The sequence below is a fragment of the Periplaneta americana genome, chromosome 3 (genome assembly GCF_040183065.1).
Source record: "Periplaneta americana isolate PAMFEO1 chromosome 3, P.americana_PAMFEO1_priV1, whole genome shotgun sequence".
Lineage (NCBI taxonomy): Eukaryota > Metazoa > Arthropoda > Insecta > Blattodea > Blattidae > Periplaneta > Periplaneta americana.
The window spans coordinates 162,035,686-162,107,774 of NC_091119.1; positions in this window are offsets into that span (position 1 = coordinate 162,035,686).

The window sequence follows — 72,089 nt, forward strand, 5'->3', positions numbered from 1 at the left end:
TTTATTGTTAAAATATTCAGGATTTAATATAATACTTTTATTACAACCTCATAAATAACGGGTCAGTCACGAATAACATTTTAATTGTATAAATCTGTGAATTAATACAAATGTTATAATAATTCAGTACAAAAACAAAAAGTTTCCAGAATTATGGCCACCAGTGTACACATGATAGGGTTAGTATGATTATTCTCTTCACTTCAATCAGTTGTTCTCTTTCGAGAAGATATGGCACCTGAACTTAAAGATTAAGTTGAAAACTGTAAATTACAGCACTGTATTTTTCTTTTTCGGTCCACTATATTTCAAAATTGCAAATAATTTACTGTACTACAGTAGACTATATTTAGAATTAAACTACAGTAATACATTTCACTTAAAGCGTGAAGGGATACATAATGCATATTATAAATTTACTGTTAGATTGAGGAGCTCCCTCCCAATAAAGGACACCTCCCATATGCGGACAGATTGTTATGTCCCTTCGATGTCCGTAAATGAGAGGTTTCACTGTAGGCTATATCCTTACTAGAGAAAATATTAAAATGTGCTTCGTCTTTAATGTTAGCATGCATACAGTATCCTAATAGCTAAGCACTGGCTGGATGTGGTAATGAACGTTCGGTGATCGCCTGCAGGAGGCGGGTACTGCGGGAGGCTGTACGTGATCCCCTGATTACGCTGTTAACAGCTGCTGTAGAGGGGGCTGTGGAATGAATTAAATTGAAGGAACGACGAGCCAGCGATCTGTTGCAGTAAAACTGATTACAGCCATGTAACGTTTAGATTATTGGGGCTTCATCACCTTCATATAATTACGGCTGTCTGCTGCACCTTCTCAATCTCGGCTCTTTTTCTCTGCCACTTAGCCTATATCGAAACTGACTTTGCATCATGCAATTATTATTACTGACGACGGCTAGCATTAAATGGTTCGAGTCTATTTGTCGTAGACCTTTCTCGCAATAAGCGAACAGGGGAGATTTGTACTCGTTTAAGACATTCTGTTTTTATCCAGCTTTTAGATTCTTTGTGTCAAATGACTACCGTACTTTACCATCAGAAGATAGGCCATTGAAGTCACATGTTTAATAGTACTACACTGTGTTCGTTAAGTCAGGATTTAAATTGGAGTATTAACTAGTGCAACGAAATACGATACAGAACTGAAATAAATAAATAAATAAATAAATAAATAAATAAATAAATAAATAAATAAATAAATAAATAAATAAATAAATAAATAAGCAAGCAAGCTAATAAGCTAATAAGCTAATAAGCGAGTAAGCAAGTAAATAAATAAATAAGTAAATAAATAAATAAATAGGTAAATAAGTAAATAAATAAATAAGTAAATAAATAAATAAGTAAATAAATAAATAAATAAATAAATAAGTAAATAAGCAAGCTAATAAGCTAATAAGCTAATAAGCTAATAAGCGAGTAAGCAAGTAAATAAATAAATAAGTAAATAAATAAATAAATAGGTAAATAAGTAAATAAATAAATAAGTAAATAAATAAATAAGTAAATAAGTAAATAAGTAAATAAATAAATAAATAAATAAATAAATAAATAAGCTTATAAATAAGTAAATAAATAAATAAATAAGTAAATAAGTATATAAATAAGTAAATAAATAGGTAAATAAGTAAATAAATAAATAAGTAAATAAATAAATAAGTAAATAAATAAATAAATGAGTAAATAAATAAATAAATAAATAAGTAAATAAATAAGTAAATAAGTATATAAATAAGTAAATAAATAAAAGAGTAAATAAGTAAATAAATAAGTAAGTAAATAAGTAAATAAATAAATAAGTAAGTAAATAAATAAGTAAATAAATAAAAGAGTAAATAAGTAAATAAATAAGTAAATAAGTAAATAAAAGAGTAAATAAGTAAATAAATAAGTAAGTAAATAAGTAAATAAATAAATAAGTAAGTAAATAAATAAGTAAATAAATAAAAGAGTAAATAAGTAAATAAATAAGTAAATAAGTAAGTAAATAAGTAAGTAAATAAATAAATAAGTAAATAAGTAAATAAATAAATAAATAAATAAATAAATAAGTAAATAAATAAAATAAATAAGTAAACAAATAAATAAATAAGTAAATAACTAAATAAGTAAATAAATAAATAATTAAATAATTAAATAAGTAAATAAGTAAATAATTAAATAAATAAGTAAGTAAATAAATAAATAAAGTGTGCACACTTAAATGCCATCGATCTGACTCGGGATCGAACCCGCAACCTCGGGCATAGAAGACCAGCGCTATACCAACTGCGCCAACCAGGCCGATCAAACAGACGAATAAGGAGAATAATAGTCCATGATAAAGTTCTAGGAAGCTTGTATTAGGGATTGTAGTGTCAAAATCAGTTAAGGGGAGACACATCTAGGTGCAGTTCGAGAAGTGAGCAAAATAAATCATATTTACTTCTAGATTCTTTATTCATTTAAAAATGTTTCTCGTTCATTAAGTTACACCTTGTGTTTCATAGTAAGCCTAGAAATACCTCTTACCAGTTTCCTCTTGAGGTAGATAGGCTATTCCTCCAAGCCCGTCTTTGTCAGACAGTCGCTGCCCTTGCTTTCTTGTTCCCTATAGATTCTTCACTGTTTACCAAGCAGCTTAATCCATTAATCAATTTCTGATTTTTTATTTAGAAAGTGATACTGCGATATGTAGAGTAAAGTATTATCTGCCTAATTTTTCAGCGTCTTCATTTCGTATTCTTTTAGTGTCCCAAAGGGTTCGTACAGAGAAGGCTCGGACAGAAGCGGAGGTGTTCCCTTCATCTTAAACAGCCATGAATATTGCAATGCCCGCCTCACTACCGACCCTAATTGCTTCCATACAACGTTCATCATCTCTTAGAACTGAAGACAAAGTAATCGTTACGTGCAATAATACCTGGCTAGCGAATGTAAGCCACGACATAAATGCGTTATAGACTACATTTAACGTTGCAATAAGACCGCAGAATAACAAAAAAAATCAATAGGAGCATAGCTGTACGTGGAACTACGTATGGGTGCGATCAGCTGTCGACAAGGATAGCAAGGGAAATACGAGGAGAACAAGGTGAACACAGGAAGAAAAAGGGGAAGACAAGGATAACAAGGGAGGACAAGGATAACAGACAAGGGCAAGGAGAACATAGAAGAAGACTCCGCCTTGTTAAATTTAAATGCGGGCGGAATGAAAAAGAAATGAAAAGAAATATCAACATTTTATTTCAAATCACAAAGATCCTTACAATCTCTGCCTGCTTACAATAAAAATTACGATTAGTATAGCCTAAACGTTTCATTGTACTAATGGCAAAAACATTCTTTTTAAGTAGGGACACGTGCATTTGTTGACATCAGGATTACAAAAAGAGGAACATTCTGGAACTCAGTAGAAGTGTGTAGATGGCGTGATGACATGAAATTTCTATTTCATGTAACTCGAGTTTTCCGTTTTGAACAAAATGAAAGATTTACGCAAGTGAAGTTTAAAAAAATATCTAATTTAAGTAATGCAAGATGGAATTCCCGAGCAATACTAGCTCTTTTGGCATTTATTCTTATACCAGAGAGGAGACTCACTACTCGAAATTTATAGATTCATCTCTTACAGATGGGCGGACCATTGGTTTGCTGACCAAATGTACAATACAGCTCATTATTATCAGAAGCTATGTAGCAGCTTGCAGGTTCATGAAAAGGCATTGAAGTCTGTGAAAAATTTATGGAATCAAGAACCACCGAGACTGAAAATTCCCAGAACAAATCAGTGTGCAGAACGGGCAATCAAGTGCCTTCAAGATCTTTATGACGTCTGTAAAAAGAAGAAGAAACTTCAGCTTAGATTTAGCCTATTTTGTCTAACAAAACATAATAGTTGTGCAGTATATTAGGCCTATGGTGTAATTATGCTGAATACTCCACAATGTTTTTTGTTAATTAGCTATTCGTACTTGTAGAATTCCTATTCGAGTTTGTAATTTTGTATGTTTTGTTTTTACATTTCTCATGCTATGCTATAGCAATAAATTGTAGTCTACTATCAATAAATAGTGCTTCAAAACTGAACACATACTATACAATTACATAATTAAAATCGAAAAATAACGATGTTTAGTACATTATGCAACGAGCCTATAATGGTAGTAATTAAGACGCGAGTATGTTTATGAAACGAGCGCAAGTGAGTTTCATAATTTTCATACGAGCGTCTTAATTACCATTATAGTCAAGTTTCAGACTTTTTATGCTCGACCATATTGATTTTTTTCCGGCAATTGGTGAAATGAATTTGCGGGAATGTGCTTTGTGAAGGGCTGGAAGATGACGGTGAATTGATGTTAATTTGTGTGTTGTTTTATTCGACTGAGTTTAATATTGTCTAATCTCGCGCTAGTTGTCTTTCGATTGCATATCCGAGAATAATCGATACTTGCGCTTTCATATTGCTACAATGGTATTTTCTGATTGGTGGAACTCCTGAACTTTAATGAATAGGTGTACTTTAATGAGGTCCATTAAAGGGCTGCTACCAGGTGTATAATTACTATATTTCGGCATGGTCAAGCATAACAAATATTTTGATTTTCTTATCCTATAAGCGTATACGGCAGTGGTGACCAAACTGGGTATCGTGATTACATCGTGTAATCATAGACATTCATACTGGTAAGGGGAGTTTCCTGTACATTGCTCTCTGTCTCGCTCACGTACTGAAGGTAAGCAGTGTCGGTACCATGTCGCTCAACAAACCCTCTGTCTCTAGCAGGAACAGAAGGTTTCGCATAGAATGGATAGAGGAATTTATTCGCTTTTCTTTCGGAGAAAATGTAATATGTTGCTTTGCTCAAAGGTTCAAATTAGTAGTAGTATATAGAAGCGACATTACAGGACATTACAATGAATATACAGGCATAGCAGGTATTATTATTATTATTATTATTATTATTATTATTATTATTATTATTATTATTATTTATCAGCAAGTGTTCTTATATACGTGCCTAAATATATAGGCCTACATCTTCCCTTGAAGGATAAAATAATTACTAGACTACGCTATATCTCCATTTTATTTTTTTTTATCTTCTGATGACTATTATCAGTTATTTACTAGTTATTGATTTAATAATTATAATAATAATAATAATAATAATAATAATAATAATAATAATAATAATATAGAGAAACTGACTGAATATTACATGCTAGTGTAGTAATGAAAAGAGCTATGATACTCCAAGAACTGAAATCAGCCATAAATCATCGTCAGAAGAGGAAGATGACATAAATAAAATGTAAGGAAGCCAGCTATCCAGTGGCGAACGAAATAGCTCGTTCTCTTAAGCCTTCCAACGGAGGAGAGTTTTTAAAAAGCGTAAGCCTAATGATCAGGTGGCTGAAATAATTTGTCCAATGAAAGTTGTTAATTAATTTTGAAAAACTGCGCTTTCTCGACTAAATATCCAGAAGAGAATTCAGGAGATTTCTGATTGTGTTCATGAGGAATATTTAAAAAAAAAAATGCAAGAAAAAAATATATATTATTGGCTCTTGATGACAGTAGTGACATTACTGATAGAGCAAATCTTGCGATTTTTATTAGTGGGTTGATGAAGAACTCAATGTTAGTGCACGAACCACCACTGGTTGTAGTTTTCATGCCTAGTACCTCTCCCCCGTCTCTTTACTTCATAAACTGTCTCTCGTGTGTAATCACTGCCGTTCGAGTTTTGGGTATCGCTGGTATAGGCCTACGGTAGTATTGAATTTTCGGTTTGGGGGTGACCATTTTCATAAACCCAACCAAATTAAAACCTTTTCCATTACTTATGAGCAAAAGTTAATCGATTTATGATACAGGAACATGGGGTTACAAAACGTCATAACCCATAGGCTATATATATCAGTGGCGGCTCCTGCATGTTTTTTAAGAGGAGGAAAGAAATTAACAGCACTAAATGACACCTTCTTGAATGAAACATGCTACAAATTAGCCTACATGCATACATGTAAGACTAGATAGTGTTGGGGTTGGCCTTCCCTTCTGTATAGCAATAATGTATTCTTGTAAACTGAGTTTCTTAAATTGTCCAAAATATATTATGATTTCACTTCCATTAGTTGTTGAATAATTGCACAAATTAACAATTACAAGGAAATCCACAACCTCGTAGCATTTTTCGAGCACACCACAGCATCACACGTGTTGGAAGAGACTAGCTACTAACTCGTAACCGGAACCGTTTTACGGAAATGGAAATGGGAATGGGAAATAATCTGAGGAAAGCGAGAACACTGCACCCACCCACGTGGTCTGTGTTGCCACATGTACATTTTACAAGTTCAGTACCACATACTTTTGAAGAATGTCAGTTCTTGTAAAGTCATACTATCATTATTGTTCAAAGCTGCCGGTGGCCAATTAATTTTTTATGTTAAAAATGATGTAGTTTGGAGTAGGCCTACCTACTTTCAGTTTCAAATATATTTGTACAAAACTCACAACTTGGCTGTTGCCCTGTTTAGTAAACAATGAATAGAAGTGAATTTCAGGGGCCAACTACGTAAAACTACTTCCTCTTTGTTTTACATAAACCCGGCTTTAACTTTCAAATATCCACGAAAGTTTCAAACCATGAATAGTAGCCTATATAAAGTGCAATGAATAATATTTTTGATTTATAATTAAAAAAAAAGTTTACATGGTGTCTTTCATAGCGTTGCGTTAAAACTGTTTTTGTTGTGTCTCCTCCTAGATGTGTTATAGTCCGGTTGAATGCAACATCTTTAGGTGGCAGCGGTAGCGAGATTGCTGCACGACCAGTCGGTTTCTATTTCCCGCCCATGACTGATTCAGAGGAGGATCTCCTCCCTCTCCGTTCATTTACTTGCTTTAAAACTCTGCTTCTTTCTCTGGCCGCTAGTGCGCTGTTGTCTATGTGTGTTAACTGCAGTAGAGGAGGAATGGAGTGCCTTTCCTCTACACAGACAATCTCGCATCTTTCGCATAGTTTTCTAGCAGCACATGAGCGCGCGTCGTTTAAAACTTGATCAACCGAGTTTTTCTTATAGCTGTGAACTTAAAAATTATCGAATCTTCCTCGAATTTCAAGGCACATATTTTATTTGGTATTTACTTTCAAAAAAAGAAAATGTGAGGAGGACGTTCCTCCCTTCCCTCCCCCGAGGAACCGCCACTGATATATAAATGAAAGTTTTGCATCAATTAGAAACAAATGACAAAACATACCATCTTCTCCCCTTAGAACACGAAACCGACCGCCGTAATTCCAGGCAGTACGATCAACAAGCTGTCAAGATTGCGCTTTGTGTTGGAGTATCTGGCAATTTGACAAAGCAAGGTCACGAAAACATTTAGACGCGATAACAAGGATCTCTGCTGGTGCCATGTGGATGCAAATACTCATCTTCTCAATAAACAGATTCAATCGCGTAATTGTTCCCCCTCCCCTCCCTCCGCGACAAGCAAAGTGGATCAGCGACGCCGATCAACACGTGACCCAAACATTAATCAATGAGGAGGTAAGGGGCCCGACACGTGTGGGGTGCCGGCACACGTGTAGGAGCCGCTGATGCTTGTAATTCCATTTTTATAATGCAGTTGTGTTGCGGTCTTCTCCCTCGGGGCTGCGGTGCCTGGGAACGGCCATCTCCTATCAGCTTCCGATCTTCGCCAAATTGACTGCCTGTGATACACAAGAGCCATCACAAAGGACTACTCACGTAGGAATGGAACCTCTTCCTTAAGTAGTTCTCGGTCATTAGTTGAAAATTCTCCTGTTTACCTTGGGCGAATGTGCACAGAAACAATAATTTTTACAAATTGCCCTTTAGTGATCTAATTTCGTTATACTACTAGTTATTTGGCAAGAAATGAAGAAATATAACTTAAAACCTCGTTGTGAACAGCTGATACTATCTTTTAAGCATGTAAATCATTTATAAGTAGCTACTACTGATTTCTCTAAAAAATAATATTAGCATCACTAGGGCTGCGATTATCCCTTTTATTCAAATTTGTTCAAAATTAATATGCTAAGGGAAGAAAGTAATTGAGGGGTTTGCCGGAAAAAGGGCGTATACGTCAATATGGTGAATTGAGATACAAGCAATCTAAGATTTTAAAACGCACCTGAATAAAATATTATACAGATAGTGAACAAAATTATACATTAAATTAAAAATCTTAGCGAGTATAAATGTTTTGTAGCATTTAGACAGTTCATATTATTAAATTTCCTTATAATTGTACCATATAAAACTTCGGTCTATACGCCCTTTATCCATATAATGATTTGCTTAGGGGATTTAATGTAGATTTCAGATTTAAATTTCACACGGAATTGAAACAAAGATACATTTTATGACATTTATTATCTACTTCTAAAGTAATTTACATTATTTCAGATATACTGAGTAGACATTAAGTACGCAAAGCAAAATCTCTGAATGTAACAGAAAAAGAAAATCTCCATTTTGTGTGAACATAAATAAATAAAATCTACTCTTTGTATAATCCTGATAACAATAAACCCAAAAATCTGAATATTGTAACAAATCTCTTTATAGAACATAAAATATTTCTGTCTGAATCTACGAGTTTCATAAGTTTGTTGAACTATATATATTTGCTTAGTCTCTACCAAGAGAAAGCACACACAGTACAGTATGCGGTAACGCGCAGCACTAGCTCTACTTGTAGACTGACTGACTAAATCGAGCACGCACGCACGCACACACGGAGCCCTGTCCTGCAGGTATGTACAGTACAATCAAAACAAAATTTCGCTATTATGATTAGCGAATTATTCACTACATTTTAAACCGTTTTACCGAAGAAGGGCGTAGAGGTCTATCCGTCTTTCTTCCGGCAAACCCCTCAATTAAGGGACACTAGGATTGAGTTTTTTTTACAAAAAAAAAAAAAAAAAAGAGAGAAAAAGAAAGAGAAAATGGTCAAAAAATCAATTTTCATTTTTTTTTTTGTACAAAAATGTTCCTTGGGCACTTAGGTAGTTGAAAGTATGAGATTTTTTTTTGTTTCTTCGTCTTCTTTGTTTTTTTATATAGGCCTGCTCCATACCAATAACCAAAAATGTATTTAAAAATAGGCTTAAGGACTTTACTAATAGACGGTAGTATATTAAATATACATAGGCCTACTATTTAAAGAGTGTAATTGATATTTCGTTATTTGAAGTGTTGTATCAGTGAAGAAGCGTGTTTTGTCAGTGAAGTGTGTTGTGTAAGTGAAATTGTGTGTTTCTGTCAGTGAAGCTTTATAGTTTATAGTGGCAGTGCGAAATATTTGAACAGTGGAATGTTTTTTAAGTGTTAGTGAACTCAGGATAGTATCAGTGAAATGTGTCGTAGTTCCAGTGCAGTGAGTGAGTTGTCGGCGAAATGAGTAGTGCTGAAAGGTACTTGTGCAGGTATGAACATATCATACTCGTGGGTTTTAGTTCGAACTTAGGGTTAAGATACAAATTAGATTTACTTTAAATGTTATTTTAAGTGGTCGTGCTTCATTTAATGTAGGATGCTCCCTGTTATTATTATTATTATTATTATTATTATTATTATTATTATTAATTATTATTAGTATTAGTATTATTAATTTATTATTAATTGTATTTTTTTGTTAATTATGTTTATTATTAATTGTCATTATTGAGTGTAATTAGTTACCACTGCCACCGGGTATATATCCATTTGCAGCGTGAATAAATACATATATACACATACATACATTAGTATTGTATCCCCATTCACAAATTTACCTTTTTCTCGAAACTACTGTACGTCTTTAAGGGTCGTATTCATCAGTGGCGTAGCGTCAATGTAAGCTAAAAAGCTCAGCTTCCACAGTTAATAATAATTTCGTAATAAACCTGCAGTTTATGAACAAAATTATTTATTAATTTTAATAGAGTTTATATTTATGCGTTAAATATTGTGATGCGGCAGCTCAAAATGATTCGGATGCAGCAGTAAAGAAGAAGCCTGCACACACCAGCTTCCAAGCAGACTGGTTTCTTACACTCATTCTTCTGTGTAACCCACCCCGCAGATTTTCCATCCCTTTCTAACTGAACTACCCTGGTCGCAAGGCTCGCAAGAACCTAGCTTTTACATTAAAAATAATTTAGTTTCCGAGTTTTCCCTTTAGTGAGTTGTGTTCAGTTGATGTGTTGGTGTGCATTGTGGCTGATATAATAAATAATGAGTGAAATAACAGTTCCTGACAATTCTATTATCAAGACTGACTTACGAACAAAAAGTGTGATTTAGAAAACAAATGACCGACTCCCTTGCTGTCAATGAAGGACACAACCAAAACACAGACGCATACTTACGTAATGATACTAATACTGTATCTAATGATCGTTAATATTGTGATTTCTCTAAATATGACAGGGAGTGAGCTAATGTTATACGTAAGTATACGTGTCTATTTGTTAGAGATATGTGTAAACCGTGAAATCATATTTTACTACGTACCATTTGAGGTGATGCCTTATTGATTTTACTTACGAGGTTCCAACCAATCTTCGGACTGCTGACTTGACATTGACTACTATTTATTTTAAGACTATATTTTTGTAATACGTTTTTTCATATGTACATGAAAAACAACTTGAGCCAGCTTCCCCTGCCCAAAATTTCATGTTACGCCACTGGTATTCATAGACATTCTTAGCGCGGGCTTCCGGTGGATGATCATCGAACTAACGTCTTTCGTATTCATAAACCAGTGTTAGCGATATGATGAGATATGAATCCTGTACAAGTAATCAGTCGATAGCCGGGACTAGTTTAGCACGCTCGTAGCGCGGGCTAGCGAAATGTCTATGAATAGCACCCTAGATGTTCGAAATGCTCCAGGCGCATGCGATTTTTACCAAAGTGAATGAAAACATCTCTACGTGCCCATGCATATATTATCTGAGATCTAATGTTGAGAAATGTTAAATATTTTTAAAATTACGAGCTAAAAAATATGTAAATAAAACATATGTATAAGTCTACGTAAATATTAATTTTTGGTCATACAGAATATATCTGTTGTGGTAACAATGATTGTTAGAGGAGAAAAATTCGTTCCGGCGTAACTCAGTGGTTGGTACGTAGAAACAAGAACACGGGTTCGATTCCCGGCGCCGGAGCGAATTTTCTCCTCTAATAATTAATCATTGTTAAAATATCCGAGGTCTAGTCATCACGAAATCTGGTGCCTGAACTATTCGACAAAAAGATACACTTGATTGTACTTGTCACCATCTCTGTCACTAGAGAGTTATTGAAATTTATATTTTCCCCGCCATTCATAAAATATTTTGACATGATACCTCTTGCACAAAAGGTGGATCTATAACTGAAACTTGATTAATATATTTCAGTATTATTTGTATTTATCCTGGTAATAATGAAAGTTTGACTCGTAGACATTTTGTTTTTCAGCATTAACTTCCCATGATTATATGAGAATATTCGAACAGAACGGCAGTTACGTAGACTTTCGGCTCCCCCTACTACCAATAATGCATAACACAATGTCAATACGGCGGTTGCTGTCGTCTGCGATACAACGAACTTTTCTGTTGATTTTCGAGTTCGTCATTTTTTTTTCTGGTTATTATATGCTTATTTAAGTTGTGTTAACTCTCGCTAAGTGGTTTTATATTTTATTTTATCCGTCTTAGTATTTATTTTATTATTGTAAATATTTTTGTTTTATTACTATTATTATTATTATTATTATTATTATTATTATTATTATTATTATTATTATTATTATTATTATTATTAATGAATTAATTTGTATTGCCATCTTTGTATCATCTCCGTCACGGATATTCTATTATTATTACTACTATTATTTCTAACATCAACATTATTATTGATCTCTGTAAAATTTATGTAGACTACTGGACTGTATCCGAGCATGAGAATATGCTCATTTCAGGTATATATTCATATGTATCATTTCAAATGTAAATTCTCTTTGCCTGCTATATCGAATTATACATGATTCCACACCCAACTACCTTGCCTCTCGGTTTACTCTCCTAGCTTCACATCATAATCGTAATACACGTTCACAGCACAATCTGTTGCTATCAATACCACGTCATCAGACATCTCTGTACTCAAGTTCTTTCTCAATAGCCATGGCCCGCTCTTGGAATTCGCTGCCGCTCGAAATCAGGGGTAGTCTTAGTCCTCAGTTGTTTTAAATTAGGTTGTTTAGATATATTTTAAATGCAAAGAATTAGTTTTTTAGGTATAATTTTTATTTATTATTATTATTATTATTATTACTATTATTATTATTACTATTATTATTATTTATTATTTATTATTATTATTATTATTATTATTATTATTATTATTATTATTATTATTATTATTATTTTACACAGTCATTACTTTATTTTTCCATTAACACTAATATCTAGGTAATTGTCATTGTCTCAATGTAACACGTGCTGTGCTGATCATACTAATTCTACTATTCCTTTAGTTGTGAGATTATATTCATATGTATTAATTCTTTTTTTAAGTTAATACTATATACTAGATGTATTTTCCTGTTTGAGATTATGTATTCAGTCTCTTTTTTTATTATATATATTTTTTTATTGTTGTTATTTTAAAGTTAATACTGATTGTGTATATGTATTCAATCTCTCTTTTTTTTTTACTTAATTATGTTTATTATTATTTTTAAGTTAATATTTGTATACCGGTATGTATTTTTTTTGTATGTGATTTGATCCTGGTTGAGTGGAAGAGAAGGCCTGATGGCCTAAACTCTGCCACGGAAAGTAAAACTATTATTATTATTATTATTATTATTATTATTATTATTATTATTATCATTATTATTATTATTATTATTATTATTATTATTATTATTAAATTTGAATTTGAATTTGAAAAAAAAATTGAATTTGAAAGTAATGAGACACCTTTCTCTGTGAAGTGACACTGCTGAAACAGCACTGAGCCTAACGTGGGAATCAATTTGCAGAAGTTGATTATCAGATGGGATATGGTGCAGTTGCCTCCATCTGAACATAACCATCCAGCCAGCCAGCCAGCCCTCTGGTAATCTATACAGATATTTCACCGGCGTCTCCTGGGAGGCACCCACCCCAGTTGTTAAGTGTCGCACTGGCGGCTCCTCCAGGCCGGGCGGGACCGCCTCTCCGGGTCCTTTCCCATCGTAAAAACAAACAACGGCGTGTCGTCCCTAGGGACCGTCCGGACGGTCCGTGCGTGGTGCCGCGCGAGGTCAGCTCGCTGCAGCCCGGACAGCCAAGAATCTCTTCACTTGCAAGTGGATGTCACCTGTTCGGTTTATTCCGTTACAGTGGCCACTAGCCAGCAGGCCTACTGGAGTCACTAGCCTATAATTTCGTATAACATGTCAGATTTGAACTCTGAGGCTGGAACTAAAATAGGAATATGCGTTACAAGAGCGGTATGTTGACGTTTTCATGTTCGAGGAAAAGATTGAAAAAGCGAAACGTAGTTGAGCTTTTTTAATTTCCGAGAACATGAAAACAAACATACCGCTCGTGTATCGTACATTATTTTGTGCGAAGATCGTTTATTACATACCTGAAAGAGGAATTTCTAATTAGTTGCAATGAAATTTCCATCTTGGTTTCTGTTTAATGACGGCAACTTTGGAATACCAAAATATCTTTCTTCAACATTGTTGCTATAAAATGTTTTCTGTGTTTACTATACTCCAGCAGGCCGTGATATACGTCTGTCTTTTTTTTCCCCCAGTCTATAAATGCGAACTTAAACAAACGGCAAGGTTATGTAATGATTTATTTTTCATTTTAATATTTTAACAATATTATTTATATAACATATTGCAGTAATAACATCGGCATCTGGAATCTTATTGATTTTTTCATGGCTTCCTTAATGTTACTTGCATCAGGAATACAATAACTTTTGTGGAGTAGTAGAGTTTACTTAATTTTTGCAAATATTTAAAAACAATAATTAACAGTGCAATTTAGGTGAAATTGCAGTGGTAAGTTTCCAATTTATAATTATTACTATGTTAAACGTCTCTAAAAATAATATGTTAGAAGCCTAAAGCAGTAAAATGAATATGGCGCTTAAGCGGTAAGAAGAGGGAAATTGTTATGTGTGTTACGTAGGGAATACTGAATGTGGTATTTCACACTTACCGCGTATTGGTTTTGTGCGGAAAGCAAGCAAATACGCACGATCTCGCACAAAAGAAATTAGTGTCAGGATGTTGCCACATCATCATCGTCATAATAATCATCACTCTCGGGCCTCTTTCATCTTCAATATGTCACTTCATACCTGTTCTCTCCATTTTTTTTTTAGTGGTCTTCCAAAAGATCTTCTCCCTTGTGGTTTATAGTTGTACAATTTTAATACTAGTATTCTAAAATAATGATACATTTATTCAATTTTTTAAGTAGGTTATTTTACGACGCTTTATCAACATCTTCGGTTATTTAGCGTCTGAATGAGATGAAGGTGATAATGCCGGTGAAATGAATCCGGGGTCCAGCACCGAAAGTTACCCAGCATTTGCTCATATTGGTTGAGGGAAAACCCCGGAAAAAACCTCAGCCAGGTAACTTGTCCCGACCGGGAATCGAACCCGGGCCACCTGGTTTCGCGGCCAGACGCGCTGACCGTTACTCCAGAGGTGTGGACCATTGCAGCACACAATAGTAATATACGTTACAAGAGCGGTATGTTGACGTTTTCATGGTCGAGGAAATGATTGAAAAAGCGAAACGTAGTTGAGCTTTTTTAATTTCCGAGAACATGAAAACAAACATACCGCTCGTGTATCGTACATTATTTTGTGCGAAGATCGTTTATTACATACCTGAAAGACGAATTTCTAATTAGTTGTAATGAAATCTCCATGTTGGTTTCTGTTTAATGGTGGCAACTTCGAAACACTTAATATCTTTCTTCAACATTGTTGCTATAAAATGTTTTCTGTGTTTACTATACTCCAGCAGGCCGTGATATACGTCTGTCTTTTTTTCCCCCCAGTCTATAAATGCGAACTTAAAACAAAGGTAAGGTTATGTATTGATTTATTTTTCATTTTAATATTTTAACAATATTATTTATATAACATATTGCAGTAATAACATCGGCATCTGGAATTTTGTTGATTTTTTCACGGCTTCCTTAATGTTACTTGTATCAGGAATGCAATAAGTTTCGTGGAGTAGTCTAGTAGACTTTACTTAATTTTTGCAAATATTAAAAAAAATAATTAACAGTGCAATTTAGGTGAAGTTGCAGTGGTAAGTTTCCAATTTATAATTATTACTATGTTAAACGTCTCTAAAAATAATATGTTAAAAGCCTAAAGCAGTAAAATGAATGTCGCGCTTAAGCGGTAAGAAGAGGGAAATTGTTATGTGTGTTACGTTGGGAATACTGAATGTGGTATTTCACACTTACCGCGTATTGGTTCTGTGCGGAAAACAAGCAAATACGCACGATCTCGCACAAAATGCTTTTTCCTGTTGTGTCGCCATTTTACTACAGACAACCAACAGCGCCAATTCGGACGCGCATGACAAACAACAGCGCCAATGCGGCCATGATTGGAACTTCTGCCCGGACTGTTCAAAATTTAAACTTTCGTCTGTCCAGGAACGTTGGAATTGTGTTTTTATCTTTTGTAGTTTGGAAGAAATAAATATTTGAAATCTGCTCCTTCTAATAGCCCTCTATAAAAACAGAATGAATACAATACAAATGAAATAATAATACTGGAATTAAATATAACAACGACCAATACCAGTAATGTTATATAGAGTACGGCAGTGAAATATGACGGTTTTTATAGCCCTGTTGTGGGACTCTCAGGACGAATTAAAATAGGACACATATACTGGAAGTAATCTAGTACAATGCAATTTATTAATGTCTGATTACTTTTTAAAAACTGTATTTTGTAAGTATCCTCCACGGCAACGAATACATTCCTGCAATCTGCTATGAAAGTTATGCGTATCTCAAAAGTAGGGTGTATCGCAACAAGCCTCGCACCATCATCAGCTGAAACAAAACATAAGGAACGAAATTAGTGTCATCGAACCTGTTTTGTTGGGGCGAGTTATGCAGAACTTCCATAGCAGATTGCGGGAATGTATTCGTTGCTGTGGAGGCTTACTTACTTACTGGCTTTTAAGGCACCCGGAGGTTCATTGCCGCCCTCACATAAGCCCGTCATTGGTCCCTATCCTGAGCAAGATTAATCCATTCTCTATCATCATATCCCACCCTGTAATGAGCGTACAAATCAGTAGCGGCCGGTGATCGAAATCCTCGGTGAGGCCAGATGCAACTAGTTTAAGTGCCTCCGATAGGAAATGTTTGTTTATGATATTAATTATTATTATTGTTATTATATTATTAATATCATTATTACTGTATTATTATTACTATTATTAGTCTATTCTTATTAATATCAATGAAAAATAATAATTTCACTCACCAAATAAGCTGTTATGCTCTGAGTTTCAGTGATTGTTTCAGTGTGATGAAGCATCCCATATTATATGTTGAAATTCCCCTTTCTTTCTTTTCTTTTTTATTTTTTTCCTTTGACAGCAACAAACAAGGCCAAGAGAAGTTTATTTTGCATCACATTACCACATAACCATTTATGTTGCCCATACCAGGATGCAATAGAAACTCGCGTTTTAAGATTATGTGTCAGAAAAATTATCAGCGATGTCGTAGGTATCTCGGTAGTCTCTGTCTTTATTTAAAACTTCCTTTCTTTCAGTATTATTTCTTCTCAAAAAAGGACACTCTAACAATGAATTAACTGCACCAGCATTATTTCTCTCATTTGTTTCTGATTATATTTTCCCAAAATACATAACATTGGCCCAGATTCTCTACTGTACTACGAAGTACAATAGTACAACACCCTCGCTTATGCCATAAACTGAGACATAAGGGGAGAGAATCGAGTGGGACTCTGCCTGCCAAAGAGCTGGAATTTTGTTATTTATGGCCTAGTTAGGAAGACAAGTCAACACTGCTATTCCCACCTCACTCTATCCTTGAGGTCGGCCCATGGATGGGAGGAATGAAACCTGACCAGGCCAGCCGAATTGTGCCTCAGCTACAACGTTTTAAGCGTAAGCTCAAAGCCCGCGAAAGGACATGAAATGCATTAAGCCAGACCCGGCACGAACGATTCTGGCCTCAGGAACAAATTTTACTGCAAAACAGGTCTATATACATTACAAAGTTTTCAAATGCTTCTACAGCGATATATGCTTCATTCAAATAACTAATACATTATATAAAAACACAAAATTTGATTTCAGTTAAGCCAAGTGACTGAGGCCCGGCCTCACTTACCTCAGTCAATCAGCCGCCACTGGTACAAATACGTTAGTAAAATCCGCGGCAGATTCAGATCTACCACATTCATACACTTTATACCAAGTCTCCTTCTTCAAGAAGAAAATGAAGAAACTCATCACACAAGAATGGAAAAATCACTGGATGAATTGCATAGAAGGTTCTTTGACGAAAAAACTTGTTCTTTCTTTTTGTCTTCACAAGAAAAAAATTATATAACATAATTGCTGACTTTGTGCTTGTACAGTTCCTTAAAAGGACATGGAAAATTTGAGGAGTATCTCCACAGATTCCATATTAAAGGCAATTCCAACGTTCATGAGGAAATTATAATCAAACCGTGCAACATATTCTGTTTGGCTGTCCATTATTTTGACGTGAAAGATATTAAATATTCTTACTACTTAATACTACCGAATGGGAATTTAAAAATTCATTAAATGAACTGTTTATAAATGATATGAACAATTTGAGTTATGTCCCTTTAACGAACAAAATTTATTCAAACTGCAGAGCATGTATTGAATTGACTGTAAAACACTTTCATTACATTCAATATTCGATGATTATGTAGCCTACGCATATACGGTATGTTTAATTTATGTTCTAATTTAAATTCAATTTTGTATGATTGTAAATATTTAACTCTGATACATTCCGGTGAAATAAGGTCTCACTTATCGGATAATAAATAATTATCAGTAATACAAATAATTTTGTTTCATTTATGGTTCAACAGCCCATAAAGAGTGAAGATAGTCTAGTCGGCTGCTGGTCTCACGTACACATGCCTCAACAGTGATAAATGATCATCAACCAGTATGGGGGAAGCTTGTGGTCAGCTCGATAATCCATCCGTCCACTTTTATAGCTAGCATACGAAATCGGATTTTGCTACTCACCGTAGCTCCCCAAATTCTTCACGTTGCTGGGTGGGCAGCGGTCTCACATACTGGCCGAAATTGTATAAGAAAATTCCTTCCCAAGTGACGAATCGTACCAGCGCTTTGTCTGTATCGTTAGTTCAAAGCATTACTCCGTAAATCACGCGGTTACGGTGCAGGACAAAAATTTGAAGCATTGCTACGAAAAGTGTTTCAAATTTTGAATTCCAAAGATAAGTTAATAACAGCAAGAACGAGAGATGGTGTAGAAAGGAATAAAAGAAAGCCATATAAATGGTAGACTGTAATTTTGACATCTAGGTACTTGAAAATAAAGAACATATGACTTTCCATAAAAAAAATGAGAAATATACGAGTTGTCCACGGTGGTAGATTGAGTATCATACTTGCCTCCTGACCCAAAGTACGCATGATCGATCTAGGTCGAAGATGACGGATCTTTAAGCAGAAAAGTTCCCAAATGTTGTTTTCAACGGATAACAAAAGGAAAATTGTTGGCTCTAGATCATAATGTCCAATTTTAACTCGTACGAAGTACCCCTTACGTAAGCAGCCCGCAGTGCATATTCTTTAAGGTTGTTTTTCCTCTTTTATATGGGAAGTTATTGACCTTAGCAGAGCATGCTTGACGTACAGTATCTCCTGAGTCTGTAGGCGTTTGGACACCCGTGCTCTAGATAAACTTAGTTAATATCTGTACTTAAGTCTATTGCTGTAGTATCTTTAGTGCATTATAAATATTTTAAATTTAATTTGTATTATAGACTATATTTTACTGTTGTAATGTTTAAGTCTGTGACTGGAAGAGAAGGCCTTATGGCCTAAACTCTGCCAGCGAAAATATAACATTCTACATTCTATGTAGTCGATTCTTATTTAGATCGATTATTCAACGACGGTGGCCGCGTAGCTCAATTGTTAGTGCAATTGGCTACGGACTGAAAGGACAGAGAGTCAATCCCGGGTAGTGATGAGGTTTTCCCCGATGTCAAAACTTCCAGAACGGCCCCGAAGTTTACTCAGCCGAGTCTTGCCCGAGGGTAAAAGACGGTCGAAGCGGGTGTCGACCACACCACTTCATTCTAATGTCGAGTCAAGAAAATATAGATCTCTTCCTCCACGATTCTCAAGCACCTTCTTGGCGTATACAGGATGAAAGGGGTATAACGACATTCATTTTAGGAATTGAATTTTAGGTTATAAATACCGTAACCAAAAAGTGAAATATCATTTTGATATTGAATAACGGTTTAGCCGAAAAAAATAATAGGCTAATTTGTGTCTGAAGTTTAAGTCCCATTTACGAGTAGCTAAATTTATTTTATTAGGTTATTTTACGACGCTTTATCAACATCTTTGGTTATTTAGCGTCTGAATGAGATGAAGGTGATAATGCCGGTGAAATGAGTCCGGGGTCCAGCACCGAAAGTTACCCAGCATTTGCTCATATTGGGTTGAGGGAAAACCCCGGAAAAAACCTCACTCAGGTAACTTGCCCCGACCGGGATTCAAACCCGGGCCACCTGGTTTCGCGGCCAGACGCGCTGACCGTTACTCCACAGATGTGGACTGAGTAGCTAAAACTGCTGGGTATTGAAACGTATGAGTGGTACGATATCAATGCGAAGAACAAGCCGGAAAAAATATTCCTTTGTTCGAACTCACTCTCTAACGCAGCTTTGGGCCACAGTTTAAACTCTCTGCTAACGCCAGAGCTACTCTGATCACTTGCACGGCTATAGGCCTATATATATTATGGCGACCATTCACGTATGATTAATATTATACACGTATGATTATGGCTATACATATTTCATGGCGACCATGCACGTATGATTAATATTATACACGTATGATTATTGTTATGCATTTTTATGGCGACAATGCACGTATGATTAATATTATACACTTATGATTATGACTGTGCATATTTGATGGCAATCATGCACGTATGATTAATATTATACACGTATGATTACGGTTATGCATTTTTATGGCGACCATGCACGTATGATTATGGCTATACATATTTGATGGCGATCATGCACGTATGATTAATATTATACACGTATGATTATGGCTATGCATTTTTGATGGTGCACATGCACGTATGATTAATATTATACACGTATGATTATGGTTATGCATTTTTATGGCGACCATGCACGTATAATTAATATTATACACATATGATTATGGCTATACATATTTGATGGCGACCATGCACGTATGATTATGGCTATACATATTTGATGGCGACTATGCACGTATGATTAATATTATACACGTATTATTATGGCTATACATATTTGATGGCGACCATGCACGTATGATTAATATTATACACGTATAATTATGGTTATGCATCTTTTTGGCGACCATGCACGTATGATTAATATTATACACCTATGATTATGGCTGTACATATTTGATGGCGACCAAGCACGTATGATTAATATTATACACGTACGATTATGGTTATGCATTTTTATGGCGACCATGCACGTATAATTAATATTATGCACGTATGATTATGGCTATGCATTTTTGATGGTGCCCATGCACGTATGATTAATATTATACACGTATGATTATGTTTATGCATTTTTATGGCGACCTGCACGTATGATTAATATTATACACGTATGATTATGACTATGCATATTTGATGGCGACCATGCACGTATGATTAATATTATACAGTATGATTATGGCTATAGTCTACATATTGATGGCGACCATGCACGTATGATTAATATTATACACGTATGATTATGGTTATGCATTTTTATGGCGACCATGCACGTATGATTATGGCTATACATATTTGATGGCGACCATGCACGTATGATTAATATTATACACGTATGATTATGGCTATGCATATTTGGTGATGATCATTCATTTGTGATGATAAATATGGACGTATGATAATGATTGTGCACATTTGATGACTATGCACGTATAGTGATGATCATGCACATATGATGACAACTATGACGTAGTACTGTATGATGATAAATACAAACTTATGTTGACTACATATGCACGTAACATAATGACTATACTTATGCACGTATGATGATTGTGGACGTAATGTATGATGAGAATTATTAACGTATAATGACGACTTACCTTTGAATGAGGTTCTGGCTGATATGTAGGGCCTACATCTATTATCAGGCAATACACCTCACTTGACGGTACGTGTCAGAGGAAGAGCAAAATTATTGTTTGTATACATCGAAAGTCTGATTAGTGTGATATGTACTCGTAGCTGATCGGCGATATATGCAATAGAGGGGGAAAGGAACTGGCCTCACTATCCCATTATCTCCTGGCCTAGTTGCCTCATAAGTGATGTCATGTTGGTATCACTTATGGGGTTCAGGCCTGTCTTCGGACAGTTGACTAAACAACAACAACGACGACTATGCAAGTATGATTATAACTCTGCACACACAGTGACTGTGCAGTAGGCTACACAGTGCAGTATGACTATGAACTTATGGTCACAGTCTAGTATATACAGTCACGAAGCTCAATACGTAGTAAATATGCAAACATTAGATAGTTGCTCACCACTAGGATCGCTAATATCGGCTCATTACAGGCAATGCAAAATAGTACCGGCACAGTCTATTGTTTCTAGCACCCTCAAAACTCAAGCTTCGTGACTGTATATAGTAGACTGTGGTATGGTGGCGACCAGAGGTCTGCATCGGACGTTTCGCTCGAGCGCCAAGTAGTTCATAGCATAATCCGATAGGTAGCGTACATGCATGATGGGTAAAATTGTCACGAGCGATAAATCCTCCAACGGTATAAGCCGAGCGTTAGACATTCGTTCTTGTTACAGTGATGAACTGTGTAGTAACATCATAGATGTTTATCATTTCAAAACTTTGCAGTGTTTAACTAACCTCTCCATAGTACAACTACAAAACTTGCTTTAAAATGTAATATAAATGTTGTAGGAAAATGTCCCCCCCCCCCACACACACACAGGAGTGATTTTGTTTTTGCCACATCTGATAATGTTATTGGATGTAAATGTAATTATTATAAACGGAGAACACAATCACGATAATGCAAGAACTGTATCAAGTTTTCTAGTAATAATAATAATAATAATAATAATAATAATAATAATAATAATAATAATAATAATAATCTCTAATAATTAGTGTATCAATCTTTGCGTCTCTAACAGTTGTGCAGCATGATTATTCGTTTTATTATATTTTCTGTGACGTTATCTCTGTACTAATATTGCTATTACGCCTAATCTACAACTATAGCCTATATAAAAATATATTGTGTAACGTTTCTACATTGTCGCAGTATATAGGCGGAACACTATGTATGGACCTATCATATTATATATGTGGTAAATCAAATATTGAATAATTATTAATTAGCAGTAATAACTGTATATCGAAGTTTTTCATACTATTTTATTTACAACTTCATGTTCCTGTTTTGGTACGTTCCATTGACTGTTCCATTAAACGTTTGTCATAAACGCAGAAAATAAAGCCTTATTTTTACCGTGTGAGCAAAACATATGTGTATCTTATCTGTCGCCTTCCATACAAGATAAGACATGTCGGTGAGATGACCTTGTACTGTGCTTCTATTTATTATGAGCGTATCACGACCGATCGTATCTCACTCGATGGTGCGACACTCGACCGAGTTCAAGCGAGCGATTTAACTCCAATGCAGCACTCTGGTTACGACTATGCACTTATGATGACTGCACATATGATATCAGCTATGCACGTATGATGGAGACTGTGGACATATTGTGTGATGAGAATTACTAACGTATAAGGACGACTATGTACTGTACATATGATGACTGTGTAAAAATATTGTGACTATACTTATATGATAATTATGCAGAGATGGTGGTAAAGAAGATATAAGAAGAATAGGCAGAATATGAAGCGGAAGATGGAGCAGGAAGGGTTATTCTTCCTGGTGAAGATGGATACAATTATGGGTTGATGGAAAGATTAATGGAGAAATGGACGCTGATGAATTGTGTTAGGAATATGGATGACAACTTGATGATGATGATGATGATGAATAAATTATGAATAAATTTACTCAAAATAAATTAAATTGATTGAAATGAGATACAGTACAATTCAAAATCTTCCAAATTTGTTTCTCTTGAAATCAATTTGGTTTTAAAAAGTTGTTAGCCACTCTGTCTTTCACTGCTTGAGCTATGTTTACTGTATTCTTGAACCAAAGGGTTAGAAGACTTTCGATTTTGAGAATTATTTCTATTTGCCAGGGGTCGTCGATAAATGCTGAAGAGCAGGTTAAAGTTTGCTTTTAATTGTGATGTGCGTGCCATCAGCGAGGGCAGGACGCCATGACGATGTGGCTCTCTGCACCACTCACGGCATATTTGCTGTGTTGGAGAGTGTATTGATGCTACTGAAGACTACTTCATTTGTTCGGTTATGATGACAAATTATATCAATAACTCTGATAGAAAATGAGGGTTTAATAACAAACACGCACAAGTAACTTTGTCAAAACATCACAAACAAACTGTCAGAACGTTTTGCACCAGTTCAGGTAGTCTACACGGTTTCAAATACCATTACATATACTCGATTGGAGGCTTCATATCTGACAAATTAGTTAAGCTGAGTAGACTAGTGAAGTGCAATAAACACACGTATATAAAATATAGGCCTATACGAATACAATTTGTAAAGAGAATAGAATAGAATGCGATACATAATGCAATTTAATTTCGACTTCAAACAACTTGATTGGGTTAGATTACAATCTATGTTGGAAGGAAAAAAAAAAGAAGTATTTTAGATTATATAGCATACCCTATATAGAGTGGGCCACTGGTGAATTTAGGACTCCTGTCTTCCAGTACTTGCACAGAGGTAGAGATGCAATGAAAGATCAGTACGACACACATGGATGCTGTCTTCGACGCAGTAGTGCATATTCAAGCCTGTAAGGGTTAATTTTCTTCACCTACTAGAACGCACCGAAAGAGAGGTAGCGATGAAAATGTTGTCCATGCATAACTTAAGTCAAGAGAACTATAATAGGAGAGAGAGGTTCATAAGCCGGATTAAGAAGCTTCTCGCAGCCACGAGCGGAGAGCCACATACACAAAAATGGCGGGAAATTTCAAAAGACTTCTCTCACCTTTCCGTTATTTGATATTTACATCAATGTTTGAAATGTAACCATCCCTATCGTAATTTTTACTTTTTCCTCCCCCTTTTTTTGTAAAAAAAAAAACTTGAACCAATACCATCAGCGTTTTCAGAACGTGATATCCCAGAAAGTAGAGATAGGAAATGAACTGTAAAATTTGAAATGATTTAAATGTGACCAACGAAATCTTTTGTGTTAGAATGCATCAGATTTATTTAGTAACAATATTTTATTTTGTACATAAACATACAAAAATCTTTATTGCAATTAACTGTTTGCTGTTTCCAGTAACATATGATTTATAATTATGCACGTATCTATGAAAATCTACCAGTATATGCAATTAGTTTTATGTGATAACATTGCTATGTATTGTAAATGAAAACTCACCTTTCACTATCTCTCGGTATATTAAAAATCATTTTGTGGGGTGACTACTCCTCCTATTTCCGCAATCGGAACACTCGCACTTAATAGGCCTACGTGTAGCTATTGCAATGTAACAGACATAAACAAGAATTCTGTAAATAAAATTCAAAAATTCAAAATGTCTTTCTTAAAATGTATTTCCAGGACTAACAACTGAAACCAAGAGTACGCTTGTTAATTCTCCATTTCCAGGAGTCTAAATTCAGTAGTGGAATGCTGGTAAGAAATGAAGTGAAGGCTGTTTAGAGTTAAAAGTGATTAACTGGAAAAAGATTGAATTGAATCCCTCTCTCCTATTATAGCCCTCTTGGCTTAAGCATAGCAGCGATGTGTAGAAGGAGAAGGAGATATACTGTCTTTATTTAATATGTGGAAAACATTGCATTATTAAGAAATGAAGTAGGCTATTCAGACACACTAAATGTAAATTATTCAACAAAAATTAGAGCTCTTCTGTCGCCCCTTTACGCAAATCCAAGAAATTTGCCTGCAGAGTCGCAGATAAACGTAATTGATCTTTCACATACTGCACTGCTGAAAGGTACGTATAAGATAAGGACTTCTTTAGCTTTTACAGTTCCTTAAACCATGAACTGTGTCCGAGGATTCGTAAATTTGAAGCAAAACTTACGTCTATTACGATTTTCTGCAGCACATAGGCTGCACACTAACAAAACAATGACCAGGCATATCGATCATGATAAGCGCCCTATGCTTAGATTTACTTCCTGAAAATACATTTTACGATACTTAATCAGGGTTGGGACTTTACGCGTAAAAAAGGTTATACAGGGACATCATTCTATTTTTACTAACATTTCTAATATTAACCTGACTATACCTTTGGATTAACCGTTGATAATCGGAAACACCGTTTGCTACTCCTTTCCACGACTAGATGTCGATGATAGACTACTGGCGTAAAATACAAACAAATCACTTTACTAGGTAGGCCTATAGGAGGGAAGAAAAGTAGTTCATCCATTTACGTAAAGTAGGAAATATCGCGATTTTGAGTTTGATAATTTTCTTTAGGCTTTTCCTTAATCAAAATGCAGTACTGTATTAACAATAAGTGTTTTCACTCACGAACTGAGTATTCATTCACGAACTGACGTGTACATTATACTGTCTACAGCACATTATCGTACAATATAAAAAATTGAAGTTAAATTGAAAAATAATCATAATATGGATATTTAAACACAATTTTGAAAATGGTGGCCGTTCATTTCGATACAGACTTCAGTTCTTTTTTGCATATTATCGCACTATAGACTATTGTACCTAATTCCAATTACCAGTTTCGTCCTTCGTACTAGTAACTCATGTTGAAATAATTCTGTACCTAATCTATAAAAGAGTACCTTACGTACTGTAAATTCCATCTTCTCTTCTGCCCGATCCGAAAAAATAAAATTACTCAGACATGCTATCTACTGTCCGTCCAAGTGGTTTTGACGCAGGGTCGTAGAAAGGGGAGAAATCACGTAACAATTAATTTACGAGGCCCTTTTATTTAAGTTATTTTAAACAGTTGTATATTATTACGTAGACGTCCAATTCGTAACAGAAATTAATGTTTTCAGAAAAGAGCTAAGACAGCCCAGCCACTAGTCTTTACAAACAGGCGAGCAGAAGGGGGTGGGGGAAACAGGGATGCGACGTAGGCAAACGGACGACAGTACCTGTGCGAAAATATTATTCAATATTGAAAGCTCTTTCGTTACTAGAAAACGCGAACATATTTCTGGAACGTAGTATACTCACTAACTCAGTACTGTTTGTGTTTACTATGATCGTAAAGCGACTTTGACTGTATACGCTTGGTTCTGTGTGGAGAACGGTTCGAAGTTTATTAGTAGAGAGGGTGGGAGTGAAGTACATTCAAAACTCAGGTACAATAAAAATTGAAGTAAAAATAAAATGATGTCCCTGTATTTACATTACAGTAAAATACGCGTAGGCTAAATAATGCGTAATTAATATAATAAATGTAAAATACGTAAAAAACCTCCAAGAACTTTTATTTTTAGTCTTCCTTTGTTCAGTTTGTGATGAAAATTTACCGTTTGAACTGTCAACAAACCTAGCATATAACTCGAGGCTACCAGTTAATGTTATAAAAATGGAGACAATTTTGCAATTCATACCGGATGAAGTGAAAGGTTTCTACACAGAATTGAACACATGGCCTACTACCAACAAAGATAATAATGCCAGTGGAAGCGAAGATTTAAAAAATAAGTTTATTAATGTTCTGACATAGCCTACAAAAGTCTATTCTGGGTGGGTGGGTGGTTAAAGAAATAAGTGAATTAAATGAATAAATGAATTAAATTAATTGAATGAATAAATGAATGAAATGAATACATTAATAGGTAGAGGAATAAGTACAGTTAAGTAATTAAATTAGTAAATATTTAAATAAATAATGTGTATATATAAGCAAATTGGAAAGGAAGGTAGTGGCATTCCAGAATGAAATATCCACTACAGAATTTTAGACGCCAAGATCAAGTTATAACCACCAGACTGCGAGTTGGCCACACCAAAATTACACATTCTTATCTTCTAGACAGAACTCTTCCTCCAGCATGCACCAAATGCCATTAATAGAATCTCTGTACTCCATCTAGTTTCTGAATGTCCACTATATCACCTTCATCGAGATCAATTCCATATACCAACAGATTTATGAACAGTTCTAAACAACCCATCATTCAGTTCAAACTTAATTAAATTTCTGAAAGCTATCAACATTTACAAATGTATCTAAAATGATTATTGTAATACAGTAAACTCTATGTAAAATGTAAGAATTGTTTATGTATTGTCGCGATATGACATCCTAAGTTATAGCGACATAAAATAAATAAATAATAAAAAAGGTAGTGACAAATGCGGTGGCAATTTAAGTTTATTATAACGCACGCCTACTCCAGAGCTCGTTTCCCTTTGCTCTTCTGAGTTATTTTTAAGTTACCAAATAGACCTAAATTGACATGGCTGACCCGTGTTCTATATTCCTCGCACTATATCAACTTCGTTAATTTCTGTACGTTTAAAGCAAACACTATTTGTTTCCATAGATTTAATATTGGCAGTAAGTGTTGTTTTTACTGGCTTGCTCACTCAAGTGGCAATAGTAGTAATGCATTGAACAACTATGAGTTTTTGTAGTACGCCCAGATGTGTCATAACCTCACTTCACTGCCATAACAATGTAGCCACGTGATGGGAAGCAGTTAGGCATTTGTCAGCCCGCACGCGCATGCCGGGTAATGACTCGGATGCCACAGATGGCGTTGTATGACGGCGCGGCCTGTGTTTGGTGTACCAACACTACTTCATGTTCTGACAGGGCGGGAGGGGGAGGGAAGAGAAGGGTGGTTCGAGTGCAGGCTCAAGTAGCGTGTATCTCTATGAATTGTAACAAGTGGAGCAGTACAGTCTGCTCCTGACACGGATCCAACTGGTCTTCTTTCCTAGCTGTCAGGTCTGACCCCTAGCCCTGGCTAAGGTTGCTACTACAGTCCGAAACTCTTCACTGTTATTAGAGCTGTGACCACAGTCTACTTACTATATACAGTCGCGAAGCTTGAGGTGATTTTTTGCAAATCTCGTGATAAAGCGCTCCAAGCGGTTAGCAACTAGAAACAATAGACTGTCCACTGTCGACTTTGGACTGTGTCGTATTTCCATCGAGTGCTAGCTCGTTGCGTACTTCACATTGATGATTGTGAAATGTTCGTTATTGGTTGTAATGAAAATGTTAATGGCTAAAATACAATAATTGGAATAATAATATTTTACTAGAGACGTAGAAAAATTAAGTTTGTTTTAATGAAATTTATTGATCACGTTTTATTTTCAATTCTGGTGGGATTATTATTGCTTAGGCCTACTTTTTTTTTCAAAGGATATGTTTTTAATTATAGCTGTTAATTTTGTTGTTGTTTTTATTTGTTACTTTACTAGAGACGTAGAAAAAGTCTGTTACAATAAAATTTATTGATCACGTTTTATTTCCAATTCTGGTGTGATTATTATAGCTTAACCTCATCCCACTTTGTTACCTACGTAAACCTACACCACAAGTACCGGTACACGTAAGTTACTCCATTAATTCATATTTCCATTATTATTGTTGTAAAGGGAAATGAAAATTAATATTTATTGGTTTCATAGTTAATTATCGCTATAATCTTGAATGAGTGAAGCGATTATAGTAAATTTCAGTTCGTTTTGCACAAACAAAAATAATATTAACCTATTTCTTGCAGGTATCTTAGAGCTTATGGTGGAATTTAATATACTTCATTAAAATAATAAATTAACTTTATGCATTTAATAATGGAAGGAAGGTGTTAATTTTTCCAAAAGAACACAACGAAAGTGTAACATATTTTGTCGTCTACTAGGAGAGAGATCTGCGATGATGAGGCGATAGTAGCGATCCTAGTGGTGGGCAACTACCCATGTTTGCATTTTTACTACGTAATGAGCTTCGCGACTGTATATAGTAGACTGTGGCTGTGACCGTGTAGAATACTGGTCCGGTAGTTTTGGTAGAATTCGAAAATCGAGTATTCTTCAGTAGAAAAGGTCGTTGAAGTGTTAATAGGCTAGGTCAAAAAAAAAGTTCAATCCATGTGTAGAAATCGAAGTATTTCTTTTTAAATTAAGAGTTACAGAATCATACAACAAGCAACGAAATGCCTTTGTAGGGTACTCAAATATGTGATAAGTAAAGTCCGGATGTTTAGGTATTTATAACAGTTAAAATAGGCAGGCAAAAAAAAAAAAAGCACAATAATCTTTGAAAAAGGTATTACAAATTTTAAAAAGGCATAATATACTTTAGCAACAAATTTAAATTATATCAACATAACTCTCATATTTATTTCGTAGGTGACACACAGGGGCGGACGGAGGATTTTTTTTCGGGGAGGGATTTGAGGAGATAGTAAAAATGGAGTAATGAGATATAAGTTTATATACTCACAATTTGTTTCCGAGTGACAAATATTTACAAGTTGGCCTGAGTAGCGTAGTCGGTATAGCCTCCTGTGCTCGAAGTTGCGGGTTGTACCCCAACCCATCTCGATGACATTTAAATGTGTTTAAATGCGACAGGCCTCATATCAGTCGATTTACTGGCATGTAAAAGAAGTCCTGGGGGAAAAAATTCTGGCACACCGGCGACGCTGATATAACCTCGGCAATTGCAAGCGTTGTTAAATAAACCATAATTTTTTAATTTTAACATTTATAATGACTGCAATACAAAAAGAATGACAGAATGACATTTACAGAAGAAAGCGACGAGGCTTCTTAAACATTTCATCCAGTACTTCATGAGCTTTTACTTCTACATTTTTATATACATATATACATCAAGGCCAGTCCATTTAATCTGTCTGCTCCCATCGTGCTCAAGTAAGTCTTCAAACACCGCAATGTTGAGAATGACCGTTCTGGTGTTGCTGTAGTTACAGGCAACGTGCAGTAAAGTTCAGCGCCTTGCGAGTGCAGGGAAAAATAATTTCATTGCACCTGTTCAAAGATGATATAAAATCAGTAGATATTAGGTGAAGATTTTTCTGATCAAGGAAATTTCTTCTCCACATCTTCAATTCATTGAAGAAAGACTCTGGTGATGCATCAACATCATTGAGCCACTGATCACTACAGCCTCAACAGCAGTTTCTAAATCTTCATCTGATGTTCGCACTATGTTTTTAGGCAGCAAAGTTTGTATGGACTTTAGGATTCCCTTATGATTTAAAAACCTGTCCTTGAGCTGACTAATGAAATAGTCTAAGAAGCGAAGGAAAATTAAAAACCTAAAATACTCTTCATGACTCTCTGTCTTGAAGTAAGAAGGCTGTGTTTGTCTCCCTGCAGTTCTTGGAATTTAACACTTTAGCAAAGATAATTTACGTGGAAAACCCTCTAATTCCTATGTACATTCACGAATTAAAATTAATATTACTTTTGTTTCTTGTTTCGTATTTTTCTCAAAATTCCGGGAGGGGATATATCCCCTTAATCCCCCTCCCCTTGCATCCGCCACTGGTGACACATATGGACTTATAAAACAATTTTTTTTCGTGATTAACTGTCTTTTCACACACCTTACATAACAAAACCGGTTGAAAACACATGGGCACCAAATTCACTAACGTAAGCATGAAGTTTACTTTGCAATGGTTTACTGAATTTAGGTATTCTAGCTAACCGATCTTATTACCTTCTGTCATCCGACAATGACTGACTGTTCCGCACTCACATTTCTTTCTCCTACAATAACAAACACGTGTAGCACAAAATTGTAATAGTAAGATTTAAAAATATGAAAGCAAACAATTGAAAATGCTACGTGACAACTTCTATGAGAACGAGCTTAATATTTAATATTATAAACCTGATTGTTGGTATAGTGAAGACAATAATATTATATTTGTAGCCTAACTGTGGAATTGTCGATCATTATTCATATTACACCAATAGTATTAAAGCACGATTATTAGCAGATTAAGCACCGAAATAAATTACTTTTATTTACTATTGTTAGTAAAGTTAGTCATTGTTTCAAATATTTAAATTTCATACACATTACATTACAATTAATTAGAAAATTGCAAATAAACAAGAAATATTGCTTTAAAATGACAAATAAGGCATTTATTAATAACAAACACTTTTAAAAAGGCAAAATAGGCAAAATAAAAATTGACCCTATCACTTTAATTTACTCCAAATCACATTTAGTCTATATCTCTCCAAATAATGATTTACTTCCACTCAGTATAAAAGGCATTTTGCCAAACATCCGGGCTCTAGTGATAAGTACCCACTGTGTATTTAAGCCAGTTCATTTACTTGAGTCTATGTATTATTGTTTCGAGTGCTTATTCATAGTCAAAGTCCAACCAAATCACTTCATGAGTGGGCTATACCAGAATAATCTGTGACCTTTCACACGTGTACACATTAAAAGGGTCACATCACATATGCCGAGGTATAGCTATAAAACTCCATGAAGCGAACTGAGTGACACACAGATATTCAGACAAGATTGCGAAACGTGTCGGTCTCTAGTTTAGTTTAAGTTTCATTTCATAATCATTCTGTACTATCAACTTATATTTTCCGATTGATCAATAAACTTAAGGCCCGTTACACAGTCATCCGTATGCTACGCGCTACGGACTACGGATCCGTAGCAAAATACCTTACATATATGGGAGCTTACAGAGTTCTGCGTACTGTACGCATCCGTAGGATCCATACGGACGTCCCGCTACGCGCTACGGACTACGGAGAAGAGATGAATACCTTGGACAAGTGCTGGCTTACACAGTCATGCGTACTACGCATAGCGTAGCGGCATAATAAGCAGTAAAATTCATGTTTGAAAGCATTATGATTTTGGATGCACAGCTGATATCAGTCAATTAGATAGAAGACAATGTTTCTGGGATCCTTTTTGTGAATAATACAAAAATAGAGGCATCAGGTAGAAGTTGTGGCGTGATATGTGTGACATTATATTGAAAAATTTTGCAGAAATGGACAATAACACACAATGAAATGCAGATGAGTGATGAAGATGAGAGAAGACGTGGCAGAAGTTCCAGAAAAAAAAAATCTTCCGATGAGAATAATTTAGTTAGCTGTTAGGACATTTTTCAGAAGTAGAAACTATATTATTGTATGGAAGCACAGTCTTGAGAATACAAAACATGAACCATCCCCTTTTATTCCGTCCTTCCCATTCACATCACTTACTTAGTCTGTTCATTTGCCATTTTTCGGTGGGCTAATATTCAGAAAAATCGTACAACAGAAACACAAATATCAGTTCACATTGTCACACTGGAAACATTTCCCAAACAGAACAATAATCTTCCTTTATGTCAATTCTCCAATCTCCATCAACCTCCAAAGATACTCTTTCACTCACAGGAATTTACCTATTATGGGCAACACACTACTGTATATAAAATATATAAAACCTCTTATCTATAAAATAAGTTAAGGAATATTTAATTAAGAGTAGCTAGTCAATACAAATATTTCCTCAGTGTATTTAAAACTGATTTAATTTAAATCAGTGATTCTCAACCGGGAAGGGGGGCTGCAACCCTGAGGGTGACCAACCAGCTGGTAGTGGGGTGTAATGAAAAAAAAAATAATAATGATAATAATAATAATAATAATAATAATAATAATAATAATAATAATAATATAACAATTTTAAAAGTTGTTCTTTGAAAATTTTATTATCTGACAATTTTACATTAAATTAAAACAAGCTAATTAAGTTTTTTCTCTTTTTGAATTGATACCAAATTTCATATTACTACTTTGTATGTTCTACATTCTACTCTACACCTCAGGCCAGGGAGCCGCACTAAAGTAATGTGAGGATAAAAGGAGCCTCAAAATCAAAAAGGTTGAGTAACATTACAGTAGTCCACCGCTGTGGAGTAATGGTCAGCACGTCTGGCTATGAAACGAGAGGGCCCGGGTTCAAATTCTGGTTGGGACAAGTTATCTGGTTGGGGTTTTTCCGGGGTTTTCCCCCAACTAATTGAAGCAGAACTGCTAGGTAACTTTTAGCGTTGGACCTCGGACTCATTTCGCCATTATTAATTCACATATCATCATCCATACACGGTGCAGCGTGCTGTACTTGTACAAGAGCGCGGCAGTTCGGCTACCCAATCATTCACAAGAATAGGGTGGTAAGCACAATAAGCCTAAGGCTGCAGTGTAAGTCTTTGGGTCCCTCCCCCATACAAGAGAAAGGAAAAACATTACAATACATTCCACACAATCTACACCTTAGACTTAGAGGCCCGCACTAAAATAAAGTGAGGAAATGAGAAAGGATGAGAAACTCTGATCTATATAGATTATAACAAAAATAATTGATGGTTTTGTAATTTGTTCTAATGAACAAGAAATAATAAAATGTCGATTATAAATAATTTTTTCATCTGAGTAATTTTTATCACGTTATGTTAACAGCAAACCGCTCGGTAGGACATAATTATGTAGATCCAGTTCAAGCTGCATTTATTGTAATTTTTCCAATTGTTCATCAAACGATTGAATAAACATGCGCAATTAGTTAAAGGATCTTTCTTTCGGTCTCGCGCAAGTCACTTTGTAGATTTATAAAAGCTTCCTTCAGAGTTTTTAGAATTAGTAGCGGGTGAACACAATATTGTCCATTATGCACTCTTTTTAATACAAATAATGTGCAGGCAAAAGCTTTCCTTGAAGCACGCTCATTTTGAAACAAACAAGCCGACTGATATAATTAATCTGCTACGGATTTGCTACGCGTGACTGTGAAAGCAAACTGCCTACGGATCCGTAGTGCGTACTGCGTAGCATACGGATGACTGTGTAACGGGCCTAATATTGGCAGTCCTTGGTTGTTAAAAGACTTACGTTTTTTTACTTATCCACCTACAACGCACTCCATGATAGAAACTTCATACTAACTTCATCACAAATAGGAATATACGTTCGTTATGAATAGAGTCCTGCGTTTGATTACTTTGAATACAAGTTAAGTGTACCTCGATCATAGTAACTTCACGCAGCGGTCTCTCCCCGCACGCTGCAGTACGTGTGTTTACATCTATTCCTGTACCTGTGTCTATAAATCGATGTACAACTGGAATAGAATAGTACTCTTGTACAAAATGCCACTTTAATTTAATAACAATAATAACAAATTATTTGTTTAAAGGCAGCTTATATGCAATAAAAGATAATTTTTTTACCACTGGTAGACAAAACTAAAAATTTATTTTCGGGAGCCACCATATTTTGCCCACACATGCAATGAGAAATCCATTCGAGCTAAGATATATTTACTGAAATATTATATTAATAGTACATTATGCCAACGAGCCTATAATGAAGGTAATTAAGAAGCGAGTATGGATATTTATGAAACGAGCGCAAGCGAGTTTCATAATTTTCATACGAGCTTCTTAATTACCATTATAGGCGAGTTTCATACGACTTTTTATGCTCGACCATATTTCTAACTTGATATTATTAATTTTCTTTATATCTGACCTTGACCAATGTCCCGTATGTTGTGAGATGTGCGCAGACGCGAAAGTATTGATTTTTTCCGAGGAACAGATGTGCACATTGACCTTGCTAGGCCATAAGAACCTACAGAGATAACATTGAAATTAAATTAGACATTGAAAAACGAGATGACAAATTGAATTTATTTGAATATTACTTACATTTAACGCTAATTATTATAGTAACAGAACATAACCTTCTGCGACAGTATTGGATTTCCAGCCTCCGTGACTTTTCGCTAATTCTCTTTCGATTGCATATCCGAGAATAATCGATACTTGCGGTTTTATAACGGTAGAAAGCTGACCTGTCATTGGCTGAACAGTTGTAACCTGAGTCGTCATTGGCTGAAAGTCCTGACCTTTAATGAGTAGGTGTACTTTAATGACATGCATTAAAGGTCTGCTACCAGGTGTATAATTACTACATTTCGGCAAGGTCGAGCATAAACAATATTAAATATCCATGCAATGCAAACATACTCAAAGAAATCAACAGATATCCTACTGTGAAAGTTAAATAAGTTTTATTGTATTAAATTTAGAGTTAAAGAGGTTATAGCGTAATAAAGAATATTAAAAACCAAACAATTTGCGTGATTAATTAATTGAATACTTTTGATCTATAGTAATGTGATCGAAACATATCTGTTTAGACGTTTTTGTTTACATTGTCCTCTCGTAAGTCTTGTGGAGTGGATGATTGTAGTTACACTCACCCCCACTGTGGAGCAATGACCTCAAGTACTCTTTGCAATGTTGCAACACGTTACATTTCGTATTCTCAAAACTATTGGACTTATCAAAAAGCTTATTTGACAAAACTTGTTCGCATTGACTTGATCTGTTACCTCTCTGAACTAACATAATAGGTTCCCTTCAATCCTGTATATTGTGATTCAGAAAAAAAGGTCAATTTTATTGAAACATACCATTTTTCATCGTTCCAGTCTTCAACTTTCCCTTAAGGAGGAGATACACCATTGGTCTGCAAAAGTTTAGTAAAATTCATTTTTTATATCTCAGCTACTATAAAAGCTAAGAACAAAATTTTTCATGCTTAATATACATATAGTATACTTTATAAAACACTATTCATAATATTAAAATAGCTAATAATTACCTACAAAAATATCAAATTTGAGTAATTTTTTAAAACAATAAAGTATTTACATAATAAAATATACAATTAATTAAATATCTGCATGATTCTTGTATTGGAATGTTTTAAAGACCTACATCAACAACATAGTCTAGGATCTTTTATCTATTCCTTCAAGAAAGATTTTTTTCTTAATCATTACTTTCAATATTAAATTTTCTAAATTTTTTTATTAAGAAAAAATATTTTCTGAAGGAATAGGTAAAATATTACAGACTGTGTAATTTATGTAGATCTTTAGAATATTTCTGTAAAAGAATCATGCAGATATTTGATTAAATTGTAGATGTTATTATGTAAATGCTTTACTTACTTGCTTACTTACTGGATTTTAAGGAACCCGGAGGTTCATTGCCGTCCTCACATAAGCCCGCCATCGATCCTTATCCTGTGCAAGATTAATCCAGTCTCTCTCATCATATTCGACCTCTCTCAAATCCATTTTAATATTATCATCCCACCTGCGTCTTGACCTCCCCAAAGGTCTTTTCCTCTCCGGTCTCCCAACTAACACTCTATATGCATTTATGGATTCGCCCATACGTGCTACATGCCCTGCCCATCTCAAAACGTCTGGATTTAATGTTCCTAATTATGTCAGGTGAAGAATACAATGCGTGCAGTTCTGTGTCGTGTAACTTTCTCCATTCTCCTGTAACTTCATTCCTCTTAGCCCCAAATATTTCCCTAAGAACCTTATTCTCAAATACACTTAATCTCTGTTTCTCTCTCAAAGTGAGAGTCCAAGTCTCATAACCATATAGAACAACCGGTAATATAACTGTTTTATAAATTCAAACTTTCAGATTTTTATGTAAATGCTTTACGGCTGTAAAAATATTTATGGAAATTTGATATTATTTTTACAGGTAATTATTAGCTATTATAATATTCCAAATAGTGTTTTATAAAGTGTAATGTATGTGTATTAAGCATGAAAAGTTTTGTTCATTAAGCTTTTATAGTAGCTGAGATATTAAAAAATGAATTTCACTAAATTTTTGTAGATCAATGATGTACCTCCCCTCTTAAGACAACACAGCACGATTGTATCAAACGACTGACATGCCATCTTTTTGGATATCAAATCTGAATTTCTAGCCGTGCACGTTACAAATTTAGCCAGAGCGGGTTTCGCGATATCGTAGAGCAGACCTGATAAAGAATGCGGTGCTGGTTGCTGGGATCGGTCAAGATTGTAAGCGGCCGCCGCTATGTTCCGTACGGCGCGGCGACCGATATAGCCGACGGCCGCGTCGTATTGTGCGGTCCTTGGAGATTCCCTGGAGAAGATTGGGGTGGGTCGAGCCCCTTCTGGCTCTGGCAGCACAAGATGCGAGACGGGGAGTTAGAGCAGCTTCCCCTCATGCGGCAGCGGGGCAGCGTCCCAATGTCAGTTCTGTCGGAGCTATCGATTTCGAAGTTGTAATTAAAAATGCTGTGCCAGACTCTTACAGCGATGCCCGTCAGGACTGTTTTCTAATAAATTAACTCACAAACGCACTTTTGCCGTTACTTCTTTGTGGAAGGAAGAGATTCCAAAAAAAAAAAAAAAATAAATAATAATAATAATGCAAATAGTTTTTGATTGCAGACAATTCATTTCGATGAACTTTCAGAACCAGAGGCGTCATTGAGTGGGGAGCAATTTCATTTTTCTTCATTTCATTTATTTTATTCCATGGATTTTACATTAGCATTGAAGCTTTAAGATATGGAACAAGTCAAAATTTTACAAGATTACAAATTTTTGGCGAGATGAAGTGAAGTGGGGCCGAGGATCCGTCATAGATCACCTGGCATTTGCCTTATGGTTGGGTAAAATCACAGAAAAACCCAACTGGATAATCCGACCAAACGGGGATCTAACCCAAGTCCGAGCGCAGCTCCGAATCAGCAAGCTAGCGCGTCTACTGACTGAGCTACGTTGGTGGCTTTACCGGTGAACCTGAATTGCGTGCGAAAACAAAACCGAATCTTATTGTTGTGCCACACTATTCTTGTCTTTATACTCACAGTATCATTGTGATATATTTTATTTATTTTTTTTTTATTTATTTATTCCATCAATCTTTGTTCACGTCATGGCGGATTAGATGTATTCCAGTTCTTAATCCGCCATCACTCTCAATACAAATATAACACAAAGTAATACATAATGAACCTATAATTTTCCTCTGACAGTGATATGTTTTTAGACCTGATGATGCCATTAATTGGCGAAAGCGCTTGTCACGTTTTAATTGTATAAATGACCTAATGTAATTTACTTCTATCATTCTTTAAGTTAAATAAGACAGTTATTTGAAGGATTTTTATAGCTTATTTTATTTAAGAAAATAAGAGTTTGATTTAATACAAATTAGCACATAACTCCTGTCATCTCATTATCCAAACAAGCAATAATAATGTTCGTGCGTGAAACGACGCTTATAAGCATGCTTAGGATCCGGGACACTTCAGCAACCAATGTACGCACAACTTGACTATAGAGTTCCTTGAATATACTCGTAGTAGACAGGCATACTGTGAATGTAAACAACGACGTCAATGTGCTGCGTTATATTCTACTGTTAATAGTACAATATAGTGACGGTGGAAAATGAAGTAGGATAGATACTTCACAAGTTTTCATGTCCCTCGACGACGTTGAAGGCGTTAGCGTTAAAGTGACGAGCCATGTACATACTTGCAACTAGTTCGAAAAAAACTGTTCACTATGAATTGAAAATTTACAATGATTGCCTGAGTTCGTTTCGTAGGGAGAGACGGAATAATACTGTACCTCTGATCACGAACCGGATTGTACACTAACACACGCGCCACCTCACTCCATCTGTACTCCGTTGCACTGTAACTTCACTTTATTTTTAAGTTGTCTCGGATCCTAAGCCTACTTATAAGAAAACGTAGCGTTGTACCGGAGCGCTGCAGGATTCCAAAAGTTTATAACAAATTCCAACATTCTGTACACCTTTGATTCTGATGTGAGTATACTATCACTGTATTATAAACATAGTGATATCAGTTGATTGAAGATGTCAGCGTATTCATGTGTGATGCTTCGCATAATGAAGAACTTAATAATTGGTAACATCACGACGTAATAAATTTCACCTATTTCTTATAATTAATTCACTGCTACGAAATTAGCAAACCATTAACATGACATTACTTGTGTTAACAACGTCCATTCAAGTGACCTGCCGTTTGCTTTATCGTGTTGGTAGTCATTAATTTAATGCTGTCACTTTTTGTGTTTACATTCTTTCATGTAATTACAGTATGCAGGATGCTGGAAACATCAGCAAATTACCTCACTTTTTATATTCTCTATAGCAGTACTACAGCACAATTGGAATTTTTCAATATCACAAAAAAGAGACGTACAAAAATAATAATTGAATCATAATTTCTGTTTTAGTCTATTTATCAGTAGAGTCCTGCGTTTGGTTATTTTGAATACAAGTTAGATGCACCTCGATCATACTAGCTTCACGCAGCGATCTCTTCCCGCACTCTCCGGTACTGTGTGTTTACATCTATTCTTCTACCCCTTTCTATATACCTTGTCGAATAACCAGCGAATAGGGATTATATACAGGGACATCATTTTATTTTTACTTCAATTTTTATTGTACCTGAGTTTTTGAATGTACTTCACACCAACCCCTTCTACTAAGGAAGTTCCAACTCCACACAGAACCAAGACCGCAGATAGTAAGCAGTACTGAGTTACTGAGTATAGTACGTTCCAGAAATATGTTCGCGTTTTCCAGTGACGAAAGAGCTTTCAATATTGAATCATATTTTCGCACAGGTACTGTCCGTTTGCCTACGTCGCATCCCGATTTCCCCCACCTGCTTCTGCTCGCCCCTCTGTAATAGCTGGGCTGTCTTAGCTCTTTTCTGAAAACATTAATTTCTCTTAGGAATTGGAAGTTTACGTAAATAATATACAGCTGTTTAATTTAACTTAAATAAAAGGGCCTCGTTAAGTAATTAACTGTCACGTGATTTCCTCCCTTTCTACAATCCTGCGGCATAACCACTTGGACGGACAGTAGATAGCATGTCTGAGTAATTTTATATTTTCGGGTCGGGCAGAAGTGAAGATTGAATTTACAGTACGTAGAGTAGGTACAGAATTATTTCAACATGAGTTACTAATACGAAGGACGAAACTGGCAATTGGAATTAGATGCAATAGTCTATAGTGCGATAATATGCACAAAAGAACTGAAGCCTGTATCGAAATGAACGGCCACCATTTTCAAAATTGTGTTTAAATATTCATATTGTGATTATTTTTCAATTTAACTTCTTTCTCTATATTGTACGCTAATGTGCTGTAGACAGTATAATATACACTGCATAATGAATACGTTCGCATGGATAACTCACTTCGTGAGTAAAAACACTTATTCTTAATACAGTACTGTACTTTGATTAAAGAAAAACCTAATGAAAATTATCGAATTCAAAATCGCGATATTTCCTAGTTTACGTAAATGGACGAACTACTTTTCTTCCTTCCTATACCTAGTAGAGTGATTTGTGTTTTACGCCAGTATCATCGAACTCCAGTCTTGGAGGGGGGAGCAAGCGGTGTTTCCGGTTCTCTAAAGGTATAGACAGGTTAACATTAAAAATGTTATTAAAAATAAAATGATGTCCCTGTAGAATGGACACTGAGCGAATTGTCCTGTGTTGTTTCTCTGTGCGCCAGTGTTTAATTCCACTTTCAAGCGCTAGAGGTTAGTGTAATCGAGCACACGCTAAGATAATAATTGAATATGAGATTTGAGACACAGGATCCAAACATCGCCCACTTTGTTGCGTAATCCAGCAACGCTTTGCTTCAAATAAATTCAAGTTAACAGCTTTTCCTTATTTCTCAGTGACAAACTAGTTGTAATAATAATTTTTTATGTTTTATAGATAATAAATTATATTATAAAATGATATAATACTACAGTTTAGTACATATACAGTCACGAAGCTTGAGTATTGAGGGTGCTAGGAACAATTAACTGTGCCAGTACTATTTCGCATTATCTGTAATGAGGCGATATTAGCGATCCTAGTGGTTAGCAACTATCTATGGATGCAAATTTACTACGTATTGAGCTTCGTGACTGTATGTACTAGACTGTGATAATACATTATAAAATTATGTATCAAATTCATATAGGCCAACCCCGGGTCTTAAGCTTGAAACGGTGGAACCAAAAAAGTGTACGAGTATGGCCGTCAAATTACCCATAGTTCATCTCTTTTTCCGGTGTGTTTATCAGCTGTTTTGTTCATATTATTACGATTACAGATTGTTTCGTGTTGTGAATATTTCAAACGTGTAGTCAAGTTCGGCAGATGTTATTTTTTATTAATAAGCTAATATTCTGTTCGGCTTAACTGTAGAATATGTCTGTTGATATGTCCCCCTATGCTTTAACATATGAAGGAATGCCAACGTCCTTCTTGATAAGGGAAAGAATGTGGAAATGAAGTGTTCAGTCCATGTCACAACCATGACACTTCTAATAAATATATAGTGAAACATACAGTGATATAATAATCTGCTAGTAGTCCTGTTATCTCCAGATACATTCTAATCCGTTTACGTGTGACCAAAACCGATAGTAGCAAATTAATATTTGGCAATTGGCGGTATTTCGCGGTGGATTATGGGGCGTAAAAGGTATAGTTTGACGTCATATCCGTCGCACCGATTTCAAGCATATTTGGCTTGAAGTTCTCACTCCTTCTTTTTATCCTCTCAGATGTAGGCTAATATTTGTATACAATACAATATAGGTATATGGTTTTACTTCTCATAGGAGTTTTATTTTTCCATTTTCAGTGCTATCAGATCATTACATATTTTAATTGTTGATGGGTTCAACGTCTCAACTCTCATTATAAAGAAACTCTACAGTCCAGACATTACAGTTAATGACGGATTTAGTATTTCATCGGTCCAATTTATTTTATTTGAGTACATAATGCATGTAGATGTATTAATTGTATGTGTTATATTTCTGCTGTGTCGACTGCTAGCTGGTGTGAAGTCAATGCCAACTCCTGGGAGAAAGGGGAATCTCACGCTCACACTGGTTTGAAGATCATTGAAATTAGTCCTGCTACATCAAAGATACCGACGCGAGGTGTCCATACTGTATAATTATATGTTTTTCCTACCCGTGTTATAAGTTTATGATCAACAGGAGTAGTACTCATGTACAAAATACCACTTGAATTTAATAACAATAATAACGAAGTATTTGTTTAAGGACAGCTTATATGCAATAAAAGATCATTTTTACCACTGTTAGACAAAAGTAAACATTTTCAGGAGTCATACCATTTATTTTCGGGAGCCACTACATTTGTCCACACATGCAATGAGAAAACCATTCGAGCTAAGCTAAAAATACATTTACTGAAATATATTAAACAATATTAAATAAATATGCAATGTAAACACACGCTCTCAGAAACTCTGTGCTCTCCACTGAAGCTATGTAGTGACAATATCTTGAGATGCGCAACAAATGTAACAATATTAACCTAAAAAAGAAACACACACACATACATACATACATACATACATACATACATACATACATACATACATACATACATACATACATACATACATTAATACATACGTAGATAGGCTATGTACCAGTGGCGGCTGATTGAGGCAAGTAAGGCCGGGCCTCAGTCACTTGGCTTAACTGAAATCAAATTTTGTGTTTTTATATAATGTATTAGTTATTTGAATGAAGCATATATCCTTGTAGAAGCATTTGAAAACTTTGTGATGTATGTAGACCTGTTTTGCAGTAAAATTAGTTCCTGAGGCTAGAATCGCTCGTGCCGGGTCTGGCTTCTGAATTTCCTGTATTTTCGCGGGCTTTGAGCTTGTGCTTAAAGCGTTGTAGCTGAGGCACAATTCATCTGGCCTCGTGGCCTGGTCAGGTTTCACTCCTCACATCCATGGACCGGCCTCAAGGGTAGAGTGGGGTGGGAATAGCAGTGGTGACTTGTCTTCCTAAATAGGTCATAAATAACAAAATTTCCAGCTCTTTGGCAGGCAGAGACCCATACTATTCTCTCCCCTTATGTCTTAGTTTATGACTTAAGCGAGGGTGTTGTACTATTGTACTTCGTAGTACAGTAGTGAATCTGGGCCAATGTTGTTATGTATTTCGGGAAAATATAAACAGAAACAAATGAGAGAAATAATGCTGGTGCAGTTAATTCATTGTTAGACTGTCCTTTTTCGAAAAGAAATAATATTGAAAGAAAGGAAGTTTTAAATAAATAGAGTCTACACGACATCGCTGACAATTTTTCTGACAAATAATCTTAAAACGCGAGTTTCTATTGCATCCTGGTATGGGCAACATAAATGGTTATGTGGTAATGTGGGGCAAAAATACCTCTCTGTTGGCCTTGCTGTCAAGGGAAAAGAAATAAAAAGATAAGGAAGAAAGGGGAATTTCAACACATAATATGGGATGCTTCATCACACTGAAACAATCACTGAAACTCAGAGCATAACAGCTTATTTGGTGAGTGAAATTATTATTTTTCATTAATAGTAGGCTAATAATAATAGACTAATAATAATAATACGATAATAATGATATTAATAATATAATAACAATAATAATTAATATCATAAACAAACATTTCCTAAGGGAGGCACTTAAACTAGTTGCATCTGGCCTCACCGAGGATTTCGATCACCGGCCGCTACTGCTATGTACGTAGATAGGCTATGTACGTATGTGTTTGTGTGTGTAATGAGAAGAGGGTCACTGCGGCCCAGAGTTACGACCTATACTTCGTTCCATAGTGTCTGACAGGAGAAGTAAACATTGTCGGCAGAGGAGGAGAGAAGTATAATTGTTATTCAACCAATGGCAGAGGTCTCATGCCACGTTTGTCTTGAAGTTGAGCGGGGGTAGAATGCTTCAGACCGCTCAACTTCAAGCCAAACGTGGGATGAGGCTTCTGCCATTGGTTGAATAGCAATGATAGGCCTACTGCTCTCCTCCTCTGCCGGCAATATTTACGTCTCCTGTCAGACATTATGGAACGAAGTATAGGAGAACTATTAAACTTACTGACTGCATTAAGGTTTGCTGCGTACCCAGGTTTCCCACTCGTCCCTAACCAGCTCCTCCGTGAGTCGCCAGCCGGCGCGTTCGGGGAATGACTACGAAATCGAGACCGGACGGAATGTATTTGTGCCTAAATGAGGAAACGAGAGGCCTGAGAAAAATCTCACCTGCGATCATGTTGCCACGAAAAAAATTGTCACTATTGATTTCCAAATGAAAAATCTCAGGGTGACCGGGAATCGAAATCCGGATCGTCTGCGGGATGCTCAATACTTACCCGTGTGACTTTCCAAGCTGGACTTCTACCTCTTTGTTTCGGGAGGCGTCATTTTTAGTCACAAATCTAATTAAGTCTAGTTATGGAAACTGGAAGCTATCAACGAAACGTTGGATATAATATTATATCTGAACTCACGTTTCATTTAACTCTTGATAGTTAATAAAGCCTATTAACTTCAGACATTTTCTTGTGATCGTGACATTAAATTTTTTACAATGTTCTTTAGGCTACAAGCGTATTTGTTCAATAACGGAATAGAGCTCATGCTATCATAAAAATATTAACGATGTCAAGCTGAGAGGAGTAGGGGGACTTATTGGGACATGTCCAGTAGATGTAAACAACAGAGGGGAAACATGACGTATATAACAGCGTGAAGAAGATAATGATCCCGTAGCCTTGTTTCCATTACCCAGTATTACGAAAAGTTGATAACACGACCTGCTGTGTAGATCACTTACATTAGCGGATGAACCGCTCTTATCCAACCTTAATTAGAAATTGGGTTTTAAGCTTCAATTTAGTAATGAATGTAGATGCCTTGTCATTGAGATCGCGATACGATGGACTGTGTTTGTTTTCTATATTCAGAAGAAACTTTATTTCAAATTACAATGCTCATTTTTCGTTATTGGTTGTTTTAATTAAATTTATAATTGCATGGAGTAATAAGAGAAAATATTGTGATGCTGGTTTTTGGGTACGATGTTTTATGTCTGTGTACAACTCTGCTACTACACTACTGCAATTTTAAAACTAAATTAATTGAATAGTTATTGTAGTTTATATAATAAAAGAAATGTTCCTTTTGGGCATCTGGGGTGGTGGAATACAATGGAATGTGCAGATATTGGCGCTGAAAACATACTTCTGGTTACTTGAAGTTCAGCTGTTATCGTACTGTCATTAAGACTGCTACAGCTTCTATTACTGCTTTTAATCTTAGTACCTCTGCTGCTATTACTGTCATTATTATTACTACTACTCTTATTACTACTGTTACCATTACTGCAATGCTCTTATTACTGCTACTTCTATTACTGCTGTTACTATTACTGCAATGCTCTTATTACTGCTACTTCTATTACTGTTGTTACTATTACTGCAATGCTCTTATTAATGCTACTTCTATTACTGCTGTTACCATTACTGCAATGCTCTTATTACTGCTACTTCTATTACTGCTGTTACTATTACTGCAATGCTCTTATTACTGCTACTTCTATTACTGCTGTTACCATTACTGCAATGCTCTTATTACTGCTACTTCTATTACTGCTGTTACTATTACTGCAATGCTCTTATTACTGCTACTTCTATTACTGTTGTTACTATTACTGCAATGCTCTTATTAATGCTACTTCTATTACTGCTGTTACCATTACTGCAATGCTCTTATTACTGCTACTTCTATTACTGCTGTTACTATTACTGCAATACTCTTATTACTGCTACTTCTATTACTGCTGTTACTATTACTGCAATGCTCTTATTACTGCTACTTCTATTACTGCTGTTACTATTACTGCAATGCTCTTATTATTGCTGCTGCTATTACTGCAATGTTTTTGTTACTACTGCTACTACTACTACTGCAATGCTGATATTACTGCTGCACTAATAGTGCTACTGTAAATGTTGCTGTTAGTGCTATTATTGCTGCTGTTATTACTGTCATTAATACTACTAGTGCTACTAAGTGTTACTAATCTTAGTAGCACTATTGCTGTCATTAATGCTACTGCTGCTATTACTATTACTGCTGTTATTACTGTCGCTACTATTACTGCAATGCTCTTATTGCTGCTACTGCTCTTATTACTGTTGACACTTACTGTTACTGATTTTATTACTGCTGTTATTACTGCTACTACCATTTCATTACTGCTCTTAAATCGAAAAAAAAAAAAACGAAAAATCGAAAGAGAATTGGGAGGACAAATTTAAAAGGTACACAAAACGCGTCCTTGCAAGGGGTTGGGGGCTGTACAAAACTAAGTATGTGAGCTCCAAGCCTGTTGGCCACTAGTCTCACTCCGGGTTACGCTGCTCCACTGAAGGAGTTCTAGAAAATTTTGAAGGGGAAGCCGAAATTGGACGTAACCTCTTAGGTACCACATACGCGAGGGGGACTGAGATTTGATCAAGTGTACTGCTCTTACTAGTGCTGCTACTATTTATGTTACTGCTCGTATGAGTGCTGTTATTACTGCTACTACTTATTTACTTATTTATGACTTTTAAGGAACCCTGAGGTTCATTGCCGCTCTCACATAAGCCCGCCATCGATCCCTAGCCTGTGCAAGATTAATCCAGTCTCTATCATCATATCCCATCTCCCTCAAATCCATTTTAATACTATCCTCCTATCTATGTCTCGGCCTCCCCAAAGGTCTCTTTCCCTCCGGCCTCTCAACTAGCACTCTATTTGCATTTCTCAATTGGCCCATACATGCTACATGCCCTGCCCATCTCAAACGTTTGGGTTTAATGTTCCTAATTATGTCAGGTGAAGAATACAATGCGTGCAGTTCTGCATTGTGTAACTTTCTCCATTCTCCTGTAACTTCATCCCTCTTAGCCTCAAATATTTTCCTAAGAACCTTATTCTCAAACACCCTTAATCTATGTTCTTCTCTCGAAGTGAGAGTCCAAATTTCACTGCTTATTACTGCTATTAATATTCCATTAGGCCTACTGCTCTTATTAGTGCTGCTACTATTTATGTTACTCTTATTAGTGCTGTTATTACTGCTACTGCATATTACTGCTGTTAATATTCCATTACTGCTCTTATTAGTGCTTCTACTATTTATGTTACTGCCTTTATTAGTGCTGTTATTACTGCTGTTAATATTCAATTACTGCTCTTATTAGTGCTACTACTACTTATGTTACTGGTATTATTAGTGCTGTTATTACAGCTACTGCTTATTACTGCTGTTAATATTCCATTACTGCTCTTACTAGTGCTGCTACTATTTATGTTACTGGTATTATTAGTGCTGTTATTACAGTTACTGCTTATTACTGCTCTTAATATTCCATTACTGCTCTTATTAGTGCTGCTACTATTTATGTTACTGCTCGTATTAATGCTGTTATTACTGCTACTGCTTATTACTGCTGTTAATATTCCATTACTGCTCTTACTAGTGCTGCTACTATTTATGTTACTGGTATTATTAGTGATGTTATTACAGCTACTGCTTATTACTGCTGTTAATATTCCATTACTGCTCTTATTAGTGCTGCTACTATTTATGTTACTGCTCGTATTAATGCTGTTATTACTGCTACTGCTTATTACTGCTGTTAATATTCCATTACTGCTCTTACTAGTGCTGCTACTATTTATGTTACTGGTATTATTAGTGATGTTATTACAGCTACTGCTTATTACTGCTGTTAATATTCCATTACTGCTCTTACTAGTGCTGCTACTATTTATGTTACTGGTATTATTAGTGATGTTATTACAGCTACTGCTTATTACTGCTGTTAATATTCCATTACTGCTCTTATTAGTGCTGCTACTATTTATGTTACTGCTCGTATTAATGCTGTTATTACTGCTACTACTTATTTTCTGCTGTTAATATTCCATTACTACTCTTATTAGTGCTGCTACTGTTAATATTGCTGCTCTTATTAATGCTTCTGCTATTACTTTTACTGCTGTTATTACTTTGGCTACTATTTTAGTCATTAATGCTACTGCTACTATTACTATTATTGCTAGTTCTGTTACTGCTGCTGTTACTATTACTGTAATTACTATTACTGTTACTACTACTACTACTACTACTACTACTACTACTACTACTACTACTACTACTACTACTACTACTACTTTCCGAAAGAGTCTCGTAGCAAGTTCCTCCAACTTCGTGATCACAGTTTAGAAGAAGCGAACTATGTGTATCGAGATTGTCGCACATGTTTGCGCACGCTGTGGTCGTTATTTCTGGTGGCACTGCAGGCGATTGAAGGCAGTGTCGCTGCCTTCTTGCAGAAGTGGCTGTGTGGCGTAGGCTGCTCTTAGAAAGATTGGAGGCCGCGTGGCAGGCAGCAAGTGTGACATGCCCCACTGCCACATGATCGATAGCGTGACGCCTCGTCTCGGATGCGACCCGGCAGCATCTGGGACCATACACTTTCAAACTAATTTGTTCTCGAACACATCAGCACAGTAATTGCTTTTCACCATTACCGTTCCCTCTCTCTCTTCTCTCTCTATCTCTAGCGCGTATATGTTAAGCACAGATATGCTTCCTACCAGGCGTTACACACACTCACTTACACAGAGGCCTACACCAATTGTAGTAGTCGTGCATGAGCTGAAATTTCGCTCACTCTCTCTCTCTCTCTTCGAAACAGTGACACGAAAGATAGTAGTGCACAGGATCTGATAAATCTGACAGGAAACAGAGCCTTTAATGAAGCAGAACACAACAAAGATCCGGTAAGAGTGCTCCCAATCGGTGAAGCTTACGGAAACGAATCTTATCCTATGACTACTTCACAAACCTACACGTCTTCCTTTAACTGCCTTAGTATACAAGTGTAAAGATAGTACTGTGGAGAATTATTTTTAATATTGGCGTAGAACAACGTTTTACTGCTCACTAGGCATTGGGGAGTAATTAGGGAATAGGATTAGAACGTCACGTAAATTTCAACTCGTTTTGCCTTATTTTTCTTTCTTATTTTTGTATTCCTCTGTTCTCATTATCGCCCCCTTGTCCTCCTTTTATTCATCTTGTTCTTTTTGTCTTCATCTTGTTCACATTGTCTTTCCTTTCTTCTTCTTGTGTTCTTCTTATTTTCCTTTCATTCTCCTTGTTCTTCTTGTATTCTCCGTCTTCTCGTATTCTCTTAGTTCTCCCTGCATTCCCTTTGTTCCCATTGTCTTTCCTCTTTCCCGTGTTCATTTGTTCATTTTGTAATTTCTATGTTATTATTATCTTCACCTTGTTCTCCTTATATTTCCCTTGTTCGCCTTGTATGCCCATTCTTCTCCCTGTATTCCCCTTGCTGTCCTTATATTTTCCTTGTTCTCCTTATATTCCCCTTGTTCTCCATGTATTCCCGTTGTTCTTGTCGTTCCTCTGTTATCCTTGTCGTGTTTTATTCCTCTTGTCCTTCTTATATTCCTCTTACCTTCTTTGTATTCCCCTTTTGTTTTGTCGTTCCTTTGTTATCCATGTCGTACTTGTAGATATTTCCCTTGTTCTCCTTGTATTCTTTTTCTTCTCTTTGTCACAGCCTTATTCTCCTTACCATAGCCTTATTCTCCTTGCCATAGCCTTATTCTCCTTACCATAGCCTTATTCTCTTTGTCATAGCCTTATTCTTCTTGCCATATCCTTATTCTCCTTGCCATAGCCTTATTCTCCTTACCATAGCCTTATTCTCTTTGTCATAGCCTTATTCTCTTTGTCATAGCCTTATTCTTCTTGCCATATCCTTATTCTCCTTGTCATAGCCTTATTCTCCTTACCATAGCCTTATTATCTTTGTCATAGCCTATTCTCTTTGTCATAGCCTTATTCTTCTTGCTATATCCTTATTCTCCTTGTCATAGCCTTATTCTCCTTATCATAGCCTTATTCTCTTTGTCATAGCCTTATTCTTCTTGCCATATCCTTATTCTCCTTGTCATAGCCTTATTCTCCTTACCATAGCCTTATTCTCTTTGTCATAGCCTTATTCTCCTTGTCATAGCCTTATTCTCTTTGTCATAGCCTTATTCTTCTTGCCATATCCTTATTCTCCTTGTCATAGCCTTATTCTCCTTACCATAGCCTTATTCTCATTGCCATAGCCTTATTTTCCTTGCCATCGCTTTGTTCTCCTTGTCATAATCTTGTTCTCTTTGCTTTCTCCTTGTCCTCCTTGTACTGCCCTTCTTGACTTTGTATTTCCATCTTTATCTTTGTTCCCCTTGTCATTCTCTCGCTCTTCTTATATTCCCCTTATTTTCCTATTAGCCTATTCTCCTCTTTCTCCTTGAATTCTCATTTTATTCTCCAATGCTGCCTCACACCTGATACGGTTCAGCGTGCATTCGTGTATCGCGTCAATGTCTATAAATCTATAAATGCTGCTTATGTGTACGATAAGTTACATATTTGCTCCGTTACTCATCTTGATATTTCACTCTGATATTTCGTACTTGTTATTCGATAACTAAGTATGTCTAAACATGATAATTATTACTTTAGTCCATAATAAACGGAAAGTCACTCATTAAGCATCTGAACTGTTTGCTCCTGTTTTTTTAGTTATTTAACAACGCTGTATCAACTACTAGATTTTTAGCGTTGATGGAATTGGTGATAATGAGATGGTATTTGGCGAGATGAGGCCGAAGATTCGCCGTAGATTACTTAACACCTTTCAGCATGGGACAGTCTTGCACACACCGGTTTAATATTCAAATAACTTAAATAGTTCTTTCTTTCTCAACTGATGTCACATATGGTCAAATCCAATTCTTGACAGTGTGTCATATCTGTCCCAGTATGCAGTTTGAAATGTTATACGCTTATATTATAAATTATATTAATATAAAACCGATAGTCCACACTTGTGGAGTAACGGTCAGCGCGTCTGGCTGCGAAAGCAGGTGGGCCGGGTTCGAATCCCGGTCCGGGCAAGTTACCTGGTTGAGGTTTTTTCCGGGGTTTTCCCTCAACCCAATGCGAGCAAATATTGGTTAACTTTCGGTGTTGGGCCCCGGACTCATTTCACCGGCATTATCACCTTCATATCATTCAGACGCTAAATAATCTAGATGTTGATACAGCGTCGTAAAATAACCCAATAAAATAAAAAAAACAATAAAACCGGTATGTGCCATATCTGTCCCAGAATGCGGTAAGGGGTTAACATTCTCCTTAATGTTGGGGAAAACCTCGGAAAAAAACTCAATAAGGTAATCAGCCCAAGCGGGAATCGAATCTGCGCCCGAAAGCAACTTCAAATCGGCAGGTAAGCGCCTCAGTCGACTGAGTTACGCCGTCCTGTTTTCAAACTGTATATTATCAAGTGTTATAAAAATTTTACAGACATCCTCAGGAACATGAGAGATTTGATTCACTTGTGCATAGAATTGACTTCTTTGTTGTGCAGTTCCCGGGACACAGGTGAAGTTCTGTGAAAAACAGGGTTTTTGATAAATGCGCCGTCAGGTCAGCTCTGTCTCTCGCCTGAGGTGTGATGATAGCTGACGTAAAACAGCGAATTCGTTGTGTGTTGGGGAGTGCTGAGCTGCTGTAAAAAATTAACGATGCGGTACGTCGCATAGGCTACTCTATGCTTACCTAATCATAGGTCGCTAGCGGTTAAGTATTAAGCGAGACATGGTGTTTGAGACTTCGGTTGTGGTTAGGTTATGAATATTTTGGGTTTCTTTAAACGGTGTATTTAGGTTTCACTTCTCAGAAACATCGAAACTACTTCCAGGTTACACCCTGTTACGGGCACAAGACTACCATAGTGTCTAGTAACTGGTCTGGATATGGACCGACGCGCGTCGTATTCCCTAAAAGTAGAAATTACTAAATTGTATCGTTGGAAAGTACAGGGACATCATTTTATTTTTACTAACATTTCTAATATTAACCTGGCTATACCTTTGGATCAACGATTTAGAACCGGAAACACCGTTTGCTACCCCCTTCCACGACTGGAGTTCGATGATACTAGGTATAGGAGGGAAAAAAAGTGTTTCATCCATTTACGTAAACTAGGAAATATCGCGATTTTGGGTTTGATAATTTTCATTAGGTTTTTGTTTAATCAAAATACAGTACAGTATTAACAATGAGTGTTTTTACTCACGAACTGAGCTTTCCATGCGGACGTATTCATTATGCAGTGTATATTATACTGTCTACAACACTTTAGCGTACAATATAGAGAATGAAGTTAAATTGAAAAATAATCATAATATGGATATTTAAACACATTTTTGAAGTCGTTCATTTCGATACAGGCTTTAGTTCTAATGTGCATATTATCGCACTATAGACTATTATACGTAATTCCAATTACCAGGTTCGTATTTCGTATCAGTAACTCATGTTGAAATAATTCTGTACCTACTCTATAAAAGAGACCTTACGTAGGCCTACTGTAAATTCAATCTTCACTTCTGCCGATCCGAAAAGATAAAATCACACAGACTTGCTATCTAATTACTGTCCGTCCAAGTGGTTACGTCGCAGCGTCGTAGAAAGGGAGGAAATCACGTGACAGTTAATTACTTAACGAGACCCTTTTATTTAAGTTATTTTAAACAATTTCATGGGTATAATATTACGTAGACGTCCAATTCCTAACAGAAATTAATGTTCTCAGAAAAGAGCTAAGACAGCCCAGCCACTAGCATTTACAGAAAAGCGAATAGAAGCAGGTGGGGGAAACTGGGATGCGACGTAGGCAAATGGAAAATGATGCAATATTGAAAGCTCTTTCGTCACTGGAAAACGCGAACATATTTTTGGAACGTATTGTTTACTATGACCGTAAGGCTACTATGACTGTATATGCGGTCTTGAATCTGTGTGGAGGACGGTTGAACTTCATTAATAGAAGGAGTGGGAGTGAAGTACATTCAAAAACTCAGGTACACTAAAAAGTGAAGTAAAAATGAAATGATGTCCCTGTAGAAGACCATGCATGATGTTCCTTGTTTCAAATGAGCAACACAAGATGATTTAACACAAAAGCTTAAATATTGTAATACACATCGACATTTCTTGATTCGCGACTCAACCCTTAAGGGGTTAGGTACAGCTTACAGCAGTAAAATTTTTGGAAATATTCAACATTTTTTTCCTCCATTAACTGTATCTTGTACAATAATGAAAATTGGTTTGTGTGAAACACTTTCCTTCTACTATATGAAAAAAATATATATATTTTTACGATTTAAAAAAAATTATTTATATATTTTTTTTCAAAATTTAAAATTATGGCAGTTTACAGTGCAGTGATGAAGCATTTCCCTCATAACTCATAAACTTGTTAACTTTTTCATGTTCTCTCTCTTTTATTTTATTGCTGAAACTCATGTTTACAGTATCATGCTCTTTCAACTACATTCCTTAACAAATAATATATATTTTTCATTTTGTGTTAGAAGAAAAAACTGATATTTGACCATTTTTTAAATTATTTTATTTTTTATCACACAGAAGTGATCTTGCATCATATTGTAGATATGACATGCATAAATACACACTAAAAATTTCATCACAGAATGTTGGATAGTTTTTGAGTTATGTGGGAAACGTTTCATCACTGCACAGTGAATTGAATTTTGAAGAAAAAAAAATGTAAATAATTTTTTTTAATCGTAAAAATATTATTTTATATAGCAGAAGGACAGTGTTTTACACATACTAATTTCCTTTTTTGTACACGATAGAGCAATGGAGGAAAAAAATATTGAATATTTCCAAAATTTTACTACTGTGAGCTGTACCTAACCCCTTAACACACAAACAGGGTGGAGCGATAAGACATGGTCTCCCTCTCCTTAGCCATCACTTGTTCATTCATAGTTATAGTTTATTCATTATCGTAAGCGGCTTTGCAGTTGACGTTAAGGGATTAGGTACAGCTTAAGACTTAAAAAAATGGTGTTTTCAAAATGTAGTTTTTGTTTGATGCACAAATTATTCCTGTATATTTTACTGAAGAAAAAGTAAATTTCTGCAATAGTTTTTGAGCCATTATTTAAAAGAGGCACGATGCTGCAACCTCAGCCCTCCTGACAGTGGATAGCGCCACACCGACTCCAATAAATGTTTATCTATCTATTTATTTTTTGTTTGGAAGCAATATTTCTCATATGAGCTGATGAACAAGAGTTAGCAGATTAAATTTCTCATGGGCCTACCTGCAGCCAACTTAGTAATGTCTTCAAATAAAATATAGTTTTAAGTTAGGTCTCATGAATCGTAAACTGTTTAGTCACACCAATGGATTTCATATTGCCAAACAAATACATTTTAATATTAAGTTTTATCGATCAATAAATACATGAATTAATTAATTAGGCATGTCAGGCCGCTATTATTCCGCTCTCAACTCTTGGTACTGTTGTCACCATCTTAGCCTACGTGTTGTGGATGCATTTTTTTTTTTGAAAGATTAGGAATTTGTGTATTCAAAATCATATTAGTTGACAGCCCTTTAATATCTATATATAACGATACTCATCGAGGTGCACAAATTGAATATGGGCTCCAATTAAATCGAAACCAGTGGAGTAAGGCCACTGACTGACTTGTAGTTGTCCATTGCACAGGATTGGAAACCAGAAAGTCCAAAATTACCCTTTTTTTCGTGCACATTGTTGTGATTTCTCGTTAAGATGGGTAGATTTTTTGGAAACTGTGCGGTCAAGCTGCGATGTCATCGTAGAACGTAATCGAGCTGGATGCTTGTCCACTCGCGTTATCCCTTCACACACTGCTGACCCAGCGAACTTGATCCCTGCAAGAGCGGCGTATATACCGGCGCCACTCAAAATTTTCAATTTTCTTTCTATGCGTTACTCATTATGTCCAGAGCCTTGTTTTGTTATTATTATTATTATTATTATTATTATTATTATTATTATTACTTATATTAATTGTAGACCTGGTTTGTTGGAAGAGAAAGCCTCAAGACCTTAACTCTGCCAGATAAAATGAAATTTATTATTATTATTATTATTATTATTATTATTATTATTATTATTATTATTATTATTATTACTTATATTAATTGTAGACCTGGTTTGTTGGAAGAGAAGGCCTCAAGACCTTAACTCTGCCAGATAAAATGAAATTTATTATTATTATTATTATTATTATTATTATTATTACTTATGTATTTGTATTAATTGTAGACCTGGTTTATTGGAAGAGAAGGCCTCAAGATCTTAACTCTGCCAGATAAAATGAAATTTATTTATTTATTTATTATTATTATTATTATTATTATTATTATTATTATTATTACTTATGTATTTGTATTAATTGTAGACCTGGTTTATTGGAAGAGAAGGCCTCAAGATCTTAATTCTGCCAGATAAAATGAAATTTATTTATTTATTTATTATTATTATTATTATTATTATTATTATTATTATTATTATTATTATTACTTATGTATTTGTATTAATTGTAGACCTGGTTTATTGGAAGAGAAGGCCTCAAGATCTTAATTCTGCCAGATAAAATTTATTTATTATTATTATTATTATTATTATTATTATTATTATTATTACTTATATTAATTGTAGACCTGGTTTGTTGGAAGAGAAGGCCTCAAGACCTTAACTCTGCCAGATAAAATGAAATTTATTATTATTATTATTATTATTATTATTATTATTATTACTTATGTATTTGTATTAATTGTAGACCTGGTTTATTGGAAGAGAAGGCCTCAAGATCTTAACTCTGCCAGATAAAATGAAATTTATTTATTTATTTATTATTATTATTATTACTTATGTATTTGTATTAATTGTAGACCTGGTTTATTGGAAGAGAAGGCCTCAAGATCTTAATTCTGCCAGATAAAATTTATTTATTATTATTATTATTATTATTATTATTATTATTATTATTATTATATTCTACTTGATAGGTATACAATAAATACCTAAGGTGAAGTGATGGTGTGAAAATATGGCAACAAACTGAAATTAGTGTGTCTTCTCTTGTGGTGAAATACCGTATCCATACATTTTATTTAAATGACTATTACACTTTTACTGCGTCATACTACTTTTGACCAATAAAACGGTACGAAAGGACGTCTTTCAACCAATCATGGCTGCTTATCACACAGTTTTATCACTCCCCTAGCATTTGTTTCTGTTTTTGTCAACATTTCAAACTACAAATTCTTTACTGTACTATAAAACATGCTTTGCGATCGTCATTTGTTTCCCGCATAGATAGTCGACTGAAAATAGCGGCTCCGTTCGAACGTTTTGATGAAGGGAACATTAGTGAAATATAAATAAATTTAAGTAAATTAATTGTTATCTATTTTATTGTATTAGAGTATTTTATTTCTTCTAATCTTTATATACTTGTGTTTTATCACCTCCCTACCATTTATTTGTTCACCAACATTTCAAACTGCAAATTCTTTGCGGTATTATAACTTTATTTCTTATATGATGATCTTTTCTCTAATCGTATAATAGTCAATTAATCACACTCGAGTTTTGATTTTCCCTAGATAAATCAAAACCTCTAGATTACTGTTGACAATTATATTGTTACTACAGGTCTTCAATGAAATCGGAAAGTTTTGCAACTTGTTTTTTTTTATTTTATTAGGTTATTTTACGACGCTTTATCAACATCTTAAGTTATTTAGCGTCTGAATGAGATGAAAGTGATAATGCCGGTGAAATGAGTCCTGGGTCCAGCACCGAAAGCTACCCAGCATTTGCTCATATTGGGTTGAGGGAAAACCCCGGGAAAAACCTCAACCAGGTAACTTGCCCCGACCGGAAATCGAACCCGGGCCAACTGGTTTCGCGGCCAGACGCTCTAACCGTTACTCCACAGGTGTGGAAGCAACTTGTTTTATGTTGCTGCTTGTCCATTACACTAATTTGGAGTTGACAATAAGATAAAGTGATAATTGTCTTAATTATTAGGGGCCTACACTGCATTTTACCATCCATAATGTCCTTCAACTAATACATAAAATATATTTCGCGTTGATATCTTACCACTCATACGTCTGAATATACAATAGTTTTAATTACAATAAATGAGATTGAAATTTCAGGCACAAATAATTTTTTTTCGGCTAAACTGTTCTTCAAATACCAAAATGACATTTGGCTTTTTGATTACTTACAGCCTAAGGATTCTATTCTTAAAATTAATGCAATTATATCCCTTTCACTATGTATAAACCTTTCAGTGGGCGAGTAATAATCTCTGATAACTGAAACATGGTATCTTGAAGAGAGAGGGGGGTGTTTTACTTTTTGTCTCTCCTCTTGACTGCAACAGATTGTAATGAGCCAACGCTTCACACCTAGGTTCGAGTCCCGAAAATTTCTCTTCATATTATAGTGCGAGACGTTAGTACTTGTAAAAGTGTACGTTGCGTCTCCCTGCAAAGAAAAGAAATAAAGTGAATAGATAACAAAATATACTACAAGATACTGTAATTGGGATGGGGAGGACGTTAAAGAAGCCATGCCGAGAATCTGTAAAGGGAAAGAGCGCAAGAAGTTGAGGAACAACTGCAATAGAGCCAAATGTAATTCCTTTGTTCCCAGAATGGCCAGTTGCGTCGTAACTAGGAATGCCTCGTTTCAGTATATTTATTTTTGTCGACGCAGGAAACGAACGAGTCGCGATAGCTCATTTGGTGGGCTACATCGATTGCCAATGCACTGGACAGCCGGGAGGGACAGGTAATTAATTCTCCCTTCCCTCCCTGCAACCGTTGGCTTCATACGACTCGACTTCGTGGGATGGATGCCGGGAGCCTAAGAGATGAGGGAGACTAGGAAGTAAAACATCACAAGAGTTGCTGTTGTGCTATGTGAGAGTGCTCTCAAGAAATGACAACGCACACACAAAATCAAGTTATTAGCACAGTCTACTACATACAGTCACGAAACCTGAGTTTTGGGGGTGCTAGAAACAATAGACTGTGACGGTTCTATTTTGCATTGCCTGTAATGAGGCGATATTAGCGATCCTAGTGGTGAGCAACTATCTAATGTTTGCATATTTACTACGTATTGAGCTTCGCGACTGTATATACTAGACTGTGTTATTAGAGTAAACTCGAACCTCCACCGAACTAGTATAAATATAATCTATACTTACTTACTTGTGGCTTTTAAGGAACCCGGAGGTTCATTGCCGCCCTCACATAAGTCCGCCATCAGTCCCTATCCTGAGCAAGGTTAATCCAGTCTCTATCATCATATCCCACCTCCCTCAAATCCATTTTAATATTATCCTCCTATCTACATCTCGGCCTCCCCAAACGTATTTTTCCCTTCGGCCTCCCAACTAACATTATATATGCATTTCTTGATTAGCCCATACGTGCTACATGCCCTGCCCATCTCAAACGTCTGGATTTAGTGTTCCTAATTATGTCAGGTGAAGAATACAATGCGTGCAGTTCTGTGTTGTGTAACTTTCTCCATTCTCCTGTAACTTCATCCCTCTTAGCCCCAAATATTTTCTTAAGCACCTTATTCTCGAACGCCCTTAATCTCTGTTCCTCTCTCAAAGTTAGAGTCCAAGTCTCACAACCATACAGAGCAGCCGGTAATATAACTGTTTTGTGCTGGGTAACTTTCGGTGCTGGACCCCGGACTCATTTCACCGGCATTATCACCATTTCATTCAGACGCTAAATAACCTAGATGTTGATACAGCGTCGTAAAATAAACCAATAAAATAAAAATAAAAAATAAAATATAACTGTTTTATAAATTCTAACTTTCAGTTTCTTTTTAGAGCAGACAGGATGACAAAAGCTTCTCAACCGAATAATAACAGGCATTTCCCATATTTGAAGGTTCAGAACCGTAGTGTTAATTACGTACAGAATTTAGAATATTTTTGTATATAACTTATGACTCTGAGTATTTATGTGCGCAGTTTACAGCAGTGATGCCAAAAGTGTGGTTTGCTACCATCTGGAGGTCGTGTAAAGACATGTGGACCAGCGCGAGATGATTAAAAAACAAACAAAAACAAAAGAACGCCTTATTAACATAGTACATTCATTTTGTATTTAGAAACGTAAACATAAACAACGTTGAAGACAAAAATCATAACTTAACTACTGAAACATTATTAAGAAGTAAAAAAATAATTAATGTGACTATTACACTTTTACTACGTCACACTATTTTCGACCAATAAAACGGTACGAAAGGACGTCTTTCAACCAATCATGGCCGCTTATCGCACAATTTTATCGCGTCCCTAGCATTTGTTTAATTTTATCGCGTCCCTAGCATTTGTTTATTTTTATTACTACCCTAGCATTTGTTTCTTTGTTTGCCAACATTTCAAACTGCACTGGTCTGGCCGTCAAAAAACAGAAAATTACAAACCACTCCAGTCGATGCACATCACTTTCAAATATGACTCGCATTTTGGCATTCAAGAACAAGAATTAATAAAGATCACTGGTCATATATGAAGAGCACCATTCGGAAATCCTGAATGAGTTGAGGGATACACCATGTACACCAACGAGTTCACTTCTTTTACGCACACGTCCAATATAACATCAACTGAACCACCAAAACATTCTAATTTGAAAATTCTACTTTCAATAATTGTTTCTTTTAAAATTATCCATGTTTATTTTTTATTTCATCATCGTTAATTAAAACGTTTCTTGTTTATTTCATCATCCCTAATTAAAACTTTTCTAACAATTGTTTATATTATTTAGGTTATGTTTGTTATAGCTTCTGCTTTAAATTATGGATAATCACGTAACAGAGATTGTTTAATACTAAGATTTATTGAAAATCATCTGTCAAGTGACGCTGATTACTGGGATCCGGATGATTGAAATGGAATGCAAATGTTTTAATAAAAATTAAACTGAATCAACAAAGCCTTCTTGACTAGCAACAGTCCACAGAGTTCAATAATGATGATTCCATAGTTGGCACAACTGATATCGGTAACAAGAAAACATAATCATAAAACACTACTGCCATCTAGCGTAATGTTGAGATGGTACAATAATACATTTGAAGACAGTTGTATTTTCGTAAGCCAATTAATAGTTTATTGTACACTTTGTTACTTCTAATCTTTATATAGCCTACTTTCTTCTAATCGTGTAATAGTCAATTAAATCCCACTCGAGTTTTGATTTTCTCTAGATAAATCAAAACCTCTAGTGAGATTACTGTTGATAAATATGCCTATTTTTCAGAAAGTACCTTGTCAAATCTGGACTTTGTATTCTATACACACACAATGAAATAATTTCGTAATACTGCATACAGACTGGTAATGATGTGTCATTGAGGTTTGATGATTATAGTATGGTAGCTGCATTGCTCTCAGAAGATTTCAGTGCCATCTAGAAACGAATAGCGATCAGGCTGGAAAGTCCAGAAAACAAAAATAGATAATTTTGGATACTGGTAACAGCGCAAGCATCATTTTCGATATGTACAGCTCATGTATTACGTCCAGACACTCCCCCACTCTTCCTACAGAGCTGCGCAGGAGATCGGATGAATCTACTTACGAATTATAGCGGAATGGGTTAGCCTTTGCCTTGAACTCGGTAGACACACGCCCGATCTTCCCTTCTACTCCTACCCCCTCCACAGAAACGTTGTTCCCCTACTGCGCATCGCGAGTGTCTTGACAAAATGCATGAGCTGTATTGAACTATGGCCGCAGCGCCACGCAGCGATAATATTTTGAAGTACTACAAATTATTTTCTGATGCTTCAATCTAGCAAGCTGTCTCGTTCGCGCAGGCGCATAGATCACTTTTCCCCTACCACTGTCCGCCTACTGCTGTGCACTGTGGACTAGAACGGTACAGCTCAGTTCTAATTACAGTTGAGAATGCTGCATAGGGAGGGTACATCTTGAATACATTGTCAAGAGGTCAACTTTTCGAATAATATGACTATACCTGGGTATCGGAGCCTAGGTGGGCCCCCTCCGTTAGCTCTACTACTTCTCCTCTCCAGGCAGCTTCCTAGGCATCTGTAATATTTAGAGTTATTGTTGCGCCATATATTTCTATTTTGGTCATTCTTTGGGTGGAATGCATTGGGTGTGAGTAAAATTATCGTTGCTTTCGATCTTACAGAAATTTTTATTTCTCGAAGTACTGTAGTGGGGTCACAAACAAATCTGTCGCCCAAAAGTGGGTCGCGGCTTCAAAAAGTTTGGGAACCTCTGGTTTAGAGCGCGATGCTACATAAAAATTCGGACTCCAGGCATTAGCTCACTGAGTTACGGTTCAACCTACCCATAACTGGAATGCTTGTTATTTTTCTGTCACTTCTGTATCGCTGTTGTGTGAAATTTGTAGCGGTTAGTAAAAATTGTTTCTGAAGCTCCAATCCATCACACAGACCGCATATAAGCGGAAATGTGTTTACAGAGACATTTCGCACCGCTTTCAGCTTGCATTGGCGTTTGTATCCTTGACGTTGAGAGATACGAGGCAGGTTTTTGTTGCGAGCACGCCGCTGATGTATGGCAGTGGTTGTATCACAGCAAGGAGCGCACGAAATAATCGAGCTTATTAAAAGCGCCACGACTCGCAAGTGGCTGGCTAATGCTTTCCAGAAGGCTGGCTGCCGATGCGGATGCGATGTGACAGCGGCGCGAATGTCGGTCTGCCTCCCAATATTTCACCACTGCGATGAGCCGCAGGATAGTTTAGCTTTAACGCAACGCTGCACTAGCTTGCGTATACTGACTGCTGCGTGTTAGTGTTTACATGTATGCTATGCTACACCGCCTGCAAAAGCGTGTAAGTAACTTTAAGGGTATACAAATGAGCGTGTGTGCCTATGTATGTATGTATGTATGTATGTATGTATGTATGTATGTATGTATGTATGTATGTATGTATGTATGTATGTATGTATGTTTGTATGTATGTATGTATTTTTTTTTTTTGTATATCAGCATGCTCCATTACATTGGAGTAATACTACATGCTTTACATAAAATATTACAATAATTAGTTACATAATTTATGACATGAGAACAAGATATTTACAATTTTGATTGAGATCTTGAAATTCTTATAGATACAAGTGTTGCCTAATTGTACTTCTTCTACTTTAGGTTACCATCATTGTTAGTATTATTTCTAATTTCAATTACTGTTACATTTTGCCAAATTCTATGGATTTTATAAATTTTCTGAAGCTTTTGAGGTATGTTGTTGTGAACTGATCAAAAGGTGGAGGCCACGTTTGACCTGTGCGTGTTATATTACCTCGTAGAATTCTTCTTTCTTTTGTCAGTGTGGCACATCTTAATATTATATGGTTGACTGTCTGTTGTTCTTTTAGTCTGCAAGGGCACGTTGGAGTTGGAATAATCTTGAATCTGTGAAGGTACGATCTTGTGAAGCCATGACCTGTCACAATAGAAGTAAATTCAGCCCCGACAGGTAAATTAATCTTCAATCTGTCTTTAATTGATGGGAAGAATTATGTATGTATGTATGTGTGTATGTGTGTATGTATGTATGTATGTATGTATGTATGTATGTATGTATGTATGTATGTATGTATGTATGTATGTATGTAATGTAATGTAATGTAATGTAATGTAATGTAATGTAATGTATTAAAGATGAACAACGATCGAGAAATGTATGTATGTAATGTAATGTAATGTAGCCTATTAGAGATGAACAACAATCGAGAAAACAAGACTAACAGCACCCGCAAAGCCGAAAACCCGCACGACAATGTTGGATTAAGTCGCGTCCTTGGCGTTAAGACTGGTTGTGTTCCGAGACTCGAGATTAATCACTCCCGAAGTCCCGAAGTGAATCAGCCTTGAATCGCCACAGTTGTTTATAACTGACTGAGCTTTTATCTACTTTGGCAACTGTTATATATGTATAAACAATCAAGTAGCCTATTTGAAACATCATCTCTATCTTTCAGTGTATAATAATCCGTTCCCCAGTCTTTATTTAATTACTAGGCCCTTATTAAAAGGCTAGGAATTTTCTTTTCATATGTTTGAGATCAAGTGTGCAACCTCAAGTAAAAAGATATTAATATTATGTTTTATGTTTCTTAGAAATGCAAATTTACTTGAGAATTCTTTTTTTTTTTTCCTTCTATTTATATAACCATAGGTAATAAATATCATATAATAGAACCAGAACATTTTGATAACTAAGATACTATTCTGTTTTGTATTTTTGTCTCATTTAAACATTTATAATGTTATTTATTTCAATGAAGTATGTTATTCAAAGTTACGGAATATTTCCACGTCGACCAAATGCTAATTCGAGAATGATAAGCGAGACTCGAAAGACAAATGCAGCGAACACAGCGAGCGAGAGCGGCAGTTAGTTTTGTTCATCTCTAGTAATGTATGTAATGTAATGTATGTATGTATGCATGTATGTATGTAGGCTAAATTATGTATGTATGTAATGTACGTATGTACTCACATGAATTTAGTGCAAACAAACATGCGGGGTGACATGCTACTTAATGCAAACTAAAGGAGTAATGCAGGAACGCAAAGTGACGTATTATAATACAAATAAACGTACTGCAATGAAAAGTAACGTACCGTACACTGCAATGAATAGTAGGTAAGATGCAACATATATTGCAAAGAAATGTACCGCAATGCAAAGTGTCAGACTGCAATGCAAAGTGATGTACTGCAATGGAAGTAAATGAATTGCAATGTAAAGCAATGCAAAGTGACGTACAGTACTGTCAAGCATTGAATTATACTGTAATTCGACGAAACATACTGCAATGTAAAAAAATGTTCTGCAATGCAAAGAAATGCAGCCCTTCTGCAATGCAAGAAAATGTACTGTAATGCAAATTGCATACTGCAATATAATGTACTGAATTGCAAAGTAATTTATTAAAATGTGGAGTGGCGTATTGCAGAAAGGTACTGCAGTACAAAGCAATACAACTGCAACGCGAAGCAACACAATGCAATAGAAAGTCTACTGCAGTTGAAAGTGACATAAAGTATATATGGAAAAAGTATGCTGTAAAAGAAAGTAACGTATTGTGAGGTGACTTGTAATAGAAAGTAACATACTTTAATACAAAGCAAAGTAATGATTTGTAAATGGACGTAGGCTACTACAATGCTGAAACGTTATTGTAAAACGATGTCCTGTACTCTGCTGGATGTTTGACAGAAATTGTTACATACAAAGAAAATAATTATGACTATTAAATATCATAAGTGTATGTGGATGAATTAATTTAGAATTTTATTAAAACATGATGGTAGAGACTGGATTAATCTTGCTCATGCTCAGGATAGGGACCGATGGCGGGCTTATGTGAGGGCGGCAATGTACGTCCGGATTCCTTAAGGCAATAAAAAATCAGTAGTGAAATTTTCATAAAATAGGCCTATGTAATATAATAAATTTTTAGATAAGGTAGGCCCTACTTAAATATGATTAATTTAACATTGGTAATATAGGGCCTCTGATCTTATCTTAGCCTAAGAGTAGATGGAATACCAAACCAGAAAATAGATGTGTATAGATCTCTACAGAATTTGACAAAATAAATCAGACCAAGCTGAAGTATCATCCAGCTGTCAGTAGAAAATATTAGAAGATCACGTAAGAGATGGCGTGGCGAATTTTGAATCAAGGAGGCGATACAGTCCTAATTGCTTAATTCTTGTAGATATGGATAATAAACTGAAAAATCATAGGATGAAGTAACATCTTACTAAACTTGTTTATAAATACAAACGTGATGACAGAATGAATTTAATCTAACAGAGGTGCAGTTGAAATTCTATTGTGGGAATTTTTTTCTAACTAAAAGTTAGAATTTATAGAACAGTTATATTACCGGTTGTTCTGCATGGTTATAAAACTTGGACTCTAACTTTGAGAGAGAACCAGAGGTTAAGAGTGTTCGAGAATAAAGTGCTTAGGAAAATTTTTGGGGCTAAGAGGGATGAAGTTACAGGAGAATGGAGAAAGTTACACAACACAGAACTGCACGCATTGTATTCTTCGCCTGACATAACTTAATTAGAAACATTAAATACAGACGCTTGAAATGGGCAAGGCATGTAGCACGTATGGGCGAATCCAGAAATGTATATAAGTTAGAGTGTTAGTTGGGAGGCTGAAGGAAAAAAAGACTTTTGGGGAAGCCGAGACGTAGATGGGAGGATAGTATTTAAGTTAAATGGATTTGAAGGAGCTGGGATATAATGGTAGAGACTGGATTAATCTTGCTCAGGATAGGGACCGATGGCGGGCTTATGTGAGGTCGGCAATTAACCTTCGGGTTCTTTAAAAGCCCTCTGTAAGTAACAATACACTTTTCTTTCGCTATATCGAAAGAAACTAATTCTGGCTATTTTATCATGATCTCTCCGTAGAAAACTTCTCAAATTTCACTTAACGTCTTGTTATTGTAAGTTAAATCCTTTAAGGAAGACAGTCATGTTCTTAGAAAGTGGAATCCTCTTATGCAGTGAGGTTTCCTGTACGGTTTCGTAATTTAAAGCGAACCTGAACTGTAAACATGGCAGTTTATAAACTATTATTTTTGAGTTCATGATTTCGCGAGAAAATTGACTAATGCAGTTAGGTTAGGTCCATGTAATCGCTTGTAAAGCATGCTCTCATATCGGATTATGGCAGCTTCCAACTTCGATCCTTTAAATCCACTTCACGTGTGTATAGTGCGCCGACACAAACCACGCATGTTGGGCTCCATTCGGCGCATTAACACTCCTCTCTGCTGTGAAAGGGAAACAAGCCCACTAGCTATAGCAGAGGATATTGGCCACTTGCTGTTGCTCATCAGGTTATTCATTCTGTGTAACCGGGTTCGATTTTTAAGTGGAAATTTATTTTCTACTCATAATAATAATAATAATAATAATAATAATAATAATAATAATAATAATAATAATAATAATAATAATTTATTTTAGCTGGCAGAGTTAATGCCGTAAGGCCTTCTCTTCCACTCAACCAGCAAAAACTATACATAAATATGAATGAACTTACAAGCTACAAAGAATACAACAATTTGATCTACAAAGAATACAAAAATTTGATTTCGATAAAAGTTACGTGTAGGTATACCCTACAAGAGTTACTTATGAATTAAACAGTAAAATACTATGAACTGTTAAATAAACAAAGAAATACAAACTGTGTAGCACAATTAAACTAAAATACATAGAATGTTAATATATTTCAAGTAATGTTAGGAAGAGATTTTTATGAGACATTTGTGAAAATACAGCACTATCAGGATGCATGTCTAAAGAGAGAAGTTACCATAGTCAGTGATAGTTTAAGTCAGTATAATTAGAGTGAATTGATAAGAAGGTTATCCTTTAAAATATTTTTAAAAGTGTTTATTGTCTTGCAGCCCCTAATACTTTGTGACAAGGAATTCCATTGTCGCGAGGTGGGGACTGTAAAAGATGATGAATAACGAGATGTTCTATGAAGAGGTATAAGCTTATTTAGCGTGCCACAGAGAAGTGATCTGGTATTTACGTCATGGTTAGAAGATAGATAAGAGAAGCGAGACGAAAGGTATTTTGATGTTGAGGTGTGCAGAAATCGAAAGAGTAAAGACTAAGGGTGCTATTCATAGACATTTCGCAGCACGCGCTACGAGCGTGCTAAACTAGCCCCGGCTATCCACTGGTTGTACAGAATTCAAATCATATCCTATCGCTAACACTGGTTTATGAATACTAAAAACGCTGATCATCCACCGGAAGCCCGCGCTAAAAATGTCTATGAATACGGCCCAAAGAGTGTGAAGTTCTACGTCTTTAAGTCGGAGCCACGAAAGACTTGCTTAGGAAGTAGATGTGTCTCTCATGTGTTGTGTTAAAAATTACTTGCAAGGTAAAGGACGCGAAGAACTACAGGGAGACAAAGAATGAATATCTATGGCAGAATTCACCAAATATAAATACAAGTTGACGAATGTCATATATTTACCCATTGTGAAAAGCTCATTTTCTTTTCATAAAGTTTCTTAATCTCTGCCAGTCGTGAAGTTAATAGACTAATTTGAAGATTGTATTTCTATTCATCAACTCAGATGACACAATGAAATCGTTTATAGGCCATTCGTTATCTCGTGAAACTCACCTTCTTTTGAGGGGACGAAGGAATTGGACTGGGAAGCTTCCCTCCCTCGCTACGCTTCCACTTGGAGCTAGTTGACTCACCCCCAAGTAAAGTAGTTCTTACTATGAGCTACAGCGCACGCATGGATTTGGTTTCAGGAAATAACGAATGGCCTATAGCTACTTCTGTACAGTTGGCCATCCTTATCAACTGGGTGAAAATAATTAGTGTGTTTCTAACACATTATGCTTTCTTTTTTTCTTTCTCTGCTTAACTTCACCTCTTTTTAGACGTACCACTGCGGATAGAGGAGTGAGATTTATCCAGGCGTGTAATTTCAATGTTTGCCTGAGGGGTGGCAAGATATTTATAGAAGACTTTATGGGCTATATCGCGTGTCGTGCTCACTCCCTATTTCCTCTGAAATGAACTATTTTCCGTACCGCAAAACTGGGGTAAACTTGATCATAAAGGAAAGGATTTAAACTATGGTATTAGATGTACCGAATATATTTTTAAAGTTAATTATATTTTCCCCAACTTCTTAAGTTTTCTTTTTTGTTATTTTGTCAGAAATAGGCCTGATATCACGGTTCAATTTGTTTTGTTTTTCGGTCGAGTTTACCCCACTTTACAGTACATTTCCAGTTTCCACACATAAGCCTAGTTGTATTCTTACCCAACATATACGATACGTGAATTACATGCACTTGCAGTTAATAAGACGTAGGTGCGAAGAAGTGAACATACTACGCGATTTTATTGATTATTACACTTTTATTACGTCACACTACTATTAACCAATAAAACGGTACGACACGACGTGTTTCAATCAATCATGGCTGCTTATCCTACAATTTTTATCACCTTCCTAGTATTTGTTTTATTACCACCTCTTCAGTATTTGTTTCTTTGTTTGCCAACATTATACTTTCAACGATATGAAAGGTGCACTGCAATTGCAATAAATTGTTCCTTCTGCTAATGTCAGTTGTTTGTTCTGTTCATTCTTCAGTTCTTGGTTCTTGCTGTCATGTTGTACAGTCCGCGTCACCGTTTTTGGCGTGTGAAATAAGTAATGGGAACGTTAAGTACAAGTGTTTTACCTTTGCCGCAATAAGTCTGACAAATGTGTTTGGCAAATGGCTGATGTGAAGTGTATAGGAAGTGGTACCATTCTCAGTTGCACTAGCAACATGCTCACAAACTGGGCACTATACTCTAGGACAGACGCCAAAAACGCTGACGCCAGCTATACTTCAAAGTGTTGTTACTTCTGCTGATGTTTCAATTGTTACTTCAGCTCATTCTTCTGGTGTTTTTGTTTATGTTGTTAATGCTTTTGTTAATGCTTCAGTTGCAATATGTTCTCATGGTGTAGTTATTGTTTCTACTTAAGAATCTGATCTTTTGTTTGTTTGTTTGTTTGTTGTTGCGTCTGCTGATGTTTTATTTGTTGCTTCTGTTCATTTTGTTGCATCTGCCGATGCTACAGTTGTTGCATCTGTCCATGATTAAGTTGTTTCTGCTCATGCTGTGATGTTTTTTATTTTGTTGTATATGCTGTTCCCTCATTTGTCACTTCCTTTCATGCTTCTAATGAGTTTTTTTGTTTTATCTTTTGCGCCTGCTAATTCTTCAGTTGTTTCTGCTCATGCTTAATATGTTTCAGTTTATTTTGTTGATTTAGTCACTTTTGCTTATGCTTCTGGTGTTGTTTCAGCTGATACTGATATTTTGCTTTTAATCATGCTTATGATATTGTTGCACCAGTTTCTGCTGATTTTATTCTGCTTACAATTTTGCTGTAGCTTGTTCTGTAATTACGTCTGCTCAAGTTTTTGATGCTGATACTGTTTTTGCTTCTGCCGATTCTGCTACTGTTGTGGTTTTTCCTGATGCTTTTGTGCTCTTGTTGCTTTCATTTACTAACGCTGCTGATTCTTTTTTGCTGGCTTTGTTACTTTATTTACTGCTACTTCTACTGATGCTTTTGATATTGTTATTTCTGCTGTTGTTAACGTCGTTGGATGTTTCTGATGATTGGTCCCAGACTGTGATGTGACTGAAAATACTAATAGTGAAAACCCAGCTTGAAACTTTATTTTCAAACAGCGTGAAAGCTCATGATGTACTCATCAAGATGAGCGACAGCGTTGTTGCATTGTCCCCATTACTGCGAATTGTTATGAAACCGCAATAAAACTCGTGCGGTTTTGAGGGCAGACCTGTTATGAATTCAATGCACTTTGCACACATGCGAAGCCGTAGAGGCGGACAGCTGCATGGAGACGTATTGCAGCTTCGACCTTAACGCGTTGGTTTGCTTGTTATGTCAGCCCTGGTTATGATATCACGACTGCTTTCTGCTCTTTTTGCCTGCACGCTGAAATTTCGTAATAATGAGTGTTGACAACGCGTGCAAATAAATTCGCGTTTCATTTTCAGGGCTTAAAAGGATGGACGTGCGATGTGAGCTGTGTGAAGTTATAATCGCCCTAATTAGTCCGCGTGGGTGGGAGGGGACGGCGGACTGCAACAGGGCGTGCATCACAGCGGGCAAATATAGAATTTAAAAATAAAATTGTATTTTATACTCAATTTAAAAAAAAACAGTAGTCTATACTTGGATCATTGGACCTAGCTGCCAAAGACTGAGCCGAAACTATCAAGGGATTGGTTCGATTTCTTGGAATTTGGGGAAGACAAGCGACATTTTTGTTTGCAGCGTTCGTTCCCAGTCATTGTGTCCTTCTTGTTAATTTTATTTCACTACATATACAGTAGGCTTACTACTCACCACACGTTTGGATTAGACTTTTCTCCTGTCGGTGTAAAGGAACGAAAATTAAAAAGCTCGCAGGTTTCGAAGGTAGGAACAACCTGCCTCTAGATGCGAAAACAGGATGAGATAAAAAAGTGTGCTACTGTTCCTTTTTAATTGTTCATTTAACGACTTTCTATCAACTGTGAGATACCTATAGTAGATGGAATTGGCGATAGTGAGGTGGTATTAGAAGAAATGAGTCCGAAAGATTTACCATGAGATTATCGAACATTCGCTTTATTGTTGGGTAAAATTTGGATAAGCGTCCAACCTTGTTTCAAAATGATGGTAACATTTTCATATGATTATTATTATTATTAAGTAAGTAGGCCTATTAATGAGAAATTAACATGATAAACGTCATTTTGTATTGAGATTCTGGCTGATAGGCCTACATCTATTATCAGGCAGTAGGCTACATCTCACTTGACGAGGAAGAACATTTCAAGTTTGATTAGTATTAACGTACTGGTCAGCGATGTATATAAACGAGGAAGAAAGAAACTGACCACTCTATCCCATTTTCTCCTGTCTTAGTTGCGTCACAAGTGATGCCTTGTTGTCATTTATGAGGTTCCGACCAGTCTTCGGACTGCTGGCTGAGCATACGTCATTTGATAGCTAAACTTTGAAAGTTTCAAGTTCTGAGTTTGGAAAGCGTATTATTTGTGTTGCCATGAGAGACATTATTCAAAATGGCAACTCTACAACATAAATCGTTTTGGGTTCTATAGCTTGCGAAATTAAATTCAGTAACATTCATCCATTGTGTTCTGCCCAAGGGCAGGTCTTTCACTGCAAACCCAGCAGAGCAATTGGATGGAAATATAGATTGATGGATGAATGAATGGAGATATGGACGGTTGGGTGGAGATATAGATTGATAAGTGGATGGAGATAAGGAGGAGAGAACGGGTGAATATATGGATTTGTAGGTGTGTAGAGATGGAAGATGGGTGAAGATATGGATGTGTAGGTGTGTAGAGATGGAAGATGGGTGAAGATATGGATGTGTAGGTGTGTAGAGATGGAAGATGGGTGAAGATATGGATGTGTAGGTGTGTAGAGATGGAAGATGGGTGAAGATATGGATGTGTAGGTGTGTAGAGATGGAAGATGGGTGAATATATGGATGTGTTGGTGTATAGAGATGGAAGATGGGTGAAGATATGGATGTGTAGGTGTGTAGAGATGGAAGATGGGTGAAGATATGGATGTGTTGGTATATAGAGATGGGATATGGGTGAAGATATGGATGTGTAGGTGTGTAGAGATGGAAGATGGGTGAAGATATGGATGTGTAGGTGTGTAGAGGTGGAAGATGGGTGAAGATATGGATGTGTAAGTGTGTAGAGATGGAAGATGGGTGAAGATATGGATGTGTTGGCGTATAGAGATGGGATATGGATGAAGATATGGATGTGTAGGTGTGTAGAGATGGAAGATGGGGGAAGATATGGATGTGTAGATGTGTAGAGATAGAAGATGGGTGAAGATATGGATGTGTAGGTGTGTAGAGATGGAAGATGGGTGAAGATATGGATGTGTTGGTGTATAGAGATGGGATATAGGTGAAGATATGGATGTGTAGGTGTGTAGAGATGGAAGATGGGTGAAGATGTGGATCGAATGGTTAGAGATACGTTTGGTTAATGGGTGGA